General features: G+C 45.8%; 1 long non-coding RNA gene and 1 pseudogene across 2 annotated transcripts; one reads left to right on the plus strand and one right to left on the minus strand.

Moving 5' to 3' along the window:
- Nucleotides 1-12,010: 12,010 nt before the first annotated feature.
- Nucleotides 12,011-17,399, minus strand: LOC125947160 (uncharacterized; annotated as a pseudogene).
- A 2,976-nt stretch (nt 17,400-20,375) lies between these two features.
- LOC125946845 (uncharacterized) lies at nt 20,376-50,542 on the plus strand. 2 transcript variants are annotated; one of them, XR_007467919.1, is made up of 5 exons: nt 20,376-20,391; nt 33,264-33,340; nt 33,498-33,621; nt 43,345-43,404; nt 50,429-50,542. It is a non-coding gene; the product is annotated as an uncharacterized LOC125946845 (long non-coding RNA). The 2 variants fall into 2 exon arrangements; XR_007467920.1 differs by lacking the exon at nt 20,376-20,391 and adding an exon at nt 20,466-20,480.
- The last annotated feature ends 21,547 nt before the right edge of the window (nt 50,543-72,089 follow it).

Below are 72,089 nucleotides of genomic sequence, written 5' to 3' on the forward strand. Positions count from 1 at the left end.
GGCCGAAAAATCTAAGCATAGAGACATATCTTCTCAACCTAAGCTCCTCGCGGCCCCTCTTCCTCTTGTTACTTGAGACTCACCCTCCCAGTTTCGGCGCTTGCTCGAGAGGCGTGCAGCTGCTTCCATAGAGTTACGCGCGTTGAGACATTAAATAGGAAGTTCTTCTGTTTGCGCATGAGTCTTCACTGTGTTTTATATTGTGTAATACCTTAGAAACAATGACAGAGGGCTCTTAACCTGTACGAAGCATGTAATTTTAGTGTATTTCAGCAGAATATCTGCGTTTTTTTCTTTTTTCGCGTTGTGTTGGCTGCCTGCTGCCAGTCGGAAGTGTTTTGCAGCCAGATCGCTTTGTCCAGTCCTGCCAAACTTGCGCGTACCACATTGATGTAGTTTATACAGTTTTGTCGTGTTCTCGGCATTTATTGTGTGAATGGCTATGCCGCAGAGTCCTTCTCGTTGTTAGGCGGTCCAAGGGTGGGAAAAAAAAGTTGTTTCCTGCAGCGAAAAGAGCGTGGAATAAATGCGGTCACGCAGACGCAGAGAAGTCGCGAACAGAGGACGTTTGCAATTATAGCTGTGCACTTTGTTCTGTGGAGATCGAAATACTTGAATTCCGAATCCAGAATCTCACCAATTTCATCGACAGCATTTATAGACGTGTGCACGGCAGTCTACAAGGCAATCCTTAACTCTCGGTGAACCTTCTCATAGTTTGACTAGAAGACGCCAGAAGCCTCAGAAGTCAGAAGTCAGAAGTGGTTTTATTTGGACATTGAATGAATTACAAAATTTGTGTATACAGAAGGAGGTCCCATATTTGGAACGCAGTTCTGCGGATTACTGCGGACTCGCAATGCTTCGTGGTTTCGGCTTGCTTGAGCAGATTACTGTATTCGGTCGAATGCTGCAATTGCTGTAATTGCAGTGAACGGTCTCTCCATTGTCACGAGATAAAAGCCAGCCTGTAACACTTGATAATAAAGATACATGAGGGGTGCAGCGCGACACGCAAATAACCGCCTGATGCATAGTTTTTGCTTAGCTTACCGCTCAGTTTCTTGTCCTTTCGTCATTCTTCTCGGAACGTGCGCTTCGCATTCGCGTGTTTTCCCGTGGCAGATGGCTGTCTCGGCACGCTGGAGGCGCAAAGCAGAAACTCTGTCGCTTTGAGCTGCACAAGTGTTGTCACGCTGGTATCGTGCTTCTCGTGTCGTAGCAATACGTAGCGCTACACTGTCCACATGGCTGCGCCTTTGCGCATGACTTTGGGAGCGCGATGTTGACGGAGAACGTTTTTAGATGTGCGTTGTGTTCACCAGATGACGCGCAGCGTCAGGAGTGTGTAGCATCGTGAGCTTGTTAGCCACGCGTAGGTTGCCTACATGCGCGCGACTGTTTCACTTCGTTTTTGCAGTCGCGGTGCGCGTGCGGACTTGAGTGGGAGAGGCCATGACGACAGAAAAGCTTAAAATTAATGGGTCGTCTTTATGCTTGCTTTCTTGCTTGCTATTATATCTCCAATATTTCTTAACTGGCTAAAATAGAAGTTCAAAGCAGAGAGAAAGAACAAAGAGCAAACCTGAAATTTTCATCACCAGACGGGGTCGTAAAGCAGCCTCCAACGGCAACCCTGCCAGAGTTGCAGGTGCGCGCATGAGACGGCTGTGCCCACTTAAGTTCCGGTCTTGGCCTTAGTTACTGATTGGACCAGACCGTGCCTCGTGCTTGTGTACGAATCCGCCATGTTATTCTCCCTGTGGCTCCCATTGCTCGAGTTAATGCAGCCGCTCTTTTCAATGCTAGCGCCTTGGCGCCCTTCCGTTACGGCCCTTACAGGCGGGTGATACTGTAGCAAAGTGGCGGGGTACACGGTTGATGACGTCATCGTGGCAACAGGAACGGCAGTGGCGCGGCACCTCCTCTCCACAGCGGCTTTTTTCTTTGGTTTTTTTTTTTTCAGTATTATACCGACTTCCCCGGCTCGCTACCACCCCCCCCCCCCCCCCCCCTGCATAAGAACTCCGCTTTAACTTTTGCGCTACATTGCTCTGTTGCGCAATGTTCGCTCGTCCGCATCAATGTACTAAATCAGTTTGTTTTACGTCGTCTCGTCTCCCTGCCGTTCTCCTCTCGATGATCAACGAGGGGCAAGCTCCGAGCGAACGCTGTGGAAAATGGCAGCTGCTCGAAGTTATGAAGGAGTTATTTAAAGGTAAAGCGTTAGTAAAGAAAGGACTAAGTTCATTTTGTACTCAAATTAATTTAAGGAAATATTATTATTGAAAGCAAATTGAGTTAGAGGTGTATTCATTCGACGTTCGACAGTGCTTGTGGCGTGTTGACCTAGCATGATTCGAAGAATTTAGGTCGGATGTGTCAATGTTTGTCACTACGAATAAGCTGAAACAAACAATTCAGTCGTGGTGGTTTTGCCCTACTTTTCCAGTGTGAAAAAACCAGCTCTCTATATTAAATCAGTCGATGAATCCGTTAACTTGTATTTATTATAAATGTACCCTATTGACTCCCTCTGCACCCACTCCATTCTTGCAATGAGTTATTTTGTGTATGGAAGCCAAGCATTATTGACGTACTCCAGCACTGGTCGAACAAGTATTTTGTAGGCAAGCAGATTTCCATCTAGGGGCGCAAGATGAATGCGTCTTCTCATAGAGAAGAGTCACGTTAGTGCTCAGCATGTACATTGATTTCCACTTCAGGTTATGTTGTTAACATGAGAGCTTTTGCTAAAGTGACACCTAAATATTTACGCTTCGATACTCAATTCAGAGGTGAACGAGAAGAAAGGGGAACCGAGGGGCCCGAGTTTATTAATCATATCACAAGAAGCCAACAAACAACGGCTCCCAGGACAACATAGGGGAAATTACTTGCACTTACTAATTGATTTAAAGAGATGATAAATTATTGTAAATGGAGGGAAACACAACTTGCTGCAGGTGCGGAACGATACCACGTCTTCTCATGGGATCGCATGCCTAATCGCGTTCATTACGGTTCTCAAAGCCAAAAAATACCCATAAAGAAGCCAAAAAATACCCATAAAGGGTTCTAATGAGCCGCCACGAGCAGATACAGGCCTAGATAAGTGGTCCCCACTCGCTGCCCAACAGGCAGCTTCTGAGTGAACTCCTCGGACTGCGCCCCGCTGTCTTCCTATAGCCAGCGTTTCCGGCGCCCGGCTCCCAGAGCGAAATATACAGAAGAGAGGCTATTTACATATGTACAGGGAAAAAAATTGGTGTGGTTTAGCTTTGGTTAACCCTGGTTGAAAGCGAAAGCTTCACTGCCTTGGCTAGGCCCATTGTCGATCTGTGGCCGAGGTGTGGTTTCGCACTGGTATACAGACATGCTTGCAATAAATACAGTATTTATTCATCATTTTATGCCTATGAATGCACTGCAATGGTCAGTAAAGTAGTGAGACTTGCATGCAACTGGCAGCCGGGCCCAACTCTACACGGGCAGCGGCGGCAATGTCTCTTTTCAGTGCTCCGTAAATGCCTAAATATAGTCCGACGTAGCGTGAACGCGCGCACACGTTATGTCACGTTGACGAGAGCAACAGCGGCTATCGTTCGACCGACGGTTCGACGTACTGACGCCGCCAACGTCACCGGACGCGCGGCCAGTGCGCTCCTACGCGCCCGCCATCTGATGACGCTCGCCCGCGTGCCGATAACGTCGGACTCTAAACGCGCTCTTGTGGTTTGATCTGTAGCCCGAGGTAGCGCAGTGAAGCTTTCCCTTCAAAAAAATTGGCCGCATATCTGCTTGCTTCGCTGCAAATGACATCGAAAGACGATAGTCTTCTGCCACCCCTGATAAGTAACACCCTCTCTTGTCCACCCTCCCACCCCTCACGCTCTTCCCCTCCCCTCTCACTCCTGCCATGATGGATGCAATGGAGATTTTGCTGAATTCAATTCAAATTTACCGCGTTCGCCCTGCTCTCGCGCCATCTGTTGGGACCTTTTATTACCGTTGACTTAAAGCCGGCTGCAGAGCCGCGGCTTCTTCTTTTAACGCGTAGCGTTTCCTACACCATTTCTAACGCATTCGACGCCATTTCTAACGCATTGATTTTTCATTTACTAACGCAAAAACCAGTACAATATGTATTCCTAATTAAATGAACGCTACGGATTACGGTTATGTGCCTCCAAACTCTGTACTGCTAAATTAGCCATCCTATACTCCGTTTCATACATCAGCCAGGTGCAACGCTGTAAAAAGCTGCGCAAGAAGTACGACCATTAAAATGTATTACTCCGTGCGTTCCGTCTATGCAGCGGTCTATAGCAGCGTTTGCATGAATGCGACAGAATGCGACAGTAGCGCATCACATTTCCTAGCGCATCACGTGTAATGCGATGCGCTAGCGTTTACATGTAGCGCATCACCCCTGGTGCGCTGGTGGCGGCACACGCACATTGAACGCAAAGCAGCGCTTGCAGACGCTTCCGGCGTCACGCCACGAAGCAGCTCGGCGAGCGCCCAGCAGATCCACAGCAAATTGTATTTCCTATAATTCCTAATGCGCTGTAATCGCGTTTACATGCATTGCGAAAGTCGACTTACGCGTCTCAATCCACCCCTGCCTGACGCATTAATGCGACGCGCTTTCCTAGCGCATTATCCCCGTTTACATGGATACGATGCACTAGAAAATTAATGTGATGCGATGCGATGCGCCAGTTGTCGCGTTCATGTAAACGCGGCTTATGCTTCGCTGCGCGCCAGCGGCGTTTGCTCGTGCGAGCTTGCACGTGAGGCTGCAGCGACGGGCTGCAAATAAAACGCGCATAGCATGGCATTTTCAGCGCAGCTTAAGAAACTAGGGTCTTTAGAGTTACGTATCTATGTATTTTCTATTAAAGGAACACACCTCCTAATACTTACCTAGTGATGTTGCGCCTCAGATATGCGTAATATTTACTTTGTGATCGATTACGTTCACAAGTATGAACAGCCGTACCAGTTTAAGTAGTGTGGGCGGTAAGCAAGTGGTCCAATTTTGGCCGGGTGGCTGAATCGGGTGACAGACAGACAAACAGACAGACAGACAGACAGACCAAATTTTCAGCGTTTAAGTTCCCCAAGAAAGACTATCGTCTTTAAAAATCAGTGACCCTTCCACTCCGTGAAGATGGTCGAACAGCGAAGCTGTGTTAGTTACGCTGAGTGTTACGAGTGTTACATGTGCACGTAATGGTTGCGCGTGATGCGATTGCTTAAACACAATCAACAACAGGCAGTTATATGATATTGAAACGTTGCGAGGCGAGACGAAACAGCGACTTCCGACGCTACTCGACGAGTGTCCAGTCACGGCCGCTGGATAAAAAAAAAATCACAGCATATCCACGGGGTGAATGATGATGAGTGGGCGAAGCTCCGAAGGGAACCATCGGATCTCCCGCTTAAGGGGACGCTAGCACAAACGCGTTAGAAACGTGCAGTACTCTCTAGTAAGGGGGAGCGGCCACAGCGGCTTACGCAGCCATTTACACATGCCGGAACGTGCACCGCGTTTGTCGACGCCATCGCATGACTGCTGAGAGAGTATACCCCCCGTCCGTATTCATAAACGCTCCTCGACTTGAACTTGACTTGCCACCGCTTTGGGCAGCGCGTTCGAAACGCGTTGAAGGTAAGGCGGAGAGGCCACAGCGTCTTACACCAGCTTCTTACACGGGCCGTAACGCGCTAGCATAAACGCGTTAGAAACGCGCTAGAAACGCGGCCTTTCGTTAATGTTGGGTATTTATTGCCATCGTGGTGCGTGTGTTCATGTCCGCTTCGTGGCGTAGTGGGCTAACGCCGCGCGCTCGGAAGCGAGGGGTCCCTGGTTCGATTCCGCGCTACGGACACAACTTCGGAATTTTTTTCTCATTTTTCTCAGACTGGTTACACACTACTACTACGACGACGGGGACGGAACGGGTGCCGCTATAAGGAGCTTCGCCCCTAAAACGCTGCAGCCTGCCGCGTCGGGCGCGCTGCTATGGGAGCGAACGTGACGGCCGTAGTTGCATTGTCGGCCGCTTGGCTGTGCCGAACGGCGCTAGCTGAGGGGGATGGAACGCTTCGGCTTGCACGCGCGACGGCGTTCCAAGCGCGTTCCTGACGCATTTGCTATGCCGATGCCAGACAACAGACCCCGGCGTGTGGCGCCGCGGCGGATCACACCGTTTTCGATGCACGCGGCAGGCCGCACCTTTTCATTGCGATAGCAATTATATGGACACTCAAAAGCAGATTTCTGCCGTCGGCGTCGCCGTCGCCGTCGCCGTGAGGTTCCGTATGACGTCAATGGAGATGAAATCGTCGCCGCGCGCCGAACGCTGTATGTGCGAGTGAAAGGGCGCGAGGGGCGCGCGCTTTCACGGGGAGTGAACGCACAGCGGAGAACAAACGCGCGTTCTGCGCCGTGCTCGCTTAAGGGCTGCAGAAGTAGGCGTCTCTTTCCTCCTTTACAATCACCATATATGTAGAGCAAACGCGCCTCCTTCCGATGCACGAGAGGCCGTGAGGGAGGGGGGGGGGAGGGAAGGGAGGCGACGTTTAGCTGCGGCACCAAGTGCCTATTTATATCAGAGGCTCTGGCAACAGTCACCAACGCCGCACGCACTTTGAGCGAACGCGGGCAAAACGCCGACGGCGTCGACAACAGTTCTGCGTGTTGCCGGTGCTGCTGAATGTGCAAGTTTATACAGCTGATAAAGCTAATATCATTACTCCGTATAGCTCTCTACAAATTTGCTATCGCAATTAATGGTTCGCCTTTTAGGTGAAACTGCGACAACTTTTTTTTTTATCCAGCGGCCGTGGTCCAGTTCTCTGGTCGAAACCGCCGAGACGCCTCCAGAGGAATCTGGAAGCTGCAGTCACGGATAGCGCGCGCGTTCGGCGTGAACGCGGGGAAACGCGGACGGCGTCAGCAGCAGGTCTACGCGTTATCTAAAAGGACACGCCACGCAGAAACACCTTCTCTTATCGCCTCTCCTCCCCGCGCCCAGTGCGGCCTCTGATGGGACGTCTCCTCACCCAGCTTGCCTCCCCTGTTCTGCTGGTCACGTACCTGCCCTCCCCCAGCTCGGCTCTCATCCTCTCCTGGTCATGTGACTTCCGTGACGCCGAACAGATGGCGACGGGTCGACTAAGAACAACTTCGCTGTTAAAATCGGCCACCGTGTCGGCTGCTGCACTCACTTGCTTTAGATGTACTCTTCGGAGGAAACTCGCTGCAAATCTCAACGTATGCATGAGTTAGGTGACACTGTGCAGGGTTATTTCGCACTCATGAAGGCACATGCGCAACCTAACTAGCAATGACTCCTATGAGTGCGGCATCATGCTGGTCCGGATGAAGCCTCCCTCGCACCGAAGTGATCGTCTTCCTGTTGTTCAAGAGCTTGTCCCACGTCGGGAACGCCAAATGTGAGGATTAGGGGGGGGGGGGGGGGGATTCCAACGGTCATATGTAGAGGCTGGATTTTTATGCATCAAAAAAGCGCGTTTTAGGCGCCAAAAATAGGCAGGCAAAACAACGTTTTAGGCCTCCAACGTCGTAAATATAGGCACAATATTTGTTTACATAAATGCAAATAATTTCAAACGAAGACGTTCGCGACCTTCATCTACGACAGGAAAGCAAAAAATGTCACTGTTTATGGTGGCACAAAGGCGCGAACAGTTGAACATAACCATGCAATTGCCTCATAAAAGTGCTGCACTAATGACGATCAACTGGCTTAATTCAACAAGCACGCTGCTCATAGTCATGTTCAATATGACCCCTGTCATATTGTCCTTACTCGAGCTTACTCGAGTGTCGCATATAGTGAAACAGGCATGCAAACGAATACTTGAAAGCTGAGAATACTGATAAAAAAAGCGCTACTTTATGTAATGACGCGAATTAATTAACACACAACAAAAACAGACAAATAATAAATGCAAGAGAGACTACTATTTATTAAGAAATTAGCATGTTCCTACGTGAGGATTGTTAGGTGCAACTCTGGCAATTTTTTCATATACAGTGACATTATCGGAATTGTACAGGGAAGACGTCCGAACACTGCCAATATATTTCCACCCATTTGAAGTGCACATGTTTCAAGAAATCTGTCTTGAGAGCACGCTAAGCATAGTCTAAGAATCACTGCGAAAATTGTGGAAACAATACCAACTACCACCGTCTTCAGATTTTTCGATTAAAAATTGTACCTCTTGCCACTGAGAATGAGCTTGTACGCTGAGAGGGAACGCTCGACGTCGACAGATGTTGTTGGAGCGTAGTTGTAATTACGAACATTCGATAGGTTAACCGACACTGGGATCCTAGAGTGCTCACCAGCAAAAAGTCCTGAAACTTCTTTAAAGGCAGAAAATCCCTCGTTCTTGTCCAAGGCCGATTGCAATTTTGCACATGCCTTTTCGGCTACTGGTCCTTCAGGAACGGCGGCGATTATTTGCTGTGTATGGAGAATTAGTGCAATGTTCTTAATTAGAGTTTCTCCCGTACTTCCAAGTTTCTTGATAGTGTTTGACAGTTGGCGCACAAGTAGGCGAGCTCTTCTTGGATGCTATCCACAAAGAGAGCACCTTGACCCTTCCTGACTGCAGCACTCTCGTCACCTGTAAAGCTGTTAATCACGACCTTGATGTCCGAAAAGTAGTAGTTGTAGTACTCAACAGCTTCTAGCCATGTTCCGCAACGTGTGTCGATGGGCTCTGGTGGAAAGGTTACGTCCAACAACTTCTCCTTGAAAGAGCGCAGGGGAGAGAGTGGGTTCAGGAACACGGCCTTGGCTGAAGCAATAAGCTCGTTGACGTCAATGAAGTGCTTCCTCAGTTCTTCCCAAACACGGTGAAGCGCATGCGCTAGGCATGTGATATGCACCATCTACAGGTAGAAGGTGTTCAGTAGATGAGCTGCCTTGTGCTTGTAGCCTGCGGCCTCTGTGTAGAGCATCAAAACCTTGGTGTCCTCAACCCCTGCAGGGTGCAGAACCTTCAGAGATTCGTTTACAAAGTATGCTACAGACTCCCCATTTGTTCTCTCCAAAGGCTTCGAACACACAAGGAAAACCCTTTTCTTCCGTGTGCTGCAAGCTTCCCAGCTATAAATTGAGTGAAGAAGCGCCCTTTGACGTCTGTTGTTTCGTCGACGGAAATCCAAATGCAGGAGTCACCAAGCTCCCCTTCTATGATTCTCCTTAACTTTTCTTCATACAAAGGCGGGAAATAGTTCTTCCGCAACGCATACTCAGACGGCACGTTGTGGTTGCAATATTTCTGTAGGGATTGTTTCAGCACGGGATTTTCAATATTGACCCAAGGCATATTTGTAGCCACTAGGGCCTCGTACAAATCGACCTTGAAAGCGTTTGTCCTGTCGTGCTTGAAGGCTGTTGTCAAAAACGACTTTTTCGATGTTGACGGCTTGTCGCGCTTAACTTTTGCCAAGAGCACATTCCGTCTTCTCACGCTGCGCCAGATGGTACTTTTCTCGCAAGGAATCTGGGCAAATGCCTGCGGATTTATTAAATACGAAGCGTATATTCAATATCACAGCATCAATAAACATGCTAACATACTAAGCATATCCTGACAGGCTCACACAAGGTAAATAAATACGATAAGCATCAATAAGCATTCTAACTTCCACATCGAAGTGCTCGAACCACCCTGCCGCGTCCTATTTGATGGTAGAACTGCACTTGAGCAGAGGGCTGCCACGCGCGTCATACGATCACAACGTACTTGAAGCGCAAGGATAAGCTCAGCTTCCACGGATATAATATTAATATAACTCAGCGCACGCACGGTGTGCGACGTCAATCCGCTAAATTCCACAGTGGCAACTATTAAAGCACCGCGGCAGCGGATAAGGTACTAGAATTCAATCGGGTGCTAACTTGGCGCGGCGTACCTCGGAAATTCTTTCTGGCATCCCGATGTATTTAGACGTGCAGCTACCAGGTGGACCTTGTTTTAACGAATGTTTAGTGCCCAGCATAAAAACATGCTCCGTGCATCAGCGCTATCTTTTTGAAACATCGTCTTTGAGTATCAATCGATCAATTGGTCCTTCGATCAACAAATGTCTCAATGTTCACTTATCGCAGCATACAGGGACGGTACATAGAATTGTGACTCGCTACCACAAAGTTTGTAACACATTTCGTCCCAATAACCTCAATGGTATTGCATATTTATAACTTTATAAAGAAAGCTAGCATGCAAAATAAGCAACGTTTGAACAAAAGCAGGCACCCAAAGGAGCGCTGTCTGCACTTTTCGAAACAATGCAGGTCCCTCCTTCCTTTTCTTAGTGAAAGGGACAATATAGAGGACTAGGTTGAACCCCATAGGTTACCAACAGTGAATGTTACCCTGTAAAATGAATAGCGGTCTCAAACTGCACTCGAAAGCCAAACTTGAGGCTAAATAGTGTTCATATAGGCGCCGATATTTATAGGCATTTAGGCACAAACGCCAAAATAGGCATTTATAGGCACTATAAAAATACTATAAACGCCCTTTTTAACCCCTAATTCATGCTCATATATCAAAGTGGGGCGATAAGAGCGCAAGGAACAAAATAGGCATTTGCCTAAAATCCGGTCTCTAGTCATATGCCTCTCTCGTTCACTCTTCATTATCTTAGCTCACTCTATCTCATCATTACCTTTCGTTTGACTCCTACCACCCGACTAAACCCCTTTAATTGACCATCAATGCACTGTTAATTCACCTAATTCACCTCTCTTTTTACCCATTAGCACTGTAGTTAACTTGCTTAATCATTCTTCCACCCTTAATCACGGTTTTGTGCACATTATGACCTTTTATCCTAAAAGGGTAATTTCGTGTCGACGACGCAGTTTTGAAACGGCCTCGAAACAGTGACCTCACCTTGAGACATATAAGGCTTTCGCTTTAACAACTACTTTTGTAATTTTGCAACTGCTTAACGCGCTTTCGGGCGGCTAACTATATATCTATTTACTCATCAATCTATCAATGCATCTGTGTATTTATCTAACCGTTTTCCTGCTAACCTGGTAGATTCTGTCAATAGTTGAATGGTAAGATCATCTGGCTGCTTTGCTGAGTGTTGTGAGCCAGTTCTGGGTTCGTGGTTCGGACTGAAGCGTCATACGGAGGGTTGCTTGGCTTCCCCGCTGGTGCGCCTAAAACATGGTGGGTGGCCTGTGCTATAGCGGGGTATCACACTTAGCCGACTATGTGGACCCACGTCATCAGCCGTCTCTATCGCCGATAGTTCCTTGTTCGTAAGAAGATGAGGTCTGGAGATTCAAGGAAAACCAAACCGGTTTATTGGACATATGTACACAAGTTGTTCCAGATATAGGAGTGCACTAAATTTCGGGGAACTTCAAATGTCTGATCTCGTTACATGTCTGAGTAAACACATGTCAGCATACACCTCTGCATCAAAGATGTCCTCTTTTAAAACCGTCGTTTTCCCTAGGTCACTAGACAAAGGTATTTGATGATCGCGTCTCATCCAATCAGAGGGTTGGCACTGTGCACAGCACTCCGCCTATGGTCGCACCACCTTGAATAACTCTATCTTTGATGTATGTACTTCGAATAGGCCTACGACGCAACCACATGGCAATTGGAAGTCTGAAGTAGACGCTGTTCCCATGTTGGTCGCTAGCATCAATTAGTGGTTTCTCCGTGACGGTCGTTGCGAGTTGATAAGCCTAGCCTTGACGGCTCGTTACCGCTTCTGCAGAATGTTGCAGGTGCTGCCACCTCGAAGGGAGCAAACAGCGCTAGGACGGGACGAAGTGAGTAGACAGACAAGGCGCTGAACTAACAACCACTGGTTTATTGCTGTCAAAGCAATATATACAAAGCACAGGTTCAGCGCAGAAGGCCAGCAAAAACACGGTTTCTGCGCCGGGAAGGGAATAAAATCATCACATCACGTGTGTCGTCAAGGCAGGTTATCATGTTTTAACAAGTAGTTAATCACGCGCGTCGTCATGGCAGGTTATCATGTTTTTAACAAGTAGTTTATCTCGCAGCTATGCAGAGAGACAGAGGGTACGCTGACGCAGGAGTTTCCGTGCGATTGAATGCAAAACGCTTCCCAAATCTCGCGTGCTCTTTGATCTTTATACCTACCTATAATTGTGCAATCTTCAAAGAGAGGTTTGCAGCCGCATTCTTTGCAGTGCTGGGCTAAATGGCTCGGTACAGACCCTTTCATTGCGTACGCATGTTCCCTCAGCCGGTCATTCAAACATCGGCCAGTTTAGCCAATGTAGCAGCGTTTGCACTTGAGTGGGATCTTATACACAACAGCACATGCGCACTCAACATGAGCTTTTCTGTGTTGCTTCTCGCAGGTTGCTTTTTTTGGGGCCTTCCTTGTTTACCTTGCGGCATAGCGCCAACTTGTCCCTTGCGCTGAACAAAACGCGTGTGCCTATTTTTCCGGAGACCTTCTTTAACCTATGCGAGACCTCATGGACATAGGGTATTACGGTGGTGCTCACATGAGGTCCCTTGTCTTGGGCGTCACGTCCTGCCCTCCCTCTGGTGAGGCTCACCAAAAGCTTTTCGAGACACTCATCAGCAGGGCCATGGGGTACCCAGCCTTGGTGAGCCGGTGCACTTGGTGCATGAAGCTGCTAGCCACCCGGTGGTGGCATGAACGGGTCAGAGCTGCTCTGAGACATGAGACGGCAATGCTTCTTTTAACTATTTTTGAGTGCGCAGACGTGAAGGGGAGAATACTTTTCTTCGAGCGGGGGTTGTAAGCCCAACAAACGTGTTCCCTTTCTAGCGATATCTCTAGGTCGAGAAACCTTATCTTATTATCGGAGGGATGCTCGATCGTTAGTTCTAAAGGTTTCATTACCGATTGAAAGATGTCGAAAATTTCATTAGCACGCGAGAGTTTACCTGTTCCGTCAGTTTTGTGTAGCACAAGGAAATCATCCACAAAGCGAAATACTTTTCTTACGCTGGTCGGTAGGAGGCAGCCCATGAGGCTTCTGTCAAAACGTGCTAGCACAAGGTTGCTAAGAACAGGAGCGATACAAGACCCAATGCACACGCCATCCCGTTGGATGAACATGGCACCATTGTAGCTTATGAACGTCGACTCGAGGTAAAAACTAAGAAGCTCTAAAAACTTGTCAATATGTATACCACATGCATTCTGAAACTTAGTGGTCCCATACCTATCAATGCACTGGCTAACTTCATCACACACGAGGTTGTGGGGCAAGGAATAGAATAAGTCTTTCACGTCAACTGAGAAGGCACCTACTTGCTCCGAGCACCCATTCTGAAGGTATTCGGAAACACTGGTCGGGCTCATGATGATACACGGGTCATCAACGGGGAGAACGTCTAGGGACGACTGCAAGTAGGAAGCCACGCACCGTTGCCAAGTACCACGCTCCGAGACTATGGCTCGGAAAGGATTGCCTTCTTTGTGGGTTTTCACGGAAAAGAACACCGAAAGGCACAAATTTCCTGCTTCCTTGACAGACTTGGCCAGGGCAGAGAGACCCACCTCTTCACAAATCTTGGCCACTCGGGTTCTAGTTTTTGTCTGGTTGACGCCGACCAGCCCTTTGAAGTTCTTTGAGATGGCCTCTTCAGCTTTGCAGTCGTATTGCCGCCTTGGCATAAGCACGAAGCCCCCCTCCTTATCGGCCTGGAGGAGTCTGGCGTCAGCTCTTCGTAGCGAGGCCACAACGAAGCGAGAGCGTTGACCAGTTTTCTTGACCTCTTGCGGTAGGCACTCGACGCCTTCCTGAACAAATCGGCCAACTTCATCCTCCTTTGCCCTTCCCACGGTGTTTCTCACCAGGCTGAGCAGCTCCACCCTGTCCAGCTTCGGGTGCCCGCAAAATTTTGGCCCCTTCCGTAGCACTTGTTTTACGTCATTCTGTAGGTGCACGTCTCCAAGGATGACCACCTCCTGGCCTGGTTCCTTGTATCGGCGGTTCTTCTTCGGCAACCAAGGCAAAAGTTGCAGCCAAAGGAAATCCGCTGTTTTCTGTGCTACTCGAACGTCCCGGAGGAAGATCCTCTCGCCAGATTCCCTGGGTGCCTGTTCCACTACTGGCGCAGTGCAGGCATTCTGTGAAGAAGCGGATTTGACGCCATGCTTCGGATCGCAGGATGCGGCAAACTCTCCATGCGTGTCCCTCTGAAGGTGCGAGCCCTCCGAATAGGCGGATGACTTCTGGGGGCAAATAATAATTCTTCAGTGAAAAGGTGTACAACCTTGCCTTGCACGTCGCGGCGGCGAGCAAGCTCACACAATTGACTGATGATTTCAGAAGGAAGGGGTAACAGGAGTGAAGAGCCCGATAAACTAGAAATGAACTGAAGGAGTGTGCTGGTCTGGGCTGGTTAGGTACATCATTGGTAAGGGAACAAACAGCGCTAGGACGGGACGAAGTGAGTAGACAGACAAGGCGCTGAACTAACAACCACTGGTTTATTGCTGTCAAAGCAATATATACAAAGCACAGGCTCAGCGCAGAAGGCCAGAAAAACACGGTTTCTGCGCCTGGAAGGGAATAAAATCATCACATCACGCGTGTCGTCAAGGCAGGTTATCATGTTTTAACAAGTAGTTAATCACGCGCGTCGTCATGGCAGGTTATCATGCTTTTAACAAGTAGTTTATCTCGCAGCTATGCAGAGAGACAGAGGGTACGCTGACGCAGGAGTTTCCGTGCGATTGAATGCAAAACGCTTCCAAAATCTCGCGTGCTCTTTGATCTTTATACCTACCTATTATTGTGCAATCTTCAAAGAGAGGTTTGCAGCCGCATTCTTTGCAGTGCTGGGCTAAATGGCTCGGTACAGACCCTTTCATTGCGTACGCATGTTCCCTCAGCCGGTCATTCAAACATCGGCCTGTTTGGCCAATGTAGCAGCGTTTGCACTTGAGTGGGATCTTACACACAACAGCACATGCGCACTCAACATGAGCTTTTCTGTGTTGCTTCTCGCAGGTAGCTTTTTTGGGGCCTTCCTTGTTTACCTTGCGGCATAGCGCCGACAACTTGTCCCTTGCGCTGAACAAAACGCGTGTGCCTATTTTTCCGGCGACCTTCTTTAACCTATGCGAGACGCCGTCCTAGCGCTGTTTGTTCTCTTACCAATGATGTACCAACCAGCCCAGACCAGCACACTCCCTCGAAGGGAGGTTATTTTTGACCCATCGACACTCGGCTCCGGGCTCCATAATTGTCTATGTGGGCGCTGCTGAAGTGGTCGCTTCGTGGCAAGCCTCCAAGTAATGTCCGTTGCCGTTTTGAGACAAAAGAGACTGGTCCGCCACCAGTAGATCCAACCTGAGGGTGACCAGCACTCAGGTTGTCCGAAGCGTCGGTGTTCAATCAGGACCTCGGGGTTTCTTTTGAAGTGATGGCCGATGATAGACTGCCACTGTAGGTCCCACCATTCGCTTCGTTACGGCATTCTCCCTGGGAGCACACAAGCACACCTACAACGACAGGGCACAGAAAAGAGCCGTGCTCGCATCGAGAGCCATCGGGTCTATAGCGAACAAATCTCCGCACCTGCCCTATCTAACTAAGCCACAAAAGGCTTGAAGCTGTCATACCAGCTTGAGTCACTGAGTATGTGGCAATGTAATGTGTATATATGAACAACTCTTCAACAAACCTCTCTTCCGCCGACATCAGTCACTATAGATGAGGGACTGGGTATGTACCCCTCTTCATTCAAAGTTTTTGACGCCGACTTGGAGCACTGGATATGTGCGAGTTAGCCTGTGCTGGTCTTCAATGAGCGTCTTTGATGTGAACGGGGATAAATATGTATGTGCCAGCAGGAGCGTGTCGTTCTACAAAGACAAATATATCCTTTAAGTTACCCCAATGCTGGGCGCCACAATTGAGCAGGCTGCGCCGTAAAATCACTGGGTATATATCACTTTTCGACGAACGTCTTTCACGCCAACGCTTTAGGGAGCTGTGCCATGAATGCACTCGGCATGTGCCGATGTTCAATGAAGCTCTCGCCAGCTTTAGTCACTGTGTAGGGACCACTGGTTGTGCGGCACGCCTCTCGCCTCGCAAGCCACACGCGGACTTCTCTGCAGCGCCTTAGATAGTAAAGCGTGTTTAGAAAGAAACGCTAAGGCACATATATAGTCCGGCGGACCGTGAGCGTGCACGCGCGCTAAGATGCTACGTCAGGATGGCGAGAACAACGACTGTGCTCAGCCAACATAACCGGACGCTGCCACCGGGCTCCGACGTGCCCGACGTCGAGATGGGTCTTGCTCAATCCGCGCGTTGGTCGCGCCGACTGCGCCTACCTACAATCCATTGCGTGAAGAAAAAAGGCGCCCACGTCTAGAATGACCTAGAATACTACCCACGCGGCTTCACCGAGACGTCCGTTCAAAGTAGAGTGCACTAGACAGTGGTCTAGTACACTCTAGTTCAAAGCGCCGCGCGTGTTAGGATCGTTCTGCGCATGCTCCGAAGAGAGCAGGAGATGGCATTTCCGCTCGCGCAGCGGAGCGCTGTAGCGGGACTGACCGCAAGAGATGCTCGCTCGCGCGTCGAGAACGTCAGACTATAAACGTGCTTTTACGCTTTCAGAGAGCGTAATTTTAGCTCGCGCAGTTTTTACAGCAGCATGTTAGATAAAATGTTCTTCGCTCAGCTATAAACTCACGGAGCTTCAAACAAAAGATTTCCTTGAGCCACCTAAGGTCAAACGTTTGAAAAGGTAAAGAAGGTTGTTTTTTTTTTTTTTTTTTACGCTCAGGTACTCAAATTCTTCGTATCCAAAGGTTACCATCTGAACATTCAAATGTTAACAATAACGTCAGAAAGATTTGCATTCGTCTATTTATTAAAATTTGATGCCGTTAAAGAAATGCCGCCGGAATATTTATGACGCTCTTTCCTCTCGCCTGCCTTTTTCCTTGGTGTGTTGCGTCTTTTCGTTGTATGAATTTATGGTGCAGTGCACGCTTGCAGTAAAGGAAGTGCGAATTCTTGCACACGTTTTCTTGAAGCAAATGCAGTTCATAAACGCGTGTGGTGGCTCGGTTTTTGGGCGTCATTAGTTTTAAAAACAGCTGCCTGTGGGAAAGCATTGGATACATTTTTCAGTACTTTGTAAAAGATGGAGCTGCGGGCACATGTGCGTCAGAACGAGAAGCACCAAAGTATTAGGATGATTGTGTTGCGGAATATGTTATGACTGTGAAATGTTAAGACCTAGCGATGAAAATATCGCGACATTGGGGCAATTAATGCTGGCATACGTACAGTCACATGAAATATGAGCTCCGACACAGTACGCATGGTGGAACAGGCCTCTGGACTACAAGGATGCATGGACACATGAAATGCAGGTTTAATAAATACGAGTAATTGTAAAGCGTTTAGCTCTTGAATTTCTGGTATGTCGGCGCCGTTTTGCAGTCCTTGGGGCGCCTTCTGCGACGTGCTCTATATTTCAGGTAATATTTAATGCAACTTTATAGTGTTTCTTTCTTTCTTGGGTGAGCTTTCTCAAGATGCACCTGCATTATTTCAAATATTCCGAATGTTCTCACCAATTCAATAGAGAGAAATCATTTTCCAGTCCGATTGCGCGCGTGAAGCGATTACTGGCTCACATTCTTGATCACATTCGAGCGCCCGCAATGCGTTGCAATTTACGAGCAGTCTAGTCTGATGAACCGATGACTTTATCCGTATAGATAAGATTCCGACGATGGACGACTCTGCGCACGGCCATCCTTGTGCTTTGAGTGTTAGGTTTATTGCGATAAGACATTTATTGGGTATAGCCACTATAGGAGAATTTCTGCCGTCGTCGTCACCGTCGCGTCGCCGTGAGGTTCAGTATAATGTCCATGGGTGATAAAAATCGTCGCCGCGTACCGTCTTCTGTATGTGCGAGTGAAAGCATGCCACGGTCAGCCAGCAATCGCGGCTCGCGCACACAATGGCGGGAAGCGGGAAGGAAGTGCGCAGGCTTCCAGTCGCGTACAATGCTCTGGAGGGAGCGTAGGGAGGTGGAGGGGCCGTGTTTTACTGATTCCGCCCGCTCTCGCTGGGCCGCAAGGCTCCGAGGGAGGGGGAAGGGGGAGTTCTACGCTGCAAGCGCCCGCCTGAGCGGCTGTATCTTGAAAGCCATCTGCGGCGGGGGCAGAGCCCGCCCTCCCTGTGTTTTCGGGTCTAAGATCGCGCTGATGCGAGTGGCGCCACGAAGCTCTATTCGCTCGTTGCGAGTTTCCGAGGACATCGAGTGAGATGCGTTAATGTTTGCTCGTGCGCGCGTGACGCCATGCTTGTTAATTTAGTTAGTGTGCCTATGTTTATAGTTCATACGGCCAAAAAAACTACTATCTTTACTTTATATAGCCGTCCGCTAATTTGCTATCGCAATCGACGCATCGCCTTTCGGGCGAAACTGCGACTTTTTTTTTCCAACGCAAGCGCGCCTAATAATGAGTTAGATTCTTGACTCAGTCTCTTGAAATTGCCTTGTTCTTCACATCAGCGTAGTATGTAAGTTCTATATTTCCATTGAGTGAAGACTGGTAAATAGACTAAGACGTTTTGTTGCGTGTGCGTTTACGCTTTTAACGAAATAAATTATTACTCCCAATTGACTTTTTAGTCTAATAGGTTGTAAAATACAGCAACCAAGACAAATCAGGAGCTCTCAAGAATAAACGAAATTTAAGTGTTTTTAAAATCTGCTTTCACCTGATTGCCGGGAATATAAATTCAATAAAACTAACCCTAGGATAATTAAAAGCCTATTCGCTTGGAAACGTTTCGTCTGAGTTGCCCCTTTGCAAGCTGATACCGACTTCAAGGCGGTTCGTATGGTGGGCCATTGGCGTATATCCAAACGAAGAAAAAATGGTTTTTACGAATGCTTCAGTTTGGGAACCCGTGTTACCCTCCTTCCTTTCAGTCCGGTTCACAACCACGCAAAAGACGAAAGTGCTGCGTGAAAAGCGTCGTTAGCCCAAACCCACGAGCTACCGCAACAAACCTCGCCTATATCGCAGTCATTGAGGGTTAGACACGATATGTGGACTTTAAATAGACGCATCACAAAGCCAAAAAGAGCTGCCCGCGGCCAGCCCAGCTAAGTTTATTTCACTTCTTGCTTCCCCCTCGGTGGTGCTTCGCGTGGTGGGCTGCGTCTGAGCAACGTCGACGCTAACTCGCTCGAGAAAGGGCTCGTAGTCGACCACGCGATTCCAGTGTGAGGGTTTCCGAAGCCGAGGCGAAAGGTCAGCGAAGAACCTCCAACCCTAGGTTTAGGGCAAATGAAGCGGAACGCCTGCGACAGCGTCGTCTTGCCCTCTAGGAACCCTATAACGGTGGGGCACGCCTCGTAACTACGCGAAAGTAGCAGGTCGGGTACACACACGACAAGCTATGCTTACCCCCATTTTCTCGACAGGTGGAGCGCTGGTGATTTTTTTGTAATACGCTTTTCTAAGCTAGTCCCATCCTATCTCTACCAGTCCAATGTGGACCGGCTTCCCAGCCTTCATAGGCATACACGTTTTTCCACTTTGACACTCCTAGTGCTATGCATTAAAATAAAGACATAGAGATAAGGATAAATAAAAGTGGGAAAAGAAAGTCACAGGCCTGTGCGGCACACCGAGCACAGTCACAGCGCAAGCTGGAGAAGCGGCTCCATTTTCGGCAGAACGCACTAAGGGTCTCCGCAGCGCAGTCTCTTTGCGTCGTTTTCACTTGAATGATTTGAAGTGTCGACGGTGAGCTACGGCTTCTGGTGCTACCTGCACAGCGGTCTACTGAGCCGGACGTTGCCTGGTGGTAGCCGCGTGCACACTCTGCGATTCGCTTCTTGAGCAGCGGTTCGTACCTTGCGAGGGGGCGCCGTAAAGTGTACCGACGTGTAAGCACATGTATCGAAACTACGCAGCGCACATTCCACATCTCTTGCCCCTAGCACCATACGATGCTAATGATCATGATGATGATTAGGATAATTGATTGGCGTCCCCTTTGAAATGGGGCGGTGACAAAAAGTCACCAGGCCTGCTTAATTTAATTAGGTATGCCATGCATATTTTTCATTGTAGCATTTTTTATGCATCTCCTTAATTTTATTTTTCTTCCTCAGGACAACCCAGCCATTTCTTCCCCATAGTGGGTTCCCCACGATTCCCCATAGTGTGTAAGAGTCTAGCGATAACTGCGATGGACACCGACGGTGGCGGCGGGCAACATCGCCAACAGAAACGGCTATTGGAATGAGCCCATAACATCTTACGCTGTAAAAAATGAAGAGGTAGCATCAGTGAACACACTCGGCAGAGGAACAACTGCTAACAGTCACAAGCATTCTTACCAAGAGTGCAGTCGTTTTCAAGAAGCACAGTTGGTATTTTGTGGTCTTGTGCATCCAATAGTGTTTAGGCCAAGTTCCCAGGTTATTTTCCTTTGAGAGCGGTCTGCCGTCGAAGCGGCTAATAGTAGCTTGAGGTGTTAAGTGTGGAAGTGGCACAGAAGGTACTCTACTATCTCGTCACTCACCAAAAATTGCACACCGCTCTGTTGCCTATTCCTCTTAGGAATGAATTAGCAATTGCAAATGCGACGTCCCGCCACATGCAACACAGCAGCCGTGTTATGCGACGGGAGAGTCCAGGTGATAAAGAGAGAGATTATGGAGAGGAAGAGACGCTATTTTCTGTAGCACTTTAGGAATAAATGAATGAATTATTGAGTGAATTTATTAAGAGAAGGAAAGTTCGACGATCGGTGGAAGTACGTCTGAGCACATTGGGAAAAGGGCAGTGGACATAAAAATACAAGAAGAGAGTTGAGGAGGCAGGCAAAGTTGCAATTAATAGCCGAGAGAATAAAAGCAGGAGTTGGTGAAACCAGTTAAATTCCAGTGTAGATGTGTGATGTGGCGAGCAAATGAATGGAGTCACCCCACAGCATCCTTCCTTGGCAGTGACATAAGCGCGTGCAATTCTTGGCGATAAACGTTTCCATAATAATTACATACCTTGCGCGCAATAATGTAAAATGATTCCAAACTGTTTTGATTCCAATTTCTGCAATCAGCCTGCACGATTGGTCAAAACATTTTCGGGCCACTCCCAACTTCGCCTGTCTGTCACGCGACGTCACGAAAACCACGATAGCTACCCATCTGATATAACGTGTACACACTGATTATGCATGATTAAACCGCACAAACGAAAAAGAATCATTCCTGATTCGACGCCTTTTCACCATTAGCCCTCTGCTATATGTCCAATGTTTTCTGGCTACGCCCACTTCGACTGTCTGTCACGCGACCTCACCAAAGCGCGAAAACTCACGACGTCAAAGTAACGTGTACGCGAAAAAATGTAGTAATATGCCGAACAAATAGTTACGGACTGTCTCGTTCCGAAAGGAATAGAAGATGGCTGCCCGCCGATCGCTCAGGCCCTTGCTACTCGCACCTGTCGGTGAGCATGCATTTATTTGCGCATGATAAACCTTTTTGCGTGGCAGTGAAACGTTATCGAGCGCTTTCGGCATGCATACGACATGGCTCTTCCAACTCTTCCTTGCTGAGGATCCATTTTTGCGGCATTCTTATCCTTCCGTTGCACGCCGCCGCTATTTTCTACCAGCCACCGCAAGCTAAGTAAGGCGAAGGGGACCAATCGGAGAAGCCGGCACCACCCTCTTCATGCAGTTATCTATTTTCACTGTGCTCACTCGGCCCCATCGAAACCCTCTCCACCAAAAAAAAAAAAAACGCTGAGTGTAGACAATGTTATTGGTTTTGAAAGCGAACAAAGGTGACCCCCTATAAACTGAGGAGAGTGTTTGATTGGGTTGTTCAGACAACGCTGCGGGTTACCGCCCGATGCTTGCGTCGGGCGGCGACCCGACGCAACAGTACCACGCTACTGGCCGCTCGAGGCACTTTGCGTGTATTCGCGGGCTTCTTTCACGCTCGGAAAGGCACCTTTATGTTTCACGTATTGAGTAACAGAAAGCTGTATCGGTAGTTTCTCACGCTGCTCTACAATTTTGTCATTGATACTTTTCATCTAATTATAATAATTGAGAAGTTGATTGCTTTCCTTCTCCTCACACTTCACAGTAGCTTCCTGCTCGCTATCACCTTCTTTCATTCGCCGTTGCGCTCCGCGTTCATTCGGTTACGCCGAGGGAGGACAAAGCATGCCTACGTTCAACGCCAGAACAGGCGCCTAAGAGCTGTGCTCTAAATCTAAAAAGAAATGTACAGTCACGTTAAAACACGGTCAAAGGGGCCCCAAAGAGTGCACTGCGGCACCGAATTGAAGAGCTGAACAATGCCCGATTACTGGTTAATAATAAACCAATATTTCCTGTGCAAATGCAGCCATGCGGTTCTCGGGCTACTTCGAACTCGGGCGCCATGCCAGAGACCTTTTTTAATGTCACTGTAAGTATGTCTGTATTATCTCAATATCCCTGTATTTTCTTCTTTCGGTTTCAATCTTAGACGGGCAATCAAGTTGCCGCAAAGCACTCATCCTAAAATTCTGGTATTTTTTGGTGCAACACACGTCTCCGCACTGCCCCATGTGGTGTGAAATACTCAAAAAAATTATCCAATGCCTTTCCATAGGCAGCTGTCCTTAATCCTAATGACGCCAGGCAACCGAGCCTGATGCCACCATCGCTCGGAAATCTAATCCATAGCGCACAGAATGTTATCACACACCTTGTCTGATGTACCTTAGCGCTGAGGTGTATAATGTAGAAAAGTTCTTGGTTAATTTTAGAGGCAGATGTAGATGGGCGGGCGCACGCGTTCATGAACTGCATTTGCTTCAAAAAAAAAACGTGTACACGAATTTGCAATTGCTTTAACTGAAGCATATACTGGATCACAAATATTCCGCTGGCATTTGTTTAATGCCATCACATTTGAATACATAGACTAATGCAAATCTTGCTGACGTTATTGTTATCATTTGAATGTTCACATGGTAGCCTTTGGATACGGAATAATTTGAGTAGTTGAGCGTAAGAAACAACCTTCTTTACCTTTTCAAATTTGACCTTATGTGGCTAAAGCAAATGAGTAGTTTGGAGCCTCGAGATTTTCGAGCTGAGCGAAGAACGTTGTATTGAAAATGCTGATGTACCAGCTACTCGAACAAATATTACGCTCTCTGAAAGCGTAACTGACGCGAAAAACGCCTTTAACGTCGGCCTCAGTGCGCCCAGCCCTTCGTGATGTTGCCATTGTCATGAAAGACATGTCTCTGCGAGATGTTCCTTGTGGCCAGCCCACTTTTATTTTGTTCACTTCGTTTTTTTTTTTTTTGCTTTTTATAAGGCAAGCAGTTTAAAGTTTTCAGGTTAATATAGCAGTGAACGTGTGCCACCGAGAGCTTGATGGACCGCAGAAGCGATGCACGGCGCATTGATGCTGCAGATTTAGGGCGTCGCTGCATAGATACAATGTGCAGCCGCCGAAACAAGACAGAAAACGAAGCTGAACAGCTATGCAGCTCATCATGGAGCAATAACGATGGTGATGGTGCCATCGTAGATGCCCTGTCTTTCAAATCGGCTAAATCATGTTTCTTGCTGCGAGTGAAGCGAGTACCGCAGGACGAAGGCGCGTTAAGATGGAGAAAAGAATCGCCGAATTCGCGCTTTTCCGTTCGTCCTTCGACGCCGCGTTGCTTGCTGTGCATGTTGGCGGCGTCTCTTCTTTGCATATGTAGCAATAAACGCTTTCTCAGTGGCACACCAGGCGTGGCACCGTCAAGATCAATGAAACGTCCGCGACCGCGTTCGCGCCCTTTCCGTTTGTGTTAAGACGCCGCGGGGCTCGTTGTGCATGTTCGCGGCGTCCATACATTCGCGTCTAACCCCACGTTCACGAAATGAAGCATCACTGTAACATTTTTTTGCATCAGTTTCCCTTTCAGAAAGAGATAATGCTTTAAATACAATCTAATTAGTTGTCTCGTGAAATGAAACATGGTTTTGAATGAACTATACAGCCCATTCATCCCAGGGAGTAGGTGTAAGCAGGGAAATGCACACACACAAAAACACACCCTCACACACACACGCACACAAACGTACACACACACACGATACGCACACATGATATGCATACACATTAACACGCACCCACGCATGCACCGCAAGCATGCAAGCCCGCCCACAGTAGGCGCATGCGCACGCACAAATGTATATGCGCACGCACGCATGCACTAACACGCGCGTACACACGCACAAACACGCAAATGCACACATGCAAACAGCGCGCGAATGCTCACACCCGCAGACAGCAACTCGCGCGCACGCGCACACATAAGCGTAGCCACGCACACTCAAGAAGTGCACAGGCGTAATCACCGTCTCTCCCTCCTGGCTGCCTTTCGAAAATCTGCGCGTGCAAACAGACTTAATAACGCTCTCTTTGCCATTACCGTTGCAACTACAGCTGCAATAATTTGATCTACGATTTAAATTTTGCGCTATTTCAAGTGAATCTTCCCTCTACCGGGTAGATTGCAGAATGACTTACGCCTGCCGTGCGACTTCACCACCCAACCCAGACCATATTACAGCTTTAACGCAGCACCAATGTTACGTCTACTACCGACGTACTACCGACGATCGGGTCAGTACCCCGATCCCTAGGTGCATTCCAGACAAGTTCGAAGTGGTCCCCGTGCCTCGAAACGTCCACCCAGTCCACAACGAGGGCAGACGCAAGGCGAGAGCAGTAGCAATTCTCAATCAGATCAAGCAACAAGGCATCAGAGCACGCTTCGTCGACGCCACGGAGTACAGCGATGGAAAGACCTTTGCCGTCGTCATGGTCGACTCCGGTGGAAAGCTTTCCAATAGCGCTTCAATTCGCACTTTAGACCCGAAGTCGCCGAGCAAGCCGCCATCGCCCTCGCCCTGCTAGACGGTCGTGGGTCTGAGATCTGTAGCGATTCCAAAACGGCAGTTAGGGCTTTTCAAAAGGGTCGCATCGCCGAGCAAGCTGATCGTCTTCTTAACGTCTCCAATCCGGATGCTCTCACGCATCATTCGATTCACTGGTTTCCCTTCACGTAGGGTCGGTCGAGGGTGCTCCCCCGAACCTCAATGAGTCTGCTCACGAGGCTGCGCGTGACCTCACCGACCGTGCTTCCTCTGTAAGGAGAGCCAACACACCTCTTCCCTACGGCCACAGGGATGCTCTCCGCTACTCACAACGAGGTTACGAAATTCTTCTACATGTCTAGAAGGGTCTTTCCACCCCCTCCCCCCAAATTGAATAGGGCGCAAGCTGTTTCGCTTAGACTTTTACAGACCGGCACATATCCGTGTCTGGCCGTTCTGCACGAAGTTTACCCTGACGTATATCGCGACGACGCCTGCCCGTCCAGCGGGCAGACCTCCACTCTAGCACACATGCTCTGGGAGTGCGGGTCGAGATACCCCAAGTTCAGCAAGGATGAGTGGAACTCGCTTCTGCTTAGCCCCACTCTAGACAAGCAAATCCTGGCTGTCCGGCGTGCCCGCGACCGGGCCGGTGGGCTAGACCTGCCAGTCCCGACGTGGGACTAGCCGGGTGCGCGACGAGTTCATGTCCTCGCCGGACCTCCAATAAAAGTTATTTCACTCAGTCATACCCCTGTGGGTTGCAGTTAGCGGGCTCCGGGACCTTTAACACACCCTTGATCTACCTTACTCCCACCTGGGACACAAAGAGGTCCCAGGAGTAAGGGTAACCACATATACTACGATCAGATCCTAGCCCAAAAGGACGACCCACGTCGGCTATGTCTACGTTCGCACCGCCCTCTGTTTGTCGGCGTTCTAACCGCTTGCTTGCCTAGTTTCCGGCCAGTCTCCTGGGGCGGCGGCACTGTCGAGCTTCTGTATAAGAGAAGGTGGCGTTCTCTATTTTGAATTTCACTTTTCTTCTCTCGTCGTAATGGGGAGACCACGTGTAGTGTGCACTCCAGGCACTCCTGTTCTAGCTGTCGCTCTTCGTGGGCGCAGTGCTCCTCGGGAGTCCGGACTGTACGCGATCTCCCATTCTGTGTCACCTCTGTGTCGTGTGCTAAACAGCTTCGCTGGTCATACACCTTCACAGAGTGGAATGGCTCATGTTTAATCAGTTTTGCTACAAAGTATTTGGCTATGCAATAAAATGTGAATTAACATTGTCTCCGATAGAACACATTTGCCACCGTTTTCTTACAACCAGCCCAGCACTAAATGCCTAAAGAAAAATAAAAATGAATCACTTTGCTGCTGCTACGTTAACGAGGCGTGAAAGCTACACTCCCAGGGTAGAGACAAGAATGCTCACTAATTATGTTTGTATTGTACACGAAAATGTCTTGGTATCCGAGCAATGAATTCGTAAACTGTCCCATAATAGTGAAACACATTTGAGCTCATGCTTATTCAATCGTCTAGGCTACTTTCCGAAGTTGAATTTTAAGATCCCAGAGGTAAATGCGTGGTGGCATACACCGACGTGGAGTAGTGGCTATCGTAGTTTTGGCGCGGAAGGCCACAAAATTAAATATACATATGAATCACAGCGGCGGTGCTAAGGCGAAATATCCTTCCCAGAAGCGTAACCGCACGTGTGCATAAACAACAGGACCTACCACGGAACCACGCGGTTGCTATTCGGTTGTTGACATCCTGCGGCATCTTCATAGTCACTGCAGTCGTCTCCCTACTATAGCTCTAACATCCGCACGGCAGCGTCATCCCCGAGGCCACCGTGCTCCGTGGCTGAAAGATGTTACACGTCATCATATACGTATACCCTTTCCAGTAGATCCGTGCAGCACTGTTAAACCTATACAGGCTTATTCGACTAATCAGGAGGGCGAAGACATCTTAAAGGTGTCCTTCCGCTACGCCCCGTCGTCTGCTAGCGGCTTGCGATGCAGCGAAGGCGGCGGCAGCATCTGCGAACACAGTGAAACCGCAAAGCGAGGTCGTTGTTTCGATAGCAGCGGTAGAAAATTATCTCCAAATTTGCTCTGATACCGAAAAGACATGCCTCTTCAAGATATTTCGAGATACACATTAGAAGGAGCGTTAGTGAAGGCCGCCATAAATAAATGAAAAACGTGTCATTTGTGGAAATAAGATGCGCAGAGCATGACCCCGAGTTACCACAAAATAGATACTTGAAAGTCGTGTGCTCATTGTTTCCTCTTTTCTGGAGGAAAGCTATCTATTTATTAGGTAGCAGTCTAAGTTTCACCGGTCTGTTAAAAGACATCCATTCGTTGGGCGAGGAGAGCACAAGCACAAAATCAGAGATTAGATCCAATATACATAGTCGCCAGGTGAAGCGGATGTGTGACTCTTTGATAAGCAATGAACGTCTGACGGTTGTTGGCTTCAAGACCTATCGTACTGCGCTGATGTGCGCAGCAGGCACAGACCAGAAAGTTCATTGCTGCTGTAGCAGCAATAGACGTCCCACTTCTTTGTCCATAGTGTTGATACCGAATTTCTCGGGAAGAACATCGTATATAAATCAGTGCATCTAGTGGCGATACGATTACTCGTGTGCTTTCGCCGAAATGACGCAATTACTCTTCGCAGCCGATAAACTTGAAAGTTGTCCTGGAAAAGTGCGCGCGTTGCAGCAATTGTTCGTAGGTTTCACAATCACGAACATGTTGAAATCAATTCTGAGATGCATTCCTAGTAGGAACAACAAATGACCCGGAAGGGTTACCCGCCATTTTTTATTGAACAGTTAGCGCAACTGGCAAGTCTTGACCTCGCTCCCACACACGTGCTCTCGGGAACAGGGGTGAGTGATCTTTGTCATTTCAATTGTTTTGCGGCTCGCACGTGGCTACCTCGTGAGACTTGTTCGCTGAGACTGTTATTTAGCGTAAAGTTTCTAAGCCAACCTTTAAACAACTACTTTGCTATTCGTAGCGCTTGTGTGCGGTGCTGTGTGATACGCCATTCCCTTTTACATACGTTCAAAACTAGACGTGGTCGGGCCCACACACAGTCGTTTTCGATACCGCCTCTTCCACTTAATATCCTGAATCCTCTAAGTCGAGTTTCACGCAAACATCCGTGATTATCTAAGTATATTACCTCACTTCGATAACGTTACCAGCACAGACGAGGGATCCCTATATAAAAAAGAGTTGTCTACTAATGTCTTTAGTTGGTAAATACTGTATACATTAATGGTCACAGTAGGATACGTGCAAAATGCACAAGAATGAGCCTTAACAAACATGGAATTCAACAAAAGTGAGGAGCCACAAGCCGAAAGAGTTCACACTTGGTTATTCGACCATCAAGAGGAATATAATGTTGCTTTGAAGTAGCATTTCCGGTTGCTAAGCTAGCGTATGCTGGTTCGAAACATGATGGCTGCTCAGTTTTATCCCGTTCAATCTTTTTTTTTTTTTGTAACTAGCACGCTTTCTGCATCGTAAACATTTTTTTTGCATTTTCATATGTTCAGGGAAGGATAACAACATGCATTGTGTTCTCTCTACCACCCAACAGGCACTTATCTATTGCACAGTCAGGTGATGAGTTTAGTTGCTTTTATTGCAATATAATGTGCTGTCTAGCACACCTGATGACGGCAAGGTGTGAGTGTATATGCTCACTTATGTACCACAACATTTTTTTTTCTTATTTAAGGGCTCGTCACTAGTTTGCCTATTTCAAACGAACAAGTGTCGCGTATACTTCACGAACTATTGATAGCCTCTGCGAAGTAATACAGCGCTACGTGCCCTCAAATATGGCTCCACATTCGAAGCAAACAACACGCCCCTTCCCTCACAAGGAAGCTGAACACACAGCCAAATAGTCGGTCTGACGCCCAAGTGTCTCTTCGCAAACCAATTCAACCACTCGTCACGAGTAATCGTGAAATGCTGAACGCACAATGTCACTGTTGTAAATACGGCGTGTAATTAAACAGGAAGAGGAGAAAGGAAATAGGCGGTACTCGATGCCGTGGTTGGTTCTTAGGCGTCGACTGGGCACTGTCTGCACTTTGCCATGGTAAGCTTCCATGAATGCCAAGTCACGCTGCCTGGACGACAGCAGTCGCTGAATGTACACTACAAGCTGCAACACGTGTATAGGAGAGCTCAGTTGCAAGCTTCTGTGCTTGCATACGCAAGATGCCACGCGCACAATCAGTACTCTCTATGACAATGCGGTGCCCGCGACGATCCGTGGCGCAATTTTCGGTTTCGTGCGCAAACCAATTATATAATAATTTTGTACCCTAAAATCCCAATGGGACATTACATAAGAAAACATGAAATATGCAAGTAAAACTGTAATGAAATGAAAAAAAAAACATGAGAACGATATCCCGACAACAAAATATTGAAAAAGAAAAGTCTACAAGGCAGAATGCAAAAAGAGTACAGTACAGTAAATACAACCTGAAGTAACACATTGTACCTCTAGCATTCAAAGTGTTTTCTAAATGTCTTGGTTGCCGGTAAATGACATTCCTATCAGAGATTTTATTCCAGTCATCAATGGTAGAACGTAACATAATATTGTCGAATTCCGAAGTGACGTGTATCCAGATCCAGGGTGTTAGCCTAAAAAATCATGTGCTGTTATACTATACCTCTAAATAACAGGCGCAAAGTGTATTGCGACAGCCTCTAAGGAAGCAGCAGCCACAGCTGCCCCTCAGTGATCCGTGAGCCGTTCCATCAGTATGATCGATTGGCCGTGGGGTGAGCAGTGGTTTTTCGGTAGCGCGCAGTCTGCTTATATTTAGTGCTCTTATCGAAGCCGGTGATGTGCGTAGGCGTGCAACGTATGCCTCGCCTGAGCAGGCGATAACGCGGCGAAGGGTTCCGTGGAACAATTCCTGGTATTCCCTTCCATCGGAGTGTACTGACCTCAAAGATGGTATCAGGCGGTGAACCCCACCTGGCGCCGATAACGGGTGGTGTATGATGAGGGCGTAGCAGTCGAGAGCTGATGGACTACTGGTGGTGCGCTAGGTTTCGGTGGGTTGTCGAAAATATTGTACGCTAGCTTTCGTTTGTCGATGGAGACGCAGTCACCCATCTTTATGACGCGCATGGTTAATGCTACCTCGTCGCAGTAGGTGACATGGTAGTGTCTGGTGTAAGATGGCTGGAAAGGAGCATGGATGGTGTCAATCTCTACTTCGCAATCTTTAATTCGCATTCATTTATTCACAAAAAAATGAACGCTGGGACAAGAATTAAAAGCTGCTTGTTTGCAGCGTGACAATGTTCTTGCCCATATTCATGACGACGGGGACGTAATAAGATAAAGTTTGTACACTTAAGTGTGTGCAATGTACAATCAGTGACAAAGTATAAGTCAAAATGTTTAAAGTGAAATGTACAAAGTTACAAATTACAGCGGAGAAAGTTGTGCGTACATATTTCACACAACTACGGGAAGCCGTAGTTGTTCCCCGTAGACGAGCTCTGCAGGGGTGGCTTGAAGGTGGCGCTGATACCTACGCCGTCTGCTCGGAGAGCTACGTTGGGTTGAAGTGGCAATGATGGTTGCTTTGAATTGCCGGTGAAAGCGTTCAATCATTCCGTGAGCGCAAGTGTGGTAACTGGTGATTCTCAATCGGCTCAACCAGTGGTTAGTTCAAGATCCTAAAGAGCTGTAATTCGAAGAGCTGTCCTTGTTCGGTTCTGAATGAACGGGTGGTGCCGAAACGGAATATCTAGGAAACGAAGAAAGCCTACGCAGCGTACTTTGGGGGGATCCTTTTGGTGGACCATACATATATGGTCAAGTAGTGAAGTCATCGATGGCTGTTAATGAGTAGCGATAAAGTGCAGCAGGCTGAAAAGCTCACAAAGCCGAGAACGATGGCGACGGCAGGTATGCGCTTGGAGTGTCTATATAATTGCTATTTCAATAAAAAATTGTCGCAGTTTCACCCTAAAGGCCATAGAGTTTCTCACTATAACACCTAGAGGGCAAACTGGCGCCACCGTTTATGCGAGTTTCTTAAAGGACTGCCGTGCCCTCATGGGAATGACGGGATATGTGTCTGGGAGGCTTGTGTTGGCTGGTGTTGTACGGGGCTTCGTTTAAAACGTGGATATGGCTACACAAATAATGCGTTCTTAAAATAAAATCTACATAAAATGCTTTCATTCACCCATATTACATCGCTCAATAAAGTTTACTCACCTACAATGCAGCATCAAGCGAAGAAAAGTAAGAACAGACGACAAGCTGTCCCAAAGCGAGCGAGAATCTTGTCGTCTGCCCTCCAACTTTAGCGGCCAGCTCATACTTTTTACGTTTCGTATAATTGTGCATCCAAAAGTAAGTCCTCAAAATTAAGTAAAACATGTTTTTGTGTATAATAAAGCTAAAACAGTTTTTTACGTGCTGTTTTAGCAGGAAATGAATCATTGTGACAGACGGAACGGTGCTAGCCGGGCGCGTCTTCAAGGCGTTCGGGCTCTCCAAGAGCAATGCAAATCCGAATCCACAATATACTGGCATTCCCTTGCATACCACGGCGCAGCAGCGCCACATTTCCCTCTATGTTTTATAGTGTGAACCTCTATGCTAAAGGCGAAGCAAAAGTTGCGATGGCAAATTAGTAGAGAGCTATGGGCACGCTGCACTGTCCAGAGGGCGCTACTACGTTTTTATTTTTCACTCCAGCGTCGCCGACACCGAGCGCATGGGAGGTGACCAAAATAATGCACCATTCCACACGATAGCGGTCATTTCGTCGTTCCTCTTAGTGTTATGCCCTGCGCATGCGCACTTTCGACGTTTTCTCAACTCGGATACACTTGCCCTGTGATAAGCGACTGAAAGTGTCACCGCGAATGCATGCAGCGTCCCTCGAGCTTTGCTTCCACCACACGGCTGTCTGTTCTGGCGCTGCTGTCTACTCTGCAAAGCTTTAGCGCAGGGTGCCTATACCGAGTAAGGATAGTTTTGTCAGCTGTATAAACTTCGTCATGCAGCAGCACCAGCAACACGCAGAACTGTTGTCGACGCAGTCGGCGTTTTGCCCGCGTTCGCACCGAACGCGCGCGGCGTTGCTCACTGTTGGCGGTGCCTCTGGGGGCGTCTCGGAGGTTTTTGACGAGATCAGAACGGGACACTTTTCGTGCAGCGTCGGAAGTCTTTAGAACCTTCTCGACTCGCAAAGCTTTTATATAAATAGGTATTTTGTGCCGCAGCTAAACGTCGCCTCTCCTCCCTCCCTCCGTCCCCCCACGGCCTTTCGCGCGACGGCAGAAGTCGCGTTTGCTCTATATATATGGTGATTTAAAGGAGGAAAGAGACCCTTAATTCTGAAGCCGTTCAGGGAGCATGGGGCAGAACGCGCGTTTGCTCTCCGCCGTGCGTTCACTCCCCGTGAAAGCGCGCGTCCTTGCACATACAGCATACCGCGCACCGCGACGATTTCATTGCCGTTGACGTCATACGGACCCTCACCACGACGCCGACGGGAGAAATCAGCTTTGGAGTGTCCATATAACGCAATAAAAAAGGTTTACACTCCACGCACACCAACGCACGCCTCCTGGCCCTCACAAATAAGCTCTTGGAAGACCGCAGCTTCGTCGGGAAGTGCGTCTACTCTCACATTGCGTTTTTCAGAGGTTTACGTTGCGACGATCGAGTAGTACGTCTGCGGTTTACTACTGTGCGCAGAGAAAGAGGAACATTTTCGGAATGATTGAGCAGCTAGGCGAACTAACGCTCTGCTGACTCTCCACAAGTCCGACCTCAAAAATTAGCACCTGCTGAAAGTTATTGAGAGAGTCAGAGAGCCGGATGAGAGGCACCGCAGCAAGGTCAATGCCATAGCTAGCTCTCTGAGAAATGATTCGCATAACTTCTGTACCCACCGTACGTTGAATTTGCATATTTATTATAGCACGAAATGGCCGAAAAATACCGTTTATATAATCACACCAAATTTATTCATTGTCAATTAGAGAAAGATTAAATTGCGTTGACTAGTACTTGGAAATAATGCGCAAGGCCGATAAACACAACAGCCTAACAATAAACGTACCGTGTGTTTAGTCACCAAGAGCTATGAACGTATTCATGAGGAAATAACTTCAAATAACACAAAAGGTACGGTATATTTTTGCCTTGTTTCAGAGAACCTGTGAAATTGAGATGGTTTATTGAACTCTACATCAACTCATCAACCGGTACAGCATGTCAATAACCAAATGGTAATCTTTATTCTACATTTATACATCAAAGGTGTTTGCCCGGCTATGACTCTGAACATTTGCTAACCTTTATATTAGTATTTCATATACTTATCTAAATTATTCAGTGCTCATGAATATAAATATGTCACACACTTTCTTTTTGATATTTGTTTAGAGCACTCAGCTAACGGTATATAAAGTGATAGAATTGAAGTTTTCGTCGCAGAGAAAGAGCACCGATTTGTTACAAAAAATCGCTATGGTAAAAGTGCTGTTTTTGATGCTGTTTGCAGCCATGGGTAAGTTGATTCTGAATTATATAGCATGGATAATTGGTACTAGTCGTAAGATCGGAGGCCCGTTTATATGTGCCAGAACATATTCATTTGCGGGAGCTTATAGTACCTGATATATAAATAAGTAACAAATTTCAGATGAATTTGACAGTAGGCGCATTTTACAAAATAATGATTTAATGCTAAACATTCTTGCTCCTACGTTTATTCATTCACTCATGTTATGACAACTATTTTTGTAGAATGAGTTTTTTACTTATGATATCAATCTTCAGTATGACGTCTGACGATTGATTATACTAAATAGTGAAGGCTTGGGTAAATGAGAGACGGGAAAAAGTTGGGCATTCATAAAATACTCTGGTGTGGTATACTTAGAATACCTGACTCCACTGTAAAGGCACAGAATTAACGCATGGAAATACATGCCTATAATAACCCCACAAGCGCAACGTATCTTTCTTGATACGCTGAATTTCATCCCTCGAGAAACCTATTTAGGCCCTCAAAAGCAAACACAGAGCCTGTAGAGGCGTTTTTGTGTGCTTCAGTTTTTAAACGCTTCTTTATATGCTTATATGTTTCCAATTGCGGTCAGTTCCGCAAATTATTTACTAATAAAGTAGTCAGCATACTAATAAGCTTTTAGTCAAGCGTTGTTCCCACGTTTTAATGTTTTAATGTACTCTCCATTACCCTCAATAAATGTGAACAAGTTGTTTTTGAATTTATTGGAAGTAGAACGGTGTTTGTGCTCTGTGCAGTTAAGAGAGCCACCAAAACTGCAAAGCTTATGAATTACCCTGTAGTTCAACCACAGAGCAGTGTCGTTAACTTGGGGTAACTTATACGAGATGACGTTTCGTTAGAGCGATTCCTGAGATGCAGGTAAGCAAGCCCTCAGTGACGGCAAACCTTCTGCCACCATGTCCAGGAAAGTGTTTTTGTTTTTTAGGTGCCTACCTGTGTGGGCATGGGCACGTATCATGTATGCCTAATGAAAATTTTGTCAATTACATAGAAGGCACAGAGTAGCCAGTAGGCAGTCAATATGTCTCATCCATAATGTGCAGTATTTTGGATAACATCTTAGTGCAGGTGAACCAGGACATAAATCACGATGCGCTAACTTGAACATATTATTCCAGGTAAAACTCGTACTTTATTACGTCATGCACAAAAAGTGCCTCTCCAGGTGAACACGTCAAAGTGCTCTTTCCAAACAGGCCATTGCTTTATCATGAAAGCTAATGGATGCCGTACTTACACAGCTTCTCTCATTACTCGACCAGATAGTATTTTCCTGAAAAATTTCGCGCACATAATTATCTGTGTGCCTGGCAAGAATCATACATTCAGTAAACAAAGGAGCGCATCCACATTCTTGACAGTGAACAGATAAATGGCCGTCACAGCATCGTTTTTTTTTACACTTAAGCTATGCTCTCTTAGATGGTTGTTGCAACAACGTCCACCATTCCCTATATATCAGCTCTTCAGTACCAGAAGGCGGCAGACTTGTGTGCCAGACGGTGGACATGGCGCACCTAGCTTAGTGCATGTGAAAGTTCGATCAGGACTAGTGTCCCTATAGCAAAAACCAGCGTCTTCCAGTGCCTTCCAGTAAGAAACCAGCACGTTTTTTGACACTGGAGGGCACTGGGCACGCTGGCGCACGCTGGGAGTCACTGGGAGTCACTGCGACACTGGGGAAATGGCTGGATAAGAGCTGGGTCACACTGGACGACGCGCTGGTTTCACTGTTATGACGCTGGGGCGCGCTGGTGTGCGTTGTACACGCACTGGTTGTCGCTGGAGTTCGCTGGCTCGTACTGGCGACTGCACTGGTTTCGTTTGTGCCGCACTGCCGGAGTATAGGCTTTATCCTGCTTTATCGAATATAATGGGCCTCTTTCGTCCAAAAACAGACTCCTGTCATAAATAGCGCTATAATTTGGGATCATAAATGTCTGTTTCGTGTGGGCGGTGTTGCAGCTGGGAATAAAGGTGCGTGAGCTAGCCCATGCATATGCGAAACTCCAGATCACTTTCGCTTTGTACATTTCCCTTTTGACTGTGCGGATACTCGTGAACGAAATTACGCAAACGCAGATAACGCCTCATTTTCTAGTAGTTTGTACCCAATCGATGACTGCGAGTTGTCGCAGTCTTGTACAGTCGACACAAAACCCAGCAGCCGTTCAGACGCGTTCAAACGGAACTCAGATAGCCTACCGCTGATTGATATTTCGCGCCGACAACAAAGCTGCGACGATTCGCGCCCTTCCACTGTTCCTGGTGTACTGAAAATAATAGGTAAAAGGTTCTGAAGCTCAAATACAAACATTTTCGCATTCGCCAGGTACCCATACCGAGATCGTTTGCTTCCTTCGAAGGTTAGGTTAGGCCTACCGTAGGCGCTGAGTCCGTCTACACTCTATCGGCCCGTCTGGGCCGATAGAGTGTAGACAATCAAGAAGTCTAACGAAGATAAATCAGTCTTTAGTTCAGCTTTCCCATCGGTGTTTTTAAACACACCATTGTTTCATGTCTACAGTGTCAGCAGAACAAGCGATGAGCCCCGATTTGACGCGTTATAAACATACCTATATGTGCTGTCGCCGAAGGCTGCCAGTCGCATTAGCCGACCGCTTCTGTGACGGAGATAGGCGACTAAACACACGTGTCGATTGAAAAGCATTGTCGAGCTGATGGAAATGTTGCATTACCTTTGCGTGAAGAACAAGAAATGGCTGTCAAAATCGGCAGTAACAGCCCGTATAACATCCCGGGGTGGCGGTTCATTTAAGGCTATTTTCGTAGTTAATATCCCAATCGCAAAAGCAAATCAGTGTTGCAGGCCTTCCAGGCATAATATGTAATACGGACAACTTTTTTGTTTTGATAGAGGTGTAAGTTTTAGTTGAAGGCGATATCGCATCTAGCATATCTGTGCGAAACGTCTGTGCAAAGCTGCATCGGTGTCTGCGCGTTGACATGGCAAAATATGAATAATCGCGAGTCGGTGTGGCGTAGTGGTAAGATACTGCGATGGAGATCTGTAGGTCGGAGGTTCAAATCCTAGTGGCCTTTTTTGGTTTTACTTTTCTTGTTTTTTTATTGCATTACAACGCTCTCTGTTCCTTTTTGCATTTTAAAAAATATATAAGGCAGCCAGGCACCACGTATTTCTCGCTCTACAGCTGCATTTCGCACCAGTACCCCGCGCCCAGCGTCTCCCAGTATGCCGCGCCTTGCCAGAGTCCCAGCATCCAGCGCGAGACATAGGACCCATAATCAGGCATGGCACTGGACACTGGATACTGGGTTTTGCAATAGGGATCATCTCTCTCTTTCTTCCACTCCGTCATCCCGCTCCCAATGCATAGGGTAGCAATCTGTACCAAGTCTGGTTAACCTCCCTACATTTCCTCGCTCCCTTCTCTCTCCCTCTCTTACCACACGAGCAGATGGTGCACGACTGCCCCTTCACAAACAACGAAATGGTTTTGATACCTTTTTGCGACATCCAGGCGCAGTTTTACGGCATGAATTCGTCAACTAACACGGGTTGCTAAGTTCATCTAGTGTAGATAGAACCACTCTTGCGCTCACCCGACTAGATATCTAAGTGAGTTTGCGCAAAAATGACAGTTTTTATTGGTGATGCGTCTTAGACATGGGTGCGTTTTATACACTGAAAAGTCCAATAAGTACATGCAATAAGACACGTATTCAGGTACAATACATCGGTGTGTTGGTCTAAAAAGTACCTTTAACTTTACTGTTTTTAACGCTGCATTGATGTATTGATCTTCTTCGATCATCAGCACATCCGATAGTAAGCTCAGCCTACTGAGGGGTAAGAGTACAGTAAGCCAAACTAAACTTACACGTGAACGACGCTGTGGACAGCCAGATCACTGCTTCAAGCTAATACGTTGTTAAGCTGCTTTCTATGTGTGTTTTCATTTTATTTCGCAATATGCATCTTCTTCTATGGAAACAATATGTACACTCGCGTCAAAATACGAATGCGGCCTCAGGAAATGCAGATACCTGTAAACTACATTTCCTCAAGTCTATGGGACAAAGGAATAAGAAATGATCCTTTGAACCTTGCACATATTTAGTGCTGTGATACCAATGGCCTGTAGCTAGGCGAACCACAGGGCAAATTTCTCTCACGCATCGTTCTGCTTACCACGCTTCAAGCTTCTCATGTACTAAATGCTTGCTGGTAGGTGCGAGCTCGCACATAGCCGACAATTTATTTCATTAGATGTTTCCAGTAGAACACTGAATAAGTATTTGCCATGTACTGCACCACTGCCGTTTTCGGCAACGCTAGAGCTGTATATAGCGCTATGCTAAATGTCTGCAACAACCTTAAAACTACAATTTCTGTCCCCATCCAGTGAAGAGCAGTTGTAGGCAATTACTATAGTGCAGTAACACACCACGCGCAAGCCCATGAAGCGCTGTTAGAATAAACAGTCTACCAAAATGTAGTGGTAATTCACAAAAACGTGGCAAAATCTGGCGATTTTCTTTAACCAACAAAAGCAACACGGACACAAGGAAGACTCCTATAGAGTGACGCGCTCAGCGTGCGTATGTATGCACCCATGCGAAACTCAGAGTCAAGAAATATCTCTCCGAAATGTCCCCATAAGTTTACAGGAGCGACAAGTAAGCGGCACAGCCTCCTCCGAAAGCCACACGCCCCGCCGTAAGCGTTTCATTCGGGCATGATATAAAAGTTTTCTTTTTTTCAATGTTTAAAGACAGCGCCAGAACAAAATCAGTTGGTTAATCGTAACCTCTAACGCACAACACGATTACGCATCATGAATTATGTGAATTCTATTGATGTATAAATAACGCTCTGTGGAATGAACTGAGCGAACCCACTGGCATAGTTCATCAGAGCCACGCGATTCAAATTGGGTTGATACGCGGATACTGCAAATTTGTGTAGAACATGCGTCCTCGGCATAAAGAACACAGTCATTAATTGCTAAAGTCATTCACAATTCATGAAGCCTCAGTATCTACGACAATGCTGACTGCAAACGCTCCGCTCTTGCCACAGGGTCTATTGCAAGTGTAATGTGCGCTACATAAGCATATTCTAAACTTCTTGCAGGACAGATATTTTGTAAGCAGAGAGTGCATTGTTGAAAACTGTAGGCAGAACCAAAAAAAGCTCCTCCCATATGGTAGCAGTCTTAATTGAGAAATGAAACGAACGATTTGGCGGCTCGATCCAGCTACATGTTATGATGGGGCGCGTTACGCATGCCTGTCACGTGGTCTCGTTGGCATAAAAGCTCATTAAACAAGGCAAGCCTGTACGTAAAAATACCAGGAGCTTTATGTGAACATTCACGATATCTTTAAAAATCGCCCACGGCACATAACCTTACTGTACTTAATTTACTGGATTATCCCAACAGACGGGTGATGCTGACAATGAAAATAAAAATGCGTAATTGAATGTTATCAAAATTTCAGCAATCAACATTTTAACCTATCTCTTCAGCACAGATATTGCAGTACACGTAATTAAGGTAGTGATTTCGCAAGGCACATTCACTTTGAACAAATTTTGAAACTATCCCGAATACTGAAGTGAGTGCTACCATACTTGAGGTAAAAGTGCCTAGTTGTTCCGCTTACCTTTTTAACCAAACGCGTTTTCTTATATGGAAGATAAAATATTACCGTAAAACTCGTGTCATCCTCAGTACTCGCTCCAAGTGGATATGCCGTTCACTAAGCGGCTACAATTTGTAAATTGGAGTATGTGCTGTAAAGTAATTCGTTTAATATAGAAGTATTAGTTTGGGGGAATATTTCTTTTGATTTCTCGCACAACTAATATTAGCCTGTGAGAGTATTCGAGCTCGATAAGTAGAAGCGTGCTACATGTCACGAGTGGGTTTTAAAATACTGGTAATGATACTGGTAATGATTAAAGAAAACATGCCATATATTAGGTATAAAAGCACCATGCCTGCATTTCTTCGGCCACGTGTAGGTTCGGCGTTAGCATTGTTGAAGACACCGAAAGAAGCTGCGATAAAGAACAGAACACCTGCAACCAGCCATACTACGTCTAAGGTTTGGTTATTTTCAGGCCGCAAGGTTAACCTTCCTGGAATGATGTACGAACGGCGATGCGAAATAACATAGGCCATCCAAAATCACTGCGTTAAGTGGGCTGATGCCAAAGGAAATTATTCGCAAAGTGACCTGCTCCCAAAAGTGCCACCTTGAGCGGGCACCCACAAAGATCGAAATATTTAATTAGCACCGCCCATAGCAATACGTTGATTCGAAGCGTAAATGACTGTATCACTGACCGAATGCGCAGTACACAGACGTCATCGTCACCAACCACAAACGAAAAAATTAAATAAAGCTGTTGTGTAACACGCGACCCAGGGCACTATGCCGTGAAGCTATCCAAACTGTTTCAATTGAAATTATTCCGTTAGCCCTCCGCGATTGCTCAAGTATTTTGGGGGTCACGCTCGCTGCACGTGTATGTAAGGAGACGTTACAAAGAGCGTGTCGTGGTGGGCAATGTCATTCGCTTTCAAACCAAAGTCACCACCTGTAAGCAAGGATTGTACTGTTGGTTGGACTGTTGAAACACCCTTTTAACGGTTCACCATCCGTGCTTTCGTAGTGGTTACGTAACATCACGTCAAGAGATTCGAATAGAGTCAAAATAGAATAACTCTACCTTATAGCGCCCCAGTCCAATACGAGTGGAAAACATTGCCGTGAGAGCAAGCGTATGGCTGAGCGTGAGAACAAAGTATACTTTGTTCTCACAAAATCTTCCTGCTTCAAAAATGACTCTATAGAGTCATTTTTGAAGCAGGAAGATTTTTCAACTGCGCTACCGCGACAACCCGATGGCCTGAAGAACAATGAACCAGCCAAACAAATTATTTCGGGTACGCCATGCTGCCTGATCGCAATCGTGATCGCAAACGATGGGCAAACGAGGGGCCAGTGGGAGAGCAATAATTCCACGCAGTTCTAGGTAACGAAATGAGCAAGACTCTGCAGGGTTGCAGGTTAAACTTTCGGTATGTGTTGTGTACCTGCAGTGATAAGCCTGGAACGAGTAACTCCACCTAAAGCATTCTACAAACCATAGATGACTATAATATAATTGCAAAATAAAATGTACCAAAAAACACGAAAGTGCCATATATAGTAGTTCAGAATGTAGAATAGGAACACGTGTATTTGTAAAATCGCACATCTAAGTTAAGAGCACGGCATGCTCACAGTGTATATATGGAGGTCGTCGCGCAAACGTGACATACTCATCAAAATGGCCTTTAAGGGGCGAAATTCTCAAGACTATGCCAATTTGCGCTACTATCTTTGTCGGCGAAATGCAGGAATATACGGGGAAGCATTCACTTCCATATTAAAGGAAGCGAATCCTCGTAAGGTAAGGGTCAACAAAGGCCGTTGGTTACGCATAGAAACCACGATATGAAGACCACGCTCTCTGAAGGTCATTCATTAAAAACAAACAACTAACTTCAGTGAGCAACTAGCGCCTGCTGCCAGCCTGGAAGGGTGAACTTTAGAAGGGCAGGCTGGGAGATAAACCTGAAAATTGAAGGCCTAGTGAGTGCGGGCTCACGCAACCAACTCTATGCACGCCACACCCTCTCTTGGAGCGTTTGGTCACATGATAGAGGAGATGAGATGCAGACAGGGCCGTCGGGCATGAGAGAAGGTAGAATATTCCTATCTCCTTCTCCTACCATGGTTGCTAGCCGTGGTACTCCTATCTTAGAAATCGGAATTGGATAAGACCAGCTAGAGTACCGCACCATCTCTGAAATGCACATCACTTGCTACGTCAGCTCGGGGGATCCTTAGGGATGGATGGGAAGGCCCAAATCGTTTCTCTCGGCAATGGCGGCACCAGTTTGGTGACGTTAATTGAATCTTAAGTAAAATGTAATTTCTAGTAACTGTAGGAAGCCGATTTCCAATTTACGGTGTCACTCCTTTTGGATAATTTCTTGCAAACTTAAGCGCATGAAGTGTACAACAGAGCAATAAGAAATGATGTCACAATTCTGAAAACTGCGCCCAATAACACATCAAAAGCTTTAAAGGATGCAGTATAGACCTTTTCATCGGGCGAAGAGGAGAGGGCGCATGGCGAGCCTTGCAAAAGTTTGTGCAAAAAAAAGTTAAGCTAGACGTTCCACTTTGTATTGTCGTTCTCGTTTCGGAGCTAATCACTTTCTTGGTCAGCCATTTTGCATGGTGGCGCGCGGGTAGGTGGGTACCACGCCAGAAGGAAATGGCGGCGCGTGCAACCTCTTAGGCTGAGGAAAAGAGAAAGCGCTGGTTCATTGCTCCTCGACTCAATCGCTCAATGACCTGTGCTAGGGCCTCCGTCCCGATGAATGTCACTCTCGAAAAAAAGTGCAGAACGAAGGATATGGTTACGCAATAAAAAATGGCTGCAGCGCTGGTGTCGGAGACTGCAGGTGGTAGTGCCGGGAAACGAGGAAGGTAGCGGTGCGCCTTCGTCATGGAAGGATAAGTAGATCTTCGAGACACATGTGCTGAGCAATTGATAGTCTGTATTTTTGAAATGTGATGTTTACAGAAGCCGATCCCTTGCTTTTGAAATTGTAATAAATTATTCTCACACATTTTTTCTCTTCGCAATGTAGTGTCGCGGGCAATAGATCATCAACCTATTTGAGTACTTTGTTACCTAAATATATAAACATGCGTTTTTTACGAATAACATTTGTCTAGACTATACAGGGTGTCAGGGACGGCCTGCAGTTCTACTGTCACAGATTTATTTGAACCACTGAAAATGCCTTCGACAAGGTAGCATCTTCTTCCGTGACGATGAGGTCAAGATGGCTGCGTGATCATAGCCCCGACACAAGGAGAAAACTTTCAATGATCCTGCCGTTCATGTGCAACTGCCAAACTGGCAAAAATTGAGAAGCTTCAAAGGGGAACCGCGTGAAATGAGACCACTTGCAGCTGCCCAAAATACTTTGTAGTCCTAAAAATTAAAATAAATTCTGGGCTTGTCTAGTTTTTCTGGATACCCATAGAAAATTTGTTATTATGTAATGAATATCACCTCTTAAATAGCTGTTTTAGAAAAAGACATTTCCACACTGACAACAAATTGAAAAGTCAAAACGGCCACACTTTTTGACGCACAATAGTACTGCACAGGCTGCTGTTGTCTAGTGTCATCTCGTAATGCTGCGACCCAGTATTACTTTTTTGGTTCTTTCGTCGTACTTGCGGCGTGTTTTTCAAACTTATTTATGAAAATAAATTTCCTTCACGAACACCAAATCAGCATTCTTGTGGGATACCAGCTAACTGGGCTCTATTGCTCCCGGGCACTACAACTGATAACTGTACCAGCCATACTGCATAGCCATACTGCATAGCTATACTGCATAGCCATACTGCATAGTTTTACGGGTTCACAAAGATCAAGTCAGCACGGCTCTATGAAGCCGCGTTTTTGTGAGCCCGCATAAGCGCGTATCAGGCGCGCACTTGGATTGGTGTTTTTGTCCGTATTCCTGTGCTATTGAAAGTTATAGAATATCATGTTGGCTTCAATGAGCGACACAGCTAGAGTTCACCTTTTTGAGTAAAATAAACTGCTTATATCTTGCTTTACAGCTGCTGACATCATCGGAGCCCGGCCGGATGGATTTCTAAAGCAACAATCCAGTGATCATGGTTTGTATTTCTTACATAATAACTGTGAACGAAATACAAATGCATGTTCTTGCACATGGAGGAAACATAAACGAACCTCCAACGCCGGTCATCAGGCTGAACAATATGAAAGTTTGCACAAATATCAGAACACATGAAACCATGATCATTTACAACGTTTAGATTTACCTTCCTATCACGTGTCATGTCTATTCAGTAGCATTGCTTAGTCTTGTAAAAACTGTAGAAAATGCTGCAATCACCACCACTTCGCAAAAATAAGCGTCTATGCTGCCAAAGATGATGTCCTCGTGATCGACTCAAAATCTGTGTTACAACAATTATATCGTTTTATGAACTTGATACAGCGCGAGAAGGAAACAGAAGGCAACAGACCATGCATAAATCTTTAAACAATCCAATGAATTCTTTGTCCCATGTACCAATTTTATTGTTATTCATTGAACAGAAAAACGAACACTAGTCACGAGTACAAAAAGAGAGTAAAAAATCCTACTTTTAAATCTTCTCCTTTTGCCTTAAGCGACTAATATTTTTTTCTGACAATGTTTGCTGCTCGCCAGGCGATATTTTATCAAACATTTGACTTTAGTGTCATTCATGCTGTGGCATTACGCCTTTCGCCAAAAATTGCATAAAAGATATATGACATAATGGTATATTATGTTTAACTTTATTAAGATATAATTTTAAAGACCCACTGGGAGTTAGTTTATCATCATCATCAGCAGCAGTAGCAGCTGATATTTATGTAAACTACAGTATAAAGGCCTCTTCCAGCAATCTCCAATTACACCTGTCTTGTTCAAGCTGATTCCAACTTTCGCCCGCAAATTTGCTAATTTCATCTCCCCACCTTACTTTCTGCCATCCTTGTTTGCGCTACCCTTCAATTGGGACCTATTCTGTAACTCTAATGGTGCACCGGTTATCTATCCTATGCATTTGGTTAATATGAACGCTTAAATAAGGTTCCTTGGGTATATACTGAGCTTCACTCGATTCCACTGGGTGGTTTCATGGATCAATTCTACTTTCCTATTATCAAAATCACTTATATCTTTTGTATAGCCGTAGTCCTAAAATGCACATAAAATGACTGATCTGGTACAGGCAGGCTTTTGTATAAGGCTACTTTTACCATATGTCCCAGCTAAAGCGATTCAAGTTGTATAGATATAGATACGACAATGGTGCTATTGGTGTTTTGATATCGATCGCCTTGTGCACGTGTACTTTCCTGTTATAATTTAATAGCTTATTAGCCAAAATATTTGTTTGTATTTATATATTGCTTCATAATTGCACACTATCTAGCCCAAAATTAAGCATCATCTTTAGATACGTCACCTTCCACAGTTTCCTACGTTTTCCATGGTTATTTTTCTGGGTCTCAACGCTGTGGCACAAGAAGGGAAAAAGAATGGGAATTGAAGGCGCGTCCACGCGTTCTGCATGCGCGAAAGCAGTGCTCTCAGAAGGCGATTAAAAGATTCACTTGGTATCACTCGTATTTTTTAATTGCCATGCACAAGCAAGCAGCATGACTCGGTTGCTTGGCAGTAGGAACCAACTACATCGTGTCCATGTCAGTTTTTCGCTCCTCTATAAAGAGTCACGTGCACGAACTGCCGACCCCCCGCCCCCCCCCCCCCTTCGCTTCACATTTTTTTGAGAAAATAGCATTTTGGCAACTAGTAGGAACTACGTTGAAGGTAACTTTGTTTCACGAGAAATAATAAAATATGCAAATTTTGTATATCTGCTGTTTGCACGTTTGCGGTACCTAAAATACCATTCACACGAATATTACACGTTGCAGAAGTTCTTCATAGCACTATGCAGACTGATAGGGTGAAACAAGGAATTGATTGAGGGAAAGAAGATAAAAACAATTACACGAATTTGCCGTATCGGAGCTTTGTGCAAGTTTTCGACAACCAACAGAGCATCATCATTCGGACACCGGTCGCGCCGTGATTGACGACTGAGAACATTACGTGTGTTATATTTTCTCAAACATGGGTTACGCTTAGTAGCTTCCTAATCGTTCACAGTTCTAGTAATTTGGTTATTCGCATGGTGGCATGGCTGGGCAATAAAATACCAATATTTTATCCAAAATTAGGTTTTTCTTAAGCATTCAAAGCCCAATTAGAGATATATTTTACGTGTATATCAAAACCCGTAAGTGGTTGGAGCCACATTTAATGCAGAGCCCGGTAATATAGAATTCAGAACTAGATCCATACAGTTTAGGCTGACGATTTAAAAGTGGGAAAACTTTCATGATTTAGAACGTCAGAATTCACAGATGTTGCACAATACTTTATTTGTAATATTTATCAGGTTGTGCTGTGACGCTGAAGAATTATGAGTATTTAGTTTGGGATGCCGAGTTCTTGCTTTGAAATTTGAGAAAAGATTTCAGTCACAAAAACATTCGGGAAATCAAAAGAAATATATTTTATGAAGTATGCCTTTATTTTATAGTGTGGTGTGTCACACAATATGCGCAAGATTACACAAAATATACAAGTAATAAATGCTACTTTGGCACCTATTTTTCTTTGCTGACGACAATAATTTGCAATAGTGCAGATCCCTCGTATATTAAGAACAAACAACATGCTGAAATACTCCAATGCATGCGATTTATTCCGTGACGTCGGGTTTCTGCAATAACATATTCTACATCGCAATTGTCTTCCCCGAAGAACGGTAAGGTTGATTAGCTTGCTGGTCACTCCGTAGCACTAAAAAAAGTGCTGATAAATGCTCAAAGGTTAGCATCATTGCATGGATCCACGTTCGTATCATAGCTGTTACTTAAACCGGACGTGAAGCTAAATGGAAGTGAGGCCACGATTGTTGTGATTGGCAAAAGTGTTTTATATATATATATATATATATATATATATATATATATATATATATATATATATATATTATGAGCCTATCTTTATGTCCACTGCAGGACCAAGGCCTCTCCTGCGTTCTCCAATTAAACCTGGCTTGCACTAGGTGATTCCAACTTGCGCCTGCAAATTTCCTACTTTCATCACTCCACCTAGTTTTCTGCCGTCCTCGGCTACGCTTCCCTTCTCTTGGTATCCATTCTGTAACTCATCCTACGCGCTGCATGGCCTGCCCAGCTCAAATTTTTTCTGCCTAAGGTCCATTAGAATTTAAGACACCGCTCTCTTCTCGTCTCTTAACGTTAGGCCTCACACTTTTCATTCCGTCACTCCATCGTGTATGCATATATATATATATATATATATATATATATATATATATATATATATATATATATGTATATATATATGAAGAGAGACAGAACGTGAGAATATATGCCAGAAACAGCTTCGCTGGACATCCATTTTCACAGGGCCGGTATGACGCGCCAATGTTTACCGTCGCATTACAGCTGTCTCAACGCTTCGGTAGTACCACCAGCACACTTTTTCCTTTTATGAATTCGTTGGACTTTGATGCCCTAAAAAGTGAATACTTGTTACTTGTGTATTCTTTGTGATAATGTAACCAGACTTCTTTTGTGAGCGTATGTGTGTGGTGGAGACCAACGGTAAAAAACACTTCATTTGGACGACTTGGTTCATCTTGAGTATGACTTGAAGCAGCGTGAAGAACATAAGTTCAAGAAACGAAAACAAACACAACAGGACAGCGCTCGTCCTGCTGTGTTTGTTTTCGATTCTTGACCTCGTCTTCTTTGCACTGCTTCTAGATATACTCATGACCAACAATATTCCTTCAAAAGAAGCCCTCCGCCAACCGGCGCACTTTGTTCTTATACCTGTTTATCGAAAGGCCAATAGGTTCGTTGGTTTATTTTCTCAGGCCTGATTCACCTTCGAATTCATTACTAATTCGAAAATTGCTTATTTCATATATATATATATATATATATATATATATATATATATATATTACTACTCTAAAGGATTGGTGGCATTAAACAATTCCCCTTGATTAGGCTTTAATTCACCTGTCTCTTTCCACTGATTCTAGGTTACATAGATTTGGCACGCTATAGGAAAGAAAAATTTTAAGTGCGCGCGCGCATGGCTCATTCGCGTGCTCAACACCAGCAACTGAAAGAAGAGGTTTCAAGAACTGACTTGTGTATATGGTTGACTTGGTGAATACCTCGAGGTGGTATGACGCTGGTGTGATTATGGGGTGACTTCCAAAGAGTGGGATGGTTTTACGCTGTATGCGTGAGCAGTTCTCTGCTGCTCAAGGCTGCAATAAGCAGATAATTTGCTTTTCAGAGGCGCCAACAGCTACTCCGATGTCTTGTAAACTTAATGGAGCCCTTAAGTCAGCCATTCAATATAAAGAGTTGCTTCAAATGAGTTTTAATGCGTGCTCATTCTAATGCTGCTAATAAAAAAAATCTGTCCGTCTATCCATCCGTAACCCGTAACACGTTGATCTCCAGAAGAACAATACAGAATAAATTCGCAAGGAAAATTTGAAGAAAAATTCAGAGCCCTTCCACTATGTGAAAATGCAAGAGAAGCGAAGCTGTTGGTTTTCTTTATTATTATTTCTTTTTAAATTTGGTGGTTATCTTACATGGTTGAAAAGACACACCACATAACGTCATTGCGTTACCACGCGCGGTATGCTGTATGTGCGAATGAAAGCGAGTTTAGGCGATTAGATTCACGCCACCTTGCACCATCGGCCGCAGCTTGCTGGGCCGCGGCGCGTTCGGCTTCCAGTTGCTTTCGCGTCCACTCGCGCGGTTGAGCGCGCCGGCGCTCCTTGAATGCGTGTTCTTCCTCTTCAGAGCGAGCGACACGGGTCTTAACCATACGGAGTCCGAGGGGCAACTGATGACGTCGCTAAGAAATGGGTATGTCAAGAGAGAATGAGACGCAGCTACTGGTTGCTAGGCTATTTCGTTTTATCACTGACATTTCGACACGCATCGTCATAGAGTAGAATTTGGGCAACAGTGGCCATCGCTCTGCACATTGTTTTTGTATCTTTTGAGTCCCACGTGTGACAAGGGTAGTTCCAGGGCGCGTTACAGGTCGCCGAGCCCACAGGTGTATGTGCCATTGAGGCTTGGACCCTATCGCACTATCGCATGATCGGCCCACATAACAGGGGTATGTGACGTTTAGCTTGGAACCTTTCTGCACTATCACCAGGATCGGCCCACTTTGTTGTTTCTCGCGTCGTTCTGTCCGCGGACGCGATTCGCCAAAACCAAGCCTTATATAGATTCGCTGTAAAAACGATGGTGATGGTTATTTTCGAACCTACGACGGCACGCTCAGTAGCCGAGTGTCTTGCCCACTGGGTTCAATACCTACGTTTGCAGGAAGCGAATATATCTGATGCATATGAATGTGTTTCAATGCGTTGTATGTATTTCGCGCAACTCAGACAGATCCCCAGTCAGTGAGTTGATAAGGATGATAACGAGTGATGAGGGGTTATATGGGTCCGATGGCGGTTTATAATGGTTCGACGAGGGTTGATAGGGTGCTAAAGAGCGATAAGAGCTTATAATAGTGGGAAAGTCCGATAAGGCTGATAAGCCCCAATAACGGTTGATAAGGGTCAAATCATGTCCGATAACGTTGATAAATACGGATAAGGGTTCATTAGTGTCAGATAAATTAGATAAAGACAAATAAGGGCTTGTAAAGGTACGATCATCTTGAAAATGTTGATAACGACCAATAAGGGCTGATGAGAGTCACAGATTTCCGATAAGGTTGATAACGACGGATAATGTTTATTATGGGTCGAATCGCGTTCGATAATATTGGTAACGACTGATTTGAGCTAATAAGAATCGATAAGTGTTCGATCGAGTTCAATAAGGTTGATAATGGCCGATAAGGTTGCATAAGGCTTTAGACTGATCGGATCAAGACACAAAACTGCATATAAGGCCAATATAGCATACATTAAATGAACCGCCTACTGCTTCGTAAATCGCGGTAAACAACACGTTGTGTCTTATGCGGGGATATGAGCAATGGGCAAAATGCCTAGGCATACCTAAACAATTCCAGTGCAGTTTCTGCGGAATATTTAGTTCTACTTTCGCTGACACGGGCGTGACCACGCATGTTCACTTCTCTTTTGATGATTTCGTGCTTCTTCATTTTTTATTTATTTGTTTCTTCTGTCACATGTTATTCCCTTTACCCCTTTCCCCAGTACAAGGTGGACAGCCTGTATTTACACTGGCAAACCTCCTTGTCTTTCTTTCCCTTTCTTTCTCTCTTTCTCCAGTTCTTGAACTTTACGAAAATTGTAATGAGCTGTAACCTACAGGACATCTTGTTTTCGAATTCCATTGAAAATTAGGCAGTTGAACACGCAATTAGAACACAGATTATAAATCAGTAAATAACGTTGTCTCCCTATATTTCTTCTGAAGGAACGCAGTTGGGTTGTCTCCGTATCTCATATCCAATTTTTAATAGGATGATCCATGTCGGCTCAGAGATGCGGCATACAAACTCTATAATAAATACCGTGCCTGTCCAACAATATTTAATTAGTAGTCATAACTAAAGAAATTAGATCGAGACGCAAAAACTTCATCTATGTGCAATGACCGATGTATTCAGTAATGTTGTTTACTATTTCAAACGACTAAGCTCCATTCAATACACACACTCCAGTCATGGGAACTAAGCTATATTCCTCAAACAACTTTCTTGGACTGAAGTATGGAGGAGACCATTTGAGTGTTCAGTTTTCTCCAACGAGTTCCTGATAGGAGAGGTATGGTAAACAAACTCTTAGGTGCCTTCTGCAATGAACATTACCTTTTAAGCTATATTCCTCAAACAACTTTCTTGGATTGAAGTATAGAGGAGACCATTTGAGTGTTCAGTTTTCTCCAAGCAGTTCCTGATAGGAGAGGTATGGTAAACAAATTCTTAGGTGCCTTCGGCAATGAACATTACATTTTCTATTACCAACAAATTCCTTGCGTTTACGTACCACATTTACTATACAGAACCACAATCCAGAACTGTAAATGGCGACGCCGACACAACATACGACGAGTATTCCGGTGAAGACGGCAACGGTGGTTACCAGGTTGACAGCGGGCACGAGAAAGGTACTGGCTTGGACGTTGCACGCCCAAAGGTTGGGGGAAGTGATGGTCTCGGCGGAAACTTTGATTCTATTCCCATCGATGACACAGAAAAATGAGGTGAGCTACCATTGGAGATAACCGTAGGTATACGAACGCCAAAAATGAATGTGGTTAACGCAGACAGTGCAATGAATGCGATAATTTTAATCTTTCAAAAATTGACATCAGCGACAGCGTGGTTTTGCATTCAATTCACAGCTTATTTACACTGGCGATGCAATTGGCTGAATATTTTTTTACCTCCATTGTGGTGTGCTCTGCATGCTCTGGCAGTTGTGAATACCTAGATATTGGGCCGTCTGTGGCTTATTTCTCCTTTTGTGATGCATGCATATATTTATGTATTTGAGCAGCTGTACGAAAAACTAGTAAGCTTACATTGAATTAGGTGTGACATTTATTGTAACGAAGTGGTTGTATTAGGTATTACGATAATAAATTTAGGAGGGAGTACAAAATTAACAAGCGGCTCTTTTTGCGTTCAAATGTTTGAGAATAATATGGTTCACGCACAAGGAAGTACAAGTACGGAATTATGTGCTCGCGCTGCCTGTCATTAGTGATGGCTTGCTGGAAGAGCACTATGAACAAGGGAGACTTTCACCGCTGGCTACTCAACTTTCTTTACAAATAAAGTTTTTGAAGAGAGCAATTAGAACTTTTCTAAAAAGTTCGTGACAAATTTCAGCGTTCATTTCACGTAATTATTCCGTTAGAAAAGAGCATATTTTGTGGCTTGAAGAAAGTGATGAAACCAAGTCGCTGTAGATGAAGGAAACATGTTTCGGTACATAAAAGGCTGTCGAGTTATAAGAATATAGGAGTCGATAGTTGCATATTTAGTGGGTAATCCATCGACTGGGAAGAATAAACGCAATTCTAATATAAGAGTGTGAATATCGCTCCCGAATTTGTCGTCACGATGTGGAACTTCTATAAAATTTAATGTATAATAAAATCAAAGTTTCGTATATTCAGCTTCTTTTCACCTTTTGGTTGCCGAGAAACTGTTTTGCTATAGCATTTTCTCCCAGTTCCATGTTGTCTTGCCTGTAATGGCTCGCCCCCTCCCCCCCTAAAAAACAACAAAAAAGAAAACAAAACAGAATGAGTTGCATAAGGGAACATGGTAAAATGAAAGGTAAGCAGCGCCAATTTCTGGTATTAGCAAATTTTGTGGAACACACATAGTTTCTTGGTTTGTTGCATGCAAAAAACAGTAGTTTTGTCAATTAGTTGGCCAGTGTTGAAAAGCATTTATTCAATGTGTGCTCGCTACTACCGATAAACTGAAGGTAGGTGGGGGGGGGATATTCCTACCCATAATTATAGATGTAATCAAGCACTCTAAGTGAGTGGCAGATGAACAAGAGGCACACAGAGGGCCACAATTCATAAGCTAAGAAAGGGCAACACTGAGAGCCACAATCCATACAATATAGTGTAAAAATCAGGTATAACTAATGATAAACATAACTAATGATAATTAATAATCCCGACATCGTTGTCTTCACCCCTATCCATTATGTAATAAATTTGGCGCAAGATGTAGTTGTTCTTCCCGTGCAATAATTTTAAGATTTTAAGTACGCCAACTGTAAACTTGCAGTCCTATTTTTTCACGCTGATCAACCATACTTATTATAACTGCTAGCCACAGGACGTAAATGCCTAAGAGCACTACTCTATTACCTACTTAAGCGGCACAAGCAGCTGACAGATGAGTGCCACCTGACCAACTTGTAACGTTGCCACAATTTTGCAAACTTGGAAGAAAGAAAGCCCACGTAGAGTTGCGAGCATCTTTCACATATTGTAATTTGTCTAATACATTTTTCAAAGGGCCAACGCATTATTAGCTATGAATATAGGTGTCGAGAGGCTATTCTAACTACTAACATGGTACACGATCAGGCACATGTAGCAATGTTGTGTTTAAGATGAGATCAATCTTGTTAGTAAAACCATGCGCTTGACTACAAAAGCATGCAAAGAAGCTTCATTGAAACACATTATATTATTTGCAAGAAAACCTTCCAAGAAAATAACTAAAATGGAAGGAATATTGGTAGAATACGACAATTTGTACACATGGGGATAACTCCACTGCTCGGCGCAGCTTTCCATTTTCTTTATCGCTTTTATTGATTGATACTTATAAATGAAAATGTCTTACTGTTTCAGAGTTAACAAGCAAACATAACGCCTGAAGCCAGCCAATTTGGGATAATCACTCGTCTTCCAAATTTTCCGTTTGGCCTTCAGTTAAAAATAAAAGATTTGGTTCCGTATGAAATTGCGTCATTTTATTCCTATTCGCATTCTTTGGCAACCTCGCCCAGTTGGTGGCATGTCTCTAAGTGTCTGTGTCAGTCCGTACGAGCCTAACGAAGTTTCCGCCAACTAGGACAACAAATGGGTAATATCGCACCACTGAAGGAACCGGGTTCCGAACAAAACTTCGGACCGATTGGGATCATTTGGTATGTATAAGCCTTGCTGCTCTTTAATAAACCTCTTTAACGCCAACTTGGGTGACTATTTGTCACTGGGTACGCGCCGCCTTTCATATTAATCATTTAAAAATTGCATGAGCAAAACCACCCACCACAATAGGATTGGTAAATAACATTATAATCGCTAATCCCACCTAAAGGCTGAAAACAAAATTTGAAAAAAAAAACTAATACATTTGTCACTTGCAACTTTAAGGAGGTAACCGTGATGTCGCAAAACCGAAGGAATATCTATACTAGCATTATGGAGGAATTATTGCCTATTCACCCTTTTCGCGGAGCAATTTGCTCTAGAGGAACGAGATGGCGCTTTCGGCCGCGCGCCATACGTTGCCTCAGCGAATGCGCACGAATACGAAACCATTACTGCTTCTGCCCTGCTACTGTGCGATCAGCTGTGGAGAATGAAATTGGGTGTGCGCTAATGCACAGTGCCCAATTCATACTGCAAAATGTGCAGCGATAAAGGGAAGACATGTGCGGTAGTTCGCTGCAAAAATAGTGATTCACATATGAATGAATGTAATCAACCTGTATCGCCGCTGCTACATAAGGATTGCCTGTGTTGCCGCCCTTGACGATGCACGGCTTTCCTCAAGGATAAAAAAATATAATTCATCAGCCTGCGCTGTATACCTAACCTCCAAAGAAAGGACTTCAACTCCGGAACGTGGGCACTTGGGAGTGAGTACCGCTCGTTACAAAATGAAGTAATGCCACTTGCTGGCATAGTAAGTTTCCCGCACGTTATCTACACACATCCACCCTTACTCGCCCGAAAAGTTACGCCAACCCTATGCCAACGTGTGAGTGAATAGGCGCGCACTTGAATCATTGTGCCGAAGCATGAGTGACGGTGACTACTCCCACAAGACACGAATGTTGGAAGCTGAATGTTTCGTGACGGTCCACAGAAAGCGAGGGACTAGCGATAATACGTCTTTGCTACGAGCTACCGCAAAGTACAGAACATTTACATTCCATGCTTTGTGCGCAGCAAGAACATATTTATCGCAGCACAGCACGCCCGTGAGTGATTACGCTGAAAATAAACAATCAGATAGTGGCCGCACCGAAGAACTGTACTGAGTCAGAAATATGACAAGCCGCTGGTTCAAAATGTTTGCCAAAGAAAGAACGCAGAGCACACTGATCGCGATTTAATTCATAAGCGGAAAGTTTGGACGCTTGGCAACCATTTCTAGCCCCGCTTTTAGTACAAGTACCGTATACGCCGCTCGCGCCGTTTGAACAAGGCGTAATGAGCTCTTAAAGCACTTGCATGTCCTCTTATGACGTGGCCAAAGCTTCGTGTCGTGCCCACAGTCGCCGTCAACGATATGCGTCGAAACGGATGTTTGCTGTGCCGCACCGGCGTCACGCGCTTGCATTGTAAACGCGGAGGCAACGGAGGCGGCTGAGGCAAGCAATGGACGCGTCACCACGTGATCAAACATGGCAGCGCCCACGGGAGTGCCACGAAAAGGGTCAATAAAGGACGCAACACTATGGGAATGCGACTCCAGCTCAAACATGTACTAGGAATGGGGGAGTCATCATAACACCTGGTGTTTGAGAACGCAATATTTACTTCATAACTGTAATAAAAAGACCTAGAAATGTGGAATCGTTTCGTAGAGCCTGATATAAGGAAATCACTTGCTAAATCATTTTAATGACTAAGCAACGACGAAATACGATGGTAAGGCCAAGATGCATAAAACTGTGTAGATTAGGGTTTTACTTATAACTACAACACCATCAGTGCGTGAAATGGAAACCATGTGAAATGGAAAGAACACGGTGTATAACTATGTGACACCACAAGTTCTGCTACGAATGATTCGAGACTGAGATATAACACAACTGTTGCATATTATATTTCGCGTAACTTCAACTAGAACAGTTACGTAGTTGGAACACAATGTGTTGAATTTGCTATGCGTTGCTCCTAGAGGGAATGTAAACTGCTAGATGGGTTACAGTGCAGCTGTTTTCAGAGAGGGTGCTGGCCTGAGCACTTTCTTTGAGGACGTCACAAAATATCAGTTAAGAAATATTCAATTTATTTACGCAGTTCAGTAGCAATTTCATGAGTGAAAGCTTGCACGTGTATAAAAGACCTAAGTTCTTAGTTTTCGTTAGTTTAATTATGCGGCCTTATATTGATGTAACCAGATGACGATGACTATGACGCACGACGAAGCGCGAAATAACAAAATCCCGGAAGTTCGACGAACAGATGGTAATAGACGCTGCATTTTCGATTCATGAATCAGTTTGCGCAGGAAGGCCACGTAGGAGAAAGAGCAACAGAAATACCTCCCAGAAACAGATCTGTGTTTCATATTTTCCGAAATACGTATTAAAAGTCCTGCGACAATAGATAACATTTGGCACTGTCTATCGGGAAGCGTGAAGAATTTGTGGTGCCTAAGCGACGGTAAGCTGCCATGTTGATGGCGGCAGTCGGCTGGCCAAGGGTTTTGGCATGTCAGTCGACAGTTCGTCGGCATCTTAGTCGGACGCGTTGCATGTCGTTGTTGTTTTCGCTTGCACATATGGGGGGGGGGGGATTCACCATGACTCGCAATGGGAGCATAATATTAGGTCCGTGCTTCCCGTCAACTTAGGGATAGGTACTCTACTCTACGGTTGCTTGCTTGCTTGCCTTCGAGAGTGGCGCGTACCCACGGTGGGGGATTGGCCAAGAATCGGGTGATTCAAGGAAAATAATTATGGGAGTCTAATAAGGATCACTTTTGGAAAATTTTGAATGACTAAAGAAATTATTCATACAAAATTTCATAATTTGGCCGAGTGAACTTCGTCTTCGTCACCACCAATGTAACCCACTACAAATTCTTGCGCCACTGCGGTAGTTGCTGAACTAATGACAGTGTTTTTTCCCCACAAAGCAGATCAGGAATTTCCAGGCAAATTTTAGGTGTGCCTTTATAAATACCTGTGCATGCAGCTTAAATAAAGGACACATTTCTATCCTGTGATTCATCTGTATATTCAGAGGGAAATCCCCGTGTGGGTTGTTTTGTAAGCCTTTATCATCTTTATTTTTGTGCGAGTAATAAGTAGATTATGTACGATATGATATTGACGCCTTATTCAAAGAAAGCCACCGTTTCATACATACTTAGGGCCGCACGCGCCACATCTTTCGCTTGCCAAATACCTCTACTGCCTCGACTTGACAAGACCATCTTCGCCAACCAATCCGATGTGATAACGCAACGTGCTTCGTTCGCCGTGAGCTCGAGTCCACCTATTCATCACCCTACTGCGCGACAGACACGGATTCATCACCTACCATGATTGCTACAATCCAGCTCGACGTCCGACATGAATTTCAAAACCAGGTTTTCAATATCGTATGCTCGTCGACCCACGTACCCAGAATGCTGCACTTTTCTAGCGGCCCTCCTCGTCCCCGACAGCCCTTTCCACAGGACCATTTGCCTGCACTGCTGCCGCATTGGCCATATCGCTCGTCATTGCAGCAACCGAAGGCCAACTCTGTCTCCAAAACACAACCGGGCCTATTTCCATAACTGTGAACCTACTGCTCCGCTCGTACTCTCCACCTAGAACTGCCTATCCTTTCGGATATTTATGATGCATACCTCCGCCGCTTAGGCACCACCAGCTTCGTTTCACTGCCAACCAAATCATTATCATATATCCAACAGTCCTCTTCCTCGCCCGCTGCTGATAGAGAGTATGTCATCACTGCACTGCACAGCATTCCACTGCAGTAGGATGTCACCGTATCTTACACAGTTCTAACTATGACAGCGGAATGGACTTGCATCCCTATCGTAATGTTCGGTATAACCAAGCAAATTGTACCTCACGGAAGTTGCCTCGCCCAACTTGAGCCTTTGGAGGACGATAACGTGGCGGCTTTCTCAATTGAGGCTTCGTCTGAGCATACCATTTCTTCAAAGTCTATCTCTTGTGCTGATCCCAAGAATAAAAAAAATGATCGTGATGGTGCATTTACGTGCACAAGCCGAAGGCCTCTACGGTGTTTTGTTTTCCTGCGGGTATGCTATCGAGTTTGACAATCGCCCATTAGGCCAGACGCTTCTTGTCAAACACCATATTATTGCTGGCGATGCTGCTCTTATTCACCTTGGACCATATCGAGCAGCTCTATCGGAACGATAGAGCTACGCTTGAGAATTCAAACTATGGTAAGCAAGATGCTAGATTAAAAAAAAAACATCAATGAGCATTTTTGAAATCCATTGGCTTCACCGGTAGTGTTAGTTAAGAAGGATGGGACATGGTGCTTCTGCGTGGATTACCGCCATCTGAACAAAGTGACTAAAGAAGACGTGCACCTGCTGCCATGAATTGACGATGCCCTTGACTGTCTCTGCAGTGCCAGCTATTTTTCCTGTATTGGCCTTTAAACTGGATACTGGCAGATCGCCGTCGACAATATGGACAGAAAGTTTGCCGCCTCTCATTCCACCCTGTGAAAGTGGTGTAAAGCGAAGCTGTTGCCGACGTTACACAAGAAGCTCCCCCACAAGGCGTCGGACCGTCGAGATCAATGCAGTGTACACGACCTCGTTTGCAACCTTTCCTTTGGTGCTTCGAGGCCACGGTGCACGTTCGCGGCGTCCATACACTTGTCCTGATGTCGATGACGGTCGCCGCACACTCTGCGCGACCTGCGCGACTGATGCAATGGATCGAGCGCCCACTCATCAAGGACAAATACATCCTGTGCACGCGTTCGTCACGCGCGCACGCAGGTGTGCCGGAGTGCCGCATATAAACTTATTCTAGTACACCGTCCACCTGGCGCTAGAGCATTATTGAACCAAGTAAATTTCTCGAAGTAAAGTTCGCCACAAAATTTGTAAAGTACAACTTACACACAACCTGCAGACATGATAGCATCGTGTTGCAACTTGAACACACGAGAAAACATAATTCTCTCACGCGTGAACTCAAAAATACACTAGCTCTGGAGACTAAAATGTTTCATTGTCGACGCCACTAATATTCATTAATTAAGGACGGAAAATTTGCCGGGGTAGCGATATGCAGCTTCGCTGTAAAAATATCGCTATTTTAACTCCCGATGGTCTTTGCCAGTTTAAAGTGATGCCCTTTGGAATAAGTAACGCGCCAACCACTATTGATCGTGTAATGGACTCGTTGCCTCAGGGTTTCCAATAGTTCACATGTCCGTGCTGACTCAACGACGTTATTGTCTTTTCACGAGCATTTGACAGTCACATTGAACGTCTCTCAACCATATTTGACATTTTTAAGCGAAGCTTTATGGGCTCACAAGTGTCGGTGGTGGTGGTGGTGTCGCGCTGAAAAGTGAGCCTATCCTGGTGATTGTGCAGAAAGCGTCCAAACTCTAAAGCACAAACCGCTGTGGCTCGGGGACCTGTAACGCGCCCTTGAGCTACCCTTGGCACACGTAGGACCTAAAGAGACAAAATCACCAGCCCTTCCCCTGTCGGGAAAATGGGGTTAAGCGAAGTTTGTTGTCCGAGACTAGCGTGAGCGCTACCGAAGCCCAGGCTAAATGTCCCCGAAGAGCCGCGGATCCCGAGATGCGGGAGCGTGATTTTGAGGGCAAACGTCAGCGAAGGGCCTCCAACCCTGAGTTTAGGGCAAACGAAGCGGAGCGTCCGCGACAATGTCGTCATGCCACAAGCTTTGCTCCCTCCCCCCTTTCTCGACAGGGGAAGGGCTCTGAATTTTTGTAAGCCGTGGCTGCAACTAAACTCATCGAAATATCGTTTCGGCCGCCGCCAAATAGTGACATTGGGCCATCCTGTCGACGCTTCTAGAGTACAACTTGACCCAGACAAAATTTCTTCCGTCCAAAACCTACCGGTACCGAAGTCAGCCCCTAGAAATTCGCAATTTCGTTGGGCTATATTCTTACCTCCACCGTTTTGTCCAAGATTTTGCGGCTATAGGTCGGCTTCTCACCGACCTTATGAAATGTATTCTCTCGTCTTACCAAATGCTTCACCTCACCACCAATCCTCACCCACTCCGACCCTAATACCCCAATAGAATTGCGTACGGATGCCAGTAGTGATGGTGTAGGCGCTGTCCAAGCCCGGCGTCAGCGTGGCCACGATCGCGTAATTACTGATGCCAGCCGCATTCTCTCATCATCAGAGCGTTACTATAGTCGATAACGGAACGAGAATGCCTTGTTGTTGTCTGTGCCGTTGCCATGTTCCGCCCTTACCTTTACGACCGTGCCTTTTCCGTAGTAACCGACCATCACGCTGTTTGCTGGCTTTCCTGCCTCAACGATCCCATGAAGCCATTGGCCAATTAAGGCTCCAAGAGTTTTCATTCTGTAATTCACAAGTCCGGACACCTGCACCAAGACGCGGACACCACTGCAGCGTTACCCAGTCGACAGCTATTACGTCCTTGACATTGAGAATACCGCGTTAGTTTTCTCCGTGTCACAACTTCTCCGTATGGCTGCCGAGCAATGTCGTGATGCATCACTCAAAGGACTCAGCTCATCGATTGTTTTGAATCCGCGGCCGTGACAGTTCCTTACGCCTCTTCGTTCTCCGGGATGGTACTCTGTACAGTCGTAATGTTCACGCGGAAGGCCCCATCTTCTTCTTGTCATCCCAAACCACCTCCGTTCGACCGTTCTAAAGGAACTTCACGACGCGCCCATCACTGGACATCTCGGACTTTCTTGAACTTTCGACAGAGTAGGCCGCCGCTTGTTCAGGTCCAGTTTTGCAGGTTCTGTGCGACGTTCCGTAGCAGCTTGTGCACCATGTCATCACCGCATGAAGCCATCCCTGCTTCCCGCTGGTTTCTTGTAGGAACTTTAAATACCTTTAGAGCAAATCTGTCGTGTAGACTTGGACCTCCGGGGCCCTTATCAAGTATCTGCGTAGGGGAACGAGTGGGTTGCTGTCGCTGTTGATTCGCGACCAGATACGCCTTACGCGCGCTCACCTAGCCAGCTGCGCTACGGATGTGGCAGATTTTCTGCTACACCGCGTGATCTGGAAGCATGGATCTCCAGGTCAAGTTTTTCACGAACCGAGGCCGCGCCGTTTTGTACAAAATCATTGATGACATCATGGGCGTCTGCTCTATCCAGCATCAGCTTACCACCTACTATCATCTAGAAACCGACTGTGGGACCCAGCAATTGAACCGGACTCTTATAGATATGCAGGCGAAATACGTTTCAGCCAATCGCCGTAACTCGCACCACCCTCTACCTTACATTACCTTCCCCTGTAATTCTTTTCGCCTTGACAATATCGGCAATTCCCTGTTCAACCTCTTATATGACCATTAACCCACGCTAGCGGTAGAGAGCTTACCATCGATTACGACCTCGACAACTGCATGTGCACGTAATACCATCGCTCACGCTGACCACGCCCGACGACTTGCCAACGCTCGCTTATCAGTGTCACACGAGAGCCTCAGGCGTCACTACGACCTCTGTCACCATGAAGTACACTTTTGGCCTAATGCCCTAGTGCTGCATTAAAACGGATAGGCGGGCTAGTTGGTTTGGCATCATAATGAAACTTTTGCGCACACAACACGAAACCACAACGAAGAAGTACACAAGGACTAGCGCAGTGTGTAATCCCCTATATGCATGGTTTTTCCCATAAAATTAAGAAGGTGGCCGCTAAATATGGTGTCAAGATAGTTTTCTCGGCAAAAAACAAAGTAGGGGGCGTGTGTCCGGCTGTAAACAAATTGTATAAAGACAGGCCTATTAATGTCAGTAATGAATGTTCCAAGCGTTCTGATCACCAGGTTGTTGAGTGCAAAAGAAATGTAGTGTATAAGATCCCGTTTAAATGTGGCAAGTGTTACGTAGGGCAGACTGGGCGATGCGTGAACGTTAGGCTAAAAGAGCACTTGGCGAATTTGAAAGGAAAGCAGCTGACACATTTGGCATTACATTGTGCACGGTGTTCAATGAATATGTGTAGTCCTGTGTGTAATCAAACTGATATTTTGTATGTTCATCCTAATCAGACAACAAGAGAGATTGTGGAAGCTTGGCATATATCTAAACTACAAAGCACATGTGTCAGTCATCCTTCAATAGCATTGAATGACAAGGAAATTGACCTGATGAATAAGATGTGATAGCGCAATGTTTTTGTTAAAGGTTTTATTTTTTAGGTAATAGATTACAAAATGCCCTTGTGCTCATGTGCAGTGATTGTGAGGTGCGTGGCGCGACCATATATATGTGTTTTCTTAGTGAGTAAAGGTCAGTTGCTAGTCTGCGCTAGTCCTTGTGTACTTCTTCGTTGTGGTTTCGTGTTGTGTGCGCAAAAGTTTCATTATGATGCCCTAGTGCTGCTTTGGTCACCTTCCCGTCGATTATGCACTTGCGAGAAACTCCTGTCTTGTTACAAAGGCCCATATCACGTGGCTTGTCATGTCAATCAAGTCACCTACGAAATTGTTCCAGCCAGCCTGGCAACGTCCTCCGCTCCGACCACCAGTGATATCGTCCCTGTCGCGTGGCTCAAGCCCTAGAACCTTATGCTTGCCACAGATGTCTAACGGCATGGGGACGGCGCTTTTGCCGCCGGCTTTGTGTTGCGATGCAACAGACGCTTAAGAGACATGGCGCAAAAGAAGACGAATCTGGGCATCTGACCTTAGTATAAGCTGGTTTCTATCTTGATCTGCCTGCGCTGCTCTGTTAAATATATGGTAATTAGCTCCTTTTTATGTATCTCCCCACGTAATAATATATATGAATATTACTGTAACTATTTTATTACTTACTTAAGTTGTGTAAACATTAGCATTCTCGTCGCTGCAGTAGTATTATTATTTCATAGACTAATTCATCAGAATATTAGAAAGATGGCAAAACAATCTCTGCCCAAATTAAATCTATATTATCGCTATATTATATATAATGACAATTATATTATATAATATATATATATATATATATATATCTAATGCTATATTATCATATCAATTTTCCATCGCACAAGAACAGGAATAGCAAACAATACAGTTTATGTTCTTTTCTCAGTGGATCGATTTTTAAGTCATGATTTGGAACGGTGGAAAAGTTCCACATTCAAAATATGCTGGTTCGTGTGGATATGCATATGCTGAGGCACCTCGTCCGCAAGGCTTAGAAAACACTTCAAACGCCCACCCGCTTTAGGCTGTTAAACATTCGGTGAACACATGGCAGCACGTGAACTTTGTACCACATGCTGATGCCAGCAGAGCAAACAATCTGCGTTATTTTCTTCTTTGTAGAACTTCCGTAACAAATACTCGGCCACAGCGTTATGATGGGGAGACGAGAAGACTGCAGTCGTTCGGTGATCAAGTTGCTTCGCAAAACTGGCTTCCCTAAGCCCAGGCCCGACTGAAGGGGGGCCATATGGATACATATCGCATTGAACTTGATCGAAGCATTAGGTTTTGTAATAACGAGTTTGTCATTGCAGCGAGGACATATATTAATGCGAAAGCGTGAAATAGCTCATTGAGCGAAGCAGCTGCGAAACTTCCCATCGGCTGCGACGCCATAATGCGCGCTCGTGACGCTGGCTGGCGCTTGCTGGCTCATGCCTCGGGTAAGAAGAGCGGGCGAAAGCGAACACCCCCTGCCGTAGTATTGCGTGAGGGTAGAGGGCGTCACTGCGGCGCCACGTCACCCTCACTCTCGTTCTCGGAAGCCTTTGCGTACACGCGTTCATTGTCCGCGCAAGTTCTTGACTACGTTCTAACTGCTCCTCGGTAAGGCAAAATAAAAACCCGCCAAGCGTCTCAACGCCCTCGCTTGCCTGCGAGACGTTCATGGCTTGTCGGACTGTCTGTCCATCGACTTTCATTTGGACATTAATGCTTTGCATTCATGACTCATATGAAGTGCTTAGGGGTTCTTTTATTTTTTGTAAGTGTGGAAATGACGAAAATGAAAAAAAAAACTGCACATCCACGGGGTGAATTATGATGAGTGGGCGAAGCTCCGGAGGGAATAATCGGTAAACCGTGAATCTTCCGTGTAATTCGTCCAGTCTCGCCGCACTAAATCGAGCGATTGACTTCCACTAATGACACGCGCCATATGTGACGTCATTCCTATTTTATAACAGCGCCCTTCATTATAATTGCACCATCTCCCGCTTAAGGGGACGCTAGCACAAACGCGTTAGAAACGTGCAGTACTCTCTAGTAAGGGGGAGAGGCCACAGCGTCTTACGCAGCCGTTTACACATGCCGGAACGTGCACCGCGTTTGCTGACGCCATCACATGACTGCTGAGAGAGTATAACCCCCGTATTCATAAACGCTCCTCGACTTGAACTTGATTTACCACCGCCTTAGGCAGCGCGTTCGAAACGCGTTGAAGGCGCTGGTAAGTCATGAATACGGGGGTAAGGCGGAGAGGCCACAGCGTCTTACACCAGCTTCTTACACGGGCCATAACGCGCTAGCACAAACGCGTTAGAAACGCGCAGTCTTTCGTTAATGTTGGGTATTTATTGTCATCGTGGTACGTGTGTCCATGTGCGCTTCGTGGCGTAGTGGTTAGCGCTGCGCGTTCGGAAGCGTGGGGTCCCTGGTTCGGTTCCGCGCTACGGACACAACTTTCGGAATTTTTTTTCATAAAAGTAGACGTGGCTACCTACTACTACTACATACTACATAGGAGGGACAGACCCACACCCTAAGGAGCTTCGCCCCTAAAAATTGAAGTGGTGCCACTTATTTCGAAGTGTAGTTACATTATGGTCAGCACGTGACGTCCAAGATGGCACCACGTTTAGCACTGGCTGATATTCATAGCGTGGCACAGAGTGAGGTCACATGGGGAATAAAGTATCTGGCATGGAAGGGCATCGTGATTCAAATTGTGGACCCACAGTGAATCATCGGTGGGATTGCTCGACGAAAAAAACAAAATCGACGATTATTTTGTATGTGTCATTGTATTGTGGTTTTAAAAAAATTACGATCAGTTGAAAAGCAAGTGAAGTGGTGGTAGGAGAAACTAGCTGTATAGCTTTTTAACCAATAGTTATGCTCGGGTGCAAATTGCTTGCGCTATATTAGGAAATCTTTATTGCAGGCAAGCGCGTTAGAGCCGAAGCATTTTTTTTTTAGAAAACTACGATGTAGGGCATGGTCAAATGCATTTGAATAATCGGGCATTATAGCGTTAGTTTAAAAGCCGTTTTCTGTAGATGATGCTGGTTTGCCTCTAATTCCCACCAGCTTAGTTTCTCACGAAGGACGCTTGTGAAAACTGTGCAGATATTTAAAATCAATTTTGTTGTTCTCAAGATAGCTAAATCTTGTTGAGAGAAAGATATGCGCAGGAAGTTTGTGAGTGGTACTTGCTAGGGACGTCCGCCTAAAGTTGCGTGGCGTTATGAGATCACATGTATGCTTAGCAATAACATTTCAGCAATATTTGTACCAATGATGAGTATTTCAGCGTGATTACCTGCAATTATTATTTGCAAAAAAGTTATAGTATTTGTTTAACAAGAACGATAAGTCATAGCTTTACCAATTTTGGCTAGTTGGTTTTTAAAACACTTTGCCCAACATTTCACAAGTTTCTTTATTCCGTCAGAAAAAAAGTTTTTTGGTTGCACCTGTAACCAATTTTGCACCGCATCAATCACTTCTGCATCGGTTGCAAATCTTACCCTTAGCACTTCCTCCAATAGGTGGATAGCAAAATCTTGGTTGTCGCAAGGGATTGTGGGGTACGGCGTATTCTACTACAACTTCCGGTTCGAGACCACGGTGCCGTCTCTGCCGCCCTCACTTCATGTCCATGCTTCACGCGCTTTATTTTTTATATACTGCGGAACTTTGTTGAAAAACCACGATGCAAGCACCGCTGGGCAGTTGCAAAACGTAGGTGGGAGCTATCGCTCCTTCGTACTTATGCTGGCGCCCTTAGACTCGTGTACATTTAGGTGGCAGGCATTTCATGCCCTAACGTGTTTGGGTCGCGTCAAATAGTCATATAACGTGTATCTGGCGCAAATGTTTGTCGAGCGCAAATAAATGTTCGTTAACTTAAGAAGTAGTTTTTAATAAGTGGTAAGTCAACCTAATACGTGGCTGTTTCTAACGCTTGCCATAACAAACGGTGCGGTCGATCGCTTCGTCCGCTGTTTTGTCTGCAGCGGCGCCCAGCGCGCGCCATGTCGTCGGCTGCTGTGCCTTCGCAGTCTCATGTTTTTTTCTCAAAAGACGCATGTCGTGTATAACTGCAGAGCCAAAGTACTAATTTAGGTATCTGAAAAGTGCACGAATTATGTTGACGTTACCTCTCCTCCCTCTTTCGTGCAGCCTCAGTTGCCTTTTCGTTGTACCGGAATGAAGACGGCACATAATCAATGTGCTGAGGATCCTTGCTGGGTGTACCTGTGTGTATTTAACTGATTATTAAAAAAGGTGGTATTTGTACAAGAACGTTATAGTAGAAGAAGTTATTCGCCAAAACACTTGCCTGTGACGAAATGATCTTCACATATTTTGGCTCCTACGTTCATTACCCACAGCTCGCCGTTCACGGTCGCTCGTTTAAGGGCAACTGCCCATTTACGTTTGGGCGCTTCATTCCATGGAAAACGAAACTTTTTTTTTTTCCTTTCACCGAAGAGTTTGCGCACCCTAATGCCGAGCAGCCAACCGTAATCACGTTGCTGAAGCGTGTTTTCTTTGCGAACAGCGGGAAATCGCACTGTAGGAACTGCTGAAAAGGCTGAACGAAGCAACAGAAGCGCTAACCTTCGAACCGGAAGTCGCTAGCTGACGACATCGTCATTTTGCTATTCACCTATGGTCCAAACGTATGACAATCGCTTGGAGCCAGGTCTGGACTGTATTTTGGGTGTTCCAGCAATTCGAATCCCAACTCTTTTCTGGTTTCGGGCGTCTGTTTGGACGAGCGTTATCTTGATGTAGGATGATATTTTTTCGCAGTTTACCACGACGTTTCGATTTGATTGCAGGTTTAAGATTAGTTCGCAACACATCATAATAGTTCTCACTGTTCAATTTCGCCTCTTGGGGTGAAATGAACGGAACGGATACCACACCTTACATGTCCCAGAATAGTGTTGACGTTTAAATTGCTTAATTTTTGGTGGTGATCAGTGTTTACAAACCATGCTCACAGCCTTACTTTGCGGTACGTGATGATGTACTCGAGTTTCATCTACAGTAACAATTTTCTGTAAAAATCCATCTCGCTTGCCACGATATTGGACCAAATGTCTACGAAAGATGTCCTACCTTTGTGCCTCATGCTGCGCTGATAACTCTTTCGGGACCCACCTTGCACTCAGTTTCCAAAAATTTTGCCTTTAGTGTAAGATGGAATACGCTCAACCGTGACTGATATGGGAAGTACTAGCGATTTAGTCCACTGTGATTCGTCTGTTTGCCATCACCATACTGTCACGTAGTAATGACAGTGAAGAAAACAGTCGCAGAACTGTGAATGACGAAACGGGCGTTTTATTTGGTGAACCTGTGCCCAAAAGCAAGTTTCACTTGTACCACAACGATAGTTGCGAACACAGTCGGCGATCGTTGAAATCTGATCAGCGGGGAAATGCGTCGGCTTTTCTACATTAGTCATCGAAGGTTGCACAGTAATCCGCGGTGCCCGCATGTCTCCCAGGAAGTACTAGACAATTCGCGTCGCCCATGAAATCAGATTACATAAGCGTCGGTGACAACAGACAACGGATAGAAGCATCGATAACGTTCGAGAAACTTCCGATACACGCTAGCGTGGCCTGCGCCGAGCAATAACGTTTAACATTTGTTAGCTGGTGAAAGATAAACAAGTACACGGGTCAATACCCTCAACGACTTTCAAATTGTCCTCAGTCGTTTATGTCGATGGCCTGCCCAAGCTGAAGAAGTTCTTCCATGTTTGAAACACTGTATTTATTCGTAGATCTTGCTTCGCGATAAACAACTGCCACCTTACTGCGCTTGCATTCGGCGAATTTCCGCAGGTTCAACACATTCCGCAAAAAAAAAAAGAAATACGGGCAAGTTTGCGGTCGGTCGTGCAAACCTTAGGCACTGCCAAACTGCCGATCCTGAAGTCTTACTGGCTGCTACTGCTAGGTATTACCTTGGTTGCTGCTAGGTTCTAACTCGCTCACTGCTAGGTTCTGTAACATGGTTGCTGCTAGGTTTGGAAGTAGGTTTTGCTTGGCCTAGTATTTTGCTATCACTTTGCATTACTGAACTTGAGGATCGACAGTTTCGCAGTGCCTATTCTTTGCACGACCGAGTGCAAACTTTCCGGTTGTTTTTTAACTTAACTATGCATGTAGGGAAAGTATTCTCGAGCGATCATTTTAGCAGGTATCTTGCCTTTCGCGACATTTCGCGTGACTAGCGCTGGACGCGTCGGCGCCTACGAGCGACAGCTTTCCTGGCATGCTACAAACACAGGCAGGCTAGCCGCTCGATATTATAGCGAAAGTTGACTCGACTAGGCGCAGCCCCTTTTATGGCAAACTCCGATGTCAAGCGCATGCACACTGGGTGTTTACGTCAGTTCTGACGTTGATGGTTGCTAGGCGACACGTACCGGTTATTTTCGGTAGCTTCAGCGTGGTGGGAAACAGTTTACCAGCTGCTACGGTAGCTCGACGCGGCGGCTGCGCGGAGTATTCATGTTGATGAGCGTGGCTCGGCAGCGGCTGCTGCGTTGCTGCTGCGTCGGCTTTTGCCCGGCTAGGCGAGGTTGGCCCAGGTGGTGCGCAGCTGTGGCTTGGTTGCTGCTAGGCAACGACGCGGAGTTTTTTGCGGACTTCCAGTTACATGTCCTGCGCCGAGTCTCGGCGGACTGCTTCAGTACATCTACTTCATATTCCGAAGTGGAGCCTTGAGAAGTCAGCGGTAATAGAGGAAGCTTGAGAATACTTTTAGCTGGTGCGGCGAGGTTTGAACTGCCTACGTTTGGAATCGACCTAGCCTGTGTAGCACGCCATCCAAATGTTCCAAAGCACGCCATCTCGTGCTTTGGAAGGTTGAACACTCGGGGTATGTGTCCAATGCACCTTACGGGGGTGTTTTTGCACTTTGCTGCCATCGAAATGTGGCCGTTGTGCCTGGGATTTTACCCTGCGCCATTCTTAGCAGTGCAATGTCAAAGTGACTACGCCACCAGGAGTTTTACTTTCTTGGCAGAATAGCAGTTTCAAGTAATTTAATTAGCTCGAGCGGTTGATGCTGCTTTCTAAATTAGATTTATGCACGGTACTTATGTTGCTTCAGTACTAGTAATTATTGTTGCTCAAATAATATCCTTTTTTTCTGTGATAACACTTGTTTCAGTGATCTGCTAACGTGACACGTTATTCTACCATAGTAATGTAGGTTTCATTAGGAGTGTGGAGATGGGTTTGCACAAGGCTTACCCTACGAGCGACGGTCAGGAAAGGGCACGACGCTCCTCCACTCCGCAACTCACAAAGGCGCTACGGCAGGGTTCGTCGACTCTCCGACACGGCGTAGAGAAGGCTCCGGAGTCAGATTGCCAACAAACACGGGTTTATTCACCCAAGGTACAGCTCAGTGCTACAGTCACGGCGCTTACGGGCCAAGGCTCGCCGCAAGACCGATCGAGTACGCGCGCCCGCTGCGCTAGGGCTAACCGGGTAGCGGTCCGCCAAGCGCGATAACGAGGAGTCGCGAGAACAAAGGTCTCATGTAACCACCTCGTTGCGAGCCTGAGAGCCTCTGCCGCGGCGAGGAAGCGCTCAGCGGACGAGAGCTCGGGTGGAGAGGGTGCCCGGGGGCCGCCGCGCGGGAGGCCAATCAGGGCGCGTCCCGGTGACGTGTCTCGCGGGGCAAGTCCAATCCCGGGGGGGAGAAGCACGGTTTGCGCGGGAAAGTAAGTCCGGCGCGCTCGCCATGTCCGCCATGTTGCCGTTACGGCGGCGGTTCCCGGGGATCGAGCTAAGCGCCACGCGCGAGCTGGGGGACGAGGCGCGGGAAGGCACCTCGATCCCCACAGGAGTCATAAGCATTACAGGAAACCACTTATATTTATAAATTTGTTCAGGATCACATGTTCTGAATGATGAAGCATTCTTACCTATCTGAATGCAAGCCAAACTGATTTTGCTTATGTGTTATCTTATTGCATGTGTGAAAAAAAACTGTTGAGTTTTGTTTATTTTTCAGGTGCGCGGCAAGCTGTCACTCAAGCAACACATTCCAGTGGTCTTCTGTCAACAGACTGGGTGTATTGAAGTACCATTACAAAATCGGAGGGCTTCACTATTAATGTAAGCTTGAATAGGTGTGCTGAAGAACCTGCGTAACGTGTACTTGTTTATTAACAAGTACAAATCCTTACCTCGCCTGACATTTTTTTCACCTCAGCATAACTCTTTATTGTAGATTTCTGAACAAACCATTACAGCAACACAACAATGCAGTAAGGTCAGCACAAGTGTTCATGCATGTAGTACACTTACAAGAATTGTATTAGCAGTATTATACTAAATATGAATATGAGGTGCCTATCTTTTTCAGGGTGCCTACTCTCGCAGGTCGTAAAAGCGTGTACGCACTGGGCTCGTAGAAACAAACTCGTTCATAATGCATGAGAATCTCGTTGAGTGACAAGAACGCCATCTCGTACACATGTGTACGAGAAATGTACGCGATTATTGCTGCGTAGACTGTAAGAGTTCTCGTAGACTCAACGAGTTATCTCAGACTGAACGAGTTTCTCGCTCAGTCCACGGATTAATTATTGAGTACTACTATTTCTCGTCCATTGTCGTTCACATTTTTTGAATAGGGGAATTACGCGTCGGCTGATTTTCAAGACATCGGCTCATTTTGAGTTCATTTTTTCTTACCATGTTCATGTCGCAAACATAAAGTTTACTAAGTATGCGATACTTACAGATAGGGGACGTGTTAATCATCTGCACATCGAACAAATGCGGCGTGGTTGTGGCAGGAGAGAGTTTATTGAGCGACATTTTGCCCAACAAACTCCGGTACAACTTGGCGGCATTTATATTCTGAGCGGTTGGCATTCGGTGGAATGAAATGCCGGCCACACCTGTTTGCCTGGTTTTTTACTTACAACATCGAGTCGTTCAGATGTGCTCTACCTACTTCAAGAATGTTCCGTATTCATCAGTAAGCACCCACAAACATATACGCGACGAGCCCATCTTTTCAGAAGCTACTACTGGGTGTTAGAATTAAGGGTTAGAGTGCCTCGCAAGCGAATTCTGCCGTGACAGAAGAAACGAGAAAAAAAGACGTATGAATGTGAATGAAACCCGCGTGCCCGTATTGAGTTTCGAGTGTACGTCGAACACGTCATCATGATATTTTTCTCCCGATGATTTACATATTGAACCCCTACATTTCATTATTATTAATTCTCAGTAAGCGAGCTTTGTACATGCAATATAAAAATTCTACTGTTTGCAGGCGTTTGAAAAATATATTTTATCTAAAGATTTTCAGAATTCGCCAGACACAACCACCACTTATGCAATGTAAAATTAAAACTGAGTGAATTGGACGCTGGATACCTCGGGATCAAGGCGTGGAGGTAAAAGTTTATATTGTTACCAAGCACTGATCGATACGAAGCTGAGGACCGTACGGAAGACGGCGACGCTCTCTGATGTCGTGCGGATTGGTTTCCATCTTGCATGCTATGTATGCCAGTGGACGCATTGTAAATACCCTGTAAATATAATTTCAACTTCTCTTTCCCCGTAACAATATATTTCTGTCGCGGTGTACTCTACCCTTTAGGACGCGGATATGCACTGAAACTATTGTGATTTTTAATGGTTAACGCCTTTACTGGCATTTTGGAATCTGTGCTTTGACGAAAGAACATTAGGATGCGTAAATTCCTTCCGATGTTGGCCTATGGGGCCTAGACGCAAATAGTTGTAGGTGGAGTTTATTAGGGTATGACGCGGGGTATGACTTGTCTTCTTAAATTCGGACGTCAAATATACCACTCAGTTTTTCTAGAAGGAGGTACGTAGTAATATGCATCACAATCGGTACTTCAGACATAGGGTTAGCCTCCCAATAAATTTCGAAGTGAAAACAAAGAGAAATAAATTTGCAGATGGAATGCTCAATGTGAAATTCATGTGTAGAGAAGCGTTTGTGAAGCGGTGCATCAAATGCTATAATTTTGGACATTTAATTTCTTCTTTATCGTAAAGGAAACTAGCGCCAGCGCATGGTACTATTATATGGCATTTGCTTGTGTTTGTTTCTTCTTATTTATTTCAAATGTGCCACCCTTGGCTATCTTGGCTAATCCCCTCTTGAGGGTAAGTGCCATAATACGGAGAAGATACGTTATCATGTACACGTATCGTTCGTCTCAAAGATCTAGTTGGCGTTGGCATGGGGAAGTGCACCTTCTACAGTGGGCCAATAAATAGAGCACTATGCTTGTGTGCAGGGGGGAGTATGTTCCATCCCTGTACTGACTCGTAATTCAATTTGCACGTTTTGACGCGTGGGCTATTTGGCAAGACAGCAGGTGCCCCAAGCTAACACCCGCGGTCAGGTAAGTCCCGCATAGTTCGCGAAGGAAGTATCGCTCTAAATGCACGCTACAACATTTTTGAACCTTTAGAATTTGTTGTTCTAAAAGTATGCATCATAAACATGGCCTGCAAGGAGGTCGAAGAGGATAACACAAATGCCAACTGGCAATTGAAATGTCACATGGAGGAAGCGAAAAAAAGAAACAATCTAGGAATCCTTCCGCGAAGAGAGTCACAATCAATAAATAATGGACTCAACATTTCAGCTTCGGATTCACATAGCGGTTCAAGTTCAAATTTCTTTAAATCGATAGGTTTAGTTTCGCTCTGCCCTGCAGTTTCGCGGTTTTTGTGACATTTTGAACGGCATTACACTGGCCTAGGTGT

The sequence above is a fragment of the Dermacentor silvarum genome, chromosome 7 (genome assembly GCF_013339745.2).
Source record: "Dermacentor silvarum isolate Dsil-2018 chromosome 7, BIME_Dsil_1.4, whole genome shotgun sequence".
Classification (NCBI taxonomy): Eukaryota; Metazoa; Arthropoda; class Arachnida; order Ixodida; family Ixodidae; genus Dermacentor; species Dermacentor silvarum.